A 72,089-nucleotide genomic window follows, 5' to 3' on the forward strand; every position below is an offset into this window, starting at 1 on the left:
TTAGAGAAACTTACAGTTTAAGACTAAGATATTAAGTCACAATGAGATGATCCCTCAAAACAATAGTAAAAGGTTGAAAGTTTCTAACCAGACATCTGCTATTGAGTGGGAGCCATCTGAGATGTAATCAAATGTGGAACATTAGGGGACAATCAAGAAAGATTTATGAAAGTGACCTATATGTTAGATATTAAGGAACTATGCATTAGTGGTCCTAATATTCACACCGACTCATTAAGAAATTTGAGATGGTGGTTACTCTGGGGGTGGAGGAATCATTGTAGAAACACATCTATAATAATTCAAGCTCCATCACAGAAGATATAACTTTGTAAATTCGAAATTACAAGAAAGTTATTTTACTGAAGAAAATTCTACACTGCATTATCTCAATTCCAAATTTTAAAATTTGAGAGATATGTCTTCTGTTTGTTCAGAAGTACTTAATGGGCAGTAAGGATTTCAGTATCCCTTGATGAGTAAAGCATATAGTTAAGGAGGTTTCATAAGTTTTATGAACCTGGTTCTAGAAATATGGGTGGATTCAAACATACTACACTTGATCAGAGGATCGAGGCAAATAGATTGATTGTAATGCACAACTTGTTTTATGTTAGTGCAAGTGGGAGTTTGTTGGGTTTTGTGCCCTAAATAAAACCCATTACAATCTGATTAGTTATCAATTTAGAATTTTGGAGTGATTTATGATTACATGTATGTTACATGTTTATGGTTTAATATATATATTTGATATCTGCACAAAATCAGTTAAATCCAGAACATATAGTTATTCACAATTACAGTATTGTCAATACAGTGGAATGTGGTTGTGATTATATGTTCAAAAGATTTGGTCCCTGTTCATCAGTGTTTTGGATTTACACTGATGTGATAATCAGCGATGAAGTATACTTACACTTGGAGTAAGTGTTATGTTCTTTCCAGGACATTGGTAAAGTATACTAGTTTCGAATGTATGGAGTATACATTGGACTGGACCGATATTGAACTTAGTCAAAGATATTGTAAACTTACCGTTATATCTTTCCAAGTCAATATCAGAAGTTGATCTTAGATTAAGAGAATCTAAATCCTGATATGCTCAGGCTCAATCTCAGGAGTGCTATTCATGTTCTTTGATTTATTAGTTAAGCCTACTTTTGGGTCAGGATGATACGTATATTTTGGGAACATGATAGCATAACTGAGTGGGAGTGCTGAACATAAATATGGAATCTATAGCTTCTACTGGTGTATAGAAGTAAAGTGATGATTCCCTTTGAGCTTAGTTAAATAGAAGTAAATGGATGAGCTCTTGTTTCAGTGACTACATATTAGATCACTAAAACATCATTTACAGGTAACTAAGTGTTTTAAGGGGCAAAATACATTGAGGGGTGTAAACGGTAAATTTGTCCCATCTCGATGTAAATCATCTATATAGAGGATCTTTTAATCACATTAAGATTATAACAATGGTTAAATGAGATAGCATATTGATATCGTGAAACATATAATATGCTCTATATAAGTCTGAGAGTGCAATTCCAAGTTCTAAGAGTGGATTCAACAAGGAATTAATAAGTTAGGGTTTACTTGGTAAATCGGTTCAACTTATTGGAAGCTCAGCATATAGATCCATGGTGCCCATTCTAGTTGAGACTATACTGTTTGTAAGACTCTATAATTGATTTATGATTAATCAATTATAATTCTAAAAGTTAGACTATGTCTAATTTGTGAATTCTCACAGGTTAATGATGAAATTGTAAATAAAAGGGTTTCTAGGTTTAATTATTAATTGAGAGACTTTGGATGTCTAATTAATAATTATTTTAAATGACAATATTATTTAATAATCCATTTTAGTTATTGAATAATTAGTTTTGGCATTTAAATGATTAGAATTGAAAAAATGGCATTTTTGGAGAAATAGAAATAAAATTGAGGAAACTGCAAAATCCATGTGAGGCCCATATCACACCATGGCCGGCCACCCTTTGCATGTTTCCCAATTATTATTTTCAATTTTAATTGCCATGTAATTGCTAATCAAAGCCTAGCAAAAAATAGGAAAGTGGTGGATCACACTAAATAAGGTAGTTAATCAATTACACAGTAAAAGAGGAAACTGCTTATTTCGAAAGTTGAGCTTTTCCCTTTTCCTATATATAGCCGCCCCCTCTCGCTACTCTTGGTGTGTCTTTGTATGCAATCACTATACACGAATTCAAGAGAGAAAAATAGAGAGAATTTCGAAATTCCTTTGTGAGAGAGAAGTGCCCACACACATCACTCAGTACCTCAATCATAGTTTGGAAGACTGTGAAGGATCATATCCAACTGCAGGAGAATTGGGCTCAGATCTTGATTATACTCTGCTACAGACAGGAATCAAGGGTTAGAGATCTGAGTGGAAGGAGACACTTAATTCCGCTGCCATCACTGTAAGTTATTCTTAACTTTTATGTGTTTTGTTTATCGTTTTAGAAGTTCATATTTAGGTTGTTAAATCAACATACTTGTGAGTAGATAGCGTTTGGTTGGAGGTAATGAAATGGAAAAAAAACAATTTTTATTCCATTCCTTTGTTTGGTTGCATTTTCAAGTATTGGAATAGCATTCCAATGGAATGCTCTTTCCACCATTTTGGTGGAATGGCTATTCCATTTTAAAAACAAAGGAATGACCATTCAAATGTAACACGAAAAAAAATTTAATGATTTTTTCGTCAATTTTTTTATGCATTTTAAATTTTATTCCATTCCATTCCTATTCTTATTCCCATTCCCATTCCCATTCCTATATTTTCATTCCTCCCAACCAAACGCTAAGATCCTGGTAAAATTAATTCCAACAGATTCCTCCTCCCACCAAGACTAGACCTACAACTCTATTGCAGTTGGCAGGGAGAAGGAATTTGTCACCTCTCGGAAGGCCTCTGAAGCCCTTGCTACTCTAGGGGAGCAGGCTTTATAGGGCATTCCCCTCCCAGAAGGAATAATCTCAAACACCGCACCAAACACAGGGGGTTCTGATGACAATTTTGATGGGCTTGTCTTTCCCCCAAAAGGGACTCCCGTCAAGTCTAAGCGCAAGGGATTAAAGGCTATTCTAGGTCCTAGCGCAAAGAAGGTCAAGTCTTCAATCTCGAACCTTGGGACATCCAGCGTACAGTTTGTAATGCCCCGATTTCCCGAGACGTCATACTAGCTAATCTGTTTAAAACCATTTAAGATAAAGACAATAAAAGACTTCTTTAATGAAAAATAATTAAGCATGAGATCTCATTATTTTTAAAACAAAACATTTATTTATTCATAACCTTAAAATATAAAGATTTACAAAAATTATTTGAATCATAATCTTTAATGAAATATTTTTAAACCAAAATATCGTGACAATCCCCTAACATGTAATCCATGCCTCGAGCTCGCCACCCTCACTGTATAGTTTTGCCTTTACCTGCACACAGAGTACCCGTGAGCTAACGCCCAGTAAGAAGAGCTATGTAGGACATAACTGTTGGAAATTATTTTACCAGGATCTAGATTTACTAACAAGTATGTTGATTAATAACCTAATATGAATTCTAAAACAATGAAAATAAACACATATAAAGTTAGAAAACCTTACAGTGGGTGCAGCGGAATAATATGACTCCTTTCGTTCAGATCTCTAGCCCTTGATTCCTTTCTGTAGCAGAGCATCACCAAGATCTGAACCTGGATCTTCTTTTCTCCTTCTTTGATGCAGAAATTCCATAGTCTTACATACTATGATTGAGATAGCACTTGATGTGTGTGGGCACTACTCATTCACTCAAAGTTTCAAAATTTAGAGAGAAGAAAAGAGAGAGAGGCGTGTGAGGCTTTTTCTGAGAGAAACAAAGTGATCAAAGATGTGTGTCTGTTTCCTCAAGCCAACACTTTCTATTTATAGAATTCCCTCTAGGTTTAGGTTAGAATTGCATGGCATTAAAATAATGGAAACTACAAATGGAATTTCATATGCATAGGGCCGGTCATACAAAGGGTATTGGGCCTCACTTTGCAACTTTCCCATTTTGTTATTTTCCATTCCCAGTTTCTCAAAAATGCCAATTTTTCAAATTTAAACTTTTAAATGCCAATTCTAATTATTTAATAACTTGGAAATAATTATTAAATAATATTGCCATTTAATATATTTATTAATTTAGACATATAAAGTCTCTTAATCAATAAATAAACCTAAAATCTCTTTTCTTTACAATTTCGCCCTTGCTTAGTGAAAATTCATAAAGTAGACATAGTCTAACTTTTAGAATTTTAATTGATTAATTAAAATCAATTAACTGAGTCTTACAAGCAGTATGGTCTCAACTAGTATGGGGACCATGGGTCTATATAACCGAGCTTCCAATAAGTCGAACCGAATTTACCAAGTAAATTCCCTAACTTATTAATTCCTCATTGAATCCACACTTAGAACTTGGAATTGCACTCTGAGTCATATAAAACGCTCTATATGTTCCACGATATAGACACGTCATTAGTTATCCATTGTTATAACCCTAATGTGATCAATGATCCTCTATATAGATGATCTACATTGAAAAGGCACTACTGTTACCGCTACACCTTCAATGTATTTTATCCTTAAAACACTTAACCCTGTATAAATGATATTTCACCTAAGTGAAATGAGATCTCCACCATTTATCTTCGTTTGGTTAAGCTCGAAGGAAATCATCCCTTACTTCTATTTGCCAGATAGAAGCTATAGATTCCATATTTATGTTAGCGCTCCCACTCAATTGCACTACCGTGTTCCCAAAATGTAAGTATCACCCTGACCCAAAAGTAGGCTTAACTTAACAAATCAAAGAACACGAATAACACTCTTGAGATTGAACCTAACCATATCAGGATTAAGATCATTTGATCTAGGATCAACAGGTGATATTGAATTGAATAGATATTACGGTAAATTTTAATATATCTAATCAAAGTTCAATATCGGTCCCTTCCGATGTATACTCCATACATCCGATACTGGTAAACTTTGCCAATGTCCTAGAAAGGACATAACACTTTTCCAAGGTGTAAGAATACCTATCGCTGATTATACCATGTCAGTCTAAATCCAGTGTTCTGACAAATCAGGGAATAAACTTTTGAACATATAATTAAGATTATATTCCACTGTGCTGACAACAATATAATCTTAAACAAACTCATATGTTCTGGACTTAAAAAAATTCATACATTATATACATATAATCATGAAATAAATCATGTGAACCATGCAACATAAAATATTATTTCTGATCTTTATTAATAAGTAAATCTGATTATATGAAATGAGTTTTATTTATGGCATAAAACCCAACAAACTCCCACTTGCACTAATATAAAACAAAAAGTGCATTTCAAATAATCATTAACACCTTGATATACCAATCAAGTGTAATAGTAGTAAACTCCTCGTAATAGGATCTAACAGGTTGAATTAAACTCAACCTCTTCTCCACCATTACTCTTCCTTAATCACAAAATCCATGATAATGTGAAATTCCTCTCTATATGTCTACAGTCTTGGGATACTGGATTCTATACTTTTGGAAACTACTCTTTGGTTATTCAGGAAGTAACCCTAGTAGTTAAGGCAAGTTGGAACGGTGCCATAAAAGTATAGAACTTTCTTTAGACTGAATAAGTATCTTTACTGCAACTTTTAACATTCAGTCTCTCTCTGGTAGACCAAGAGATTTCAGATAGGTTTTTACACTTGTCTAAAATCACTACTCTACCCCCAGAGTAATCACCATCTTATCAACAGACTTTCTAGCACAAAGGCAAGTCTTGAAATCTGATGTGGTGTAGTCTAAGAGTTTTAAACACACCCTTACAGACTAGCATATAGTTCCTCTTCTTAATCTTAAAATTTACTTGATTGTCTTCCAATGTTCCTCTCCTGGATTAATCTGATACCTACTCATTACTCCCACTCAACAGCAGGTGTCTGATCTAAGGCATACAAAAGCATATCTGAGACCTCTCACTGTTGATTTAAGAAATTCTTCCATGGCTTTATCTTCTCTGGAATAGTTGAGACTTTTCCTTAGATAAACAAAATCTATATCTAAGAAGTTGTGAAGCTTCTATAGATTGCCATTGGAAAGAAAATGCTTCAGCATCTTACTAAAGTAAGTTGCTTGCATTAGAGTAAGTAATTCCCAGGTATACCACAAGCCATAGGTTCAGATAAACTCAAACCTATAATACTAGGAACAAGAACTTTTGTTAAGTCCATTGAATAGACTTATAAACGAAAATTTCCTTTCATGTCCTTGTAATAGAAAACTTTAAGTTACTCCATGTGAATGGATCAAACCATAGTTCTATTGGCTTTCTTCTTAGTTTCTTATCTTGACAATCCATTACTTCTTTAAACTCACAATGGATTTTAATCACTAGTATCTTCCAAGTCATAAGAAGGTGAGTTCCTAGAAACTCTCCCACTACAACAAGGTACCGTGAACTAGGTCAAAGAAAACTAAATGGTATAGACCTCTTCGGTTGTGTCAAGACCACAGAGGCAGTGGGATCATCTTGTAACGAATAAGATGATGGAACACTTATGGAATCAAGAAAAAATTATCTCCTTTATTTGCTACTTTATTTTCAGACTTAGTCATTTTCTTAGAAAAAGTGGTATTTGTTTAAACAAACACTTTCTTATCTAATGACTATGGGATGCTCCACCCCTAATCACTTAGAATAGCTAACAAACACGCAAACCAGGGTTAGCAGTTCTAGCTTTTCTTAAGATTTCAATTAGGTCATCCATGAATCTAGTAATGATTTACATAAAGTATACAACCATTGCATCATTCTGAAATTATATTACCATATAAAAATTTAGGCAACGAATAGTAACTAATCATCAATATGCAACTCGAATTTCTGGGGAGGTAAGTTTGGATATAATTCAAAAATCAAATTAATGATCTTTGAACTGCATATCTACTAACTTTTTCTCCACCCCTATCAGTTCGCAAGATCTTTAACCACTTACCATTGCTAGAAATTCATGAAAATTTTCAAACATTTCAAATTTCTTTTGCATAAGGTAAAATCTAGAGTGATCGTTTTAAGAATACAACGAAAACTCATATCCACCCCTAAATGTTCATCCATCTGCGAATGAGATGAAATTACTTTCAGTGGATATAGGCATATTAACTCTTTGCAGAGAATGATCTTGTCAAAACCACTATGAACAAGATACAAATGCCATAGATTTATAAAATATGTGGTTCTATCTTTTGATGACTTAAGTTAGTTACATCAAAGAGTTCTTAGAATAGTGCAAGTGGATTCTGGTCACAAAATACTAAACTCATACAGTTTGAATCCATTGATAGAAAATGGTTATGAAACACTTGTGAAAGTGTAACTGTATAATTAGTCATTCTTTCTTGGACCACCACTACTAATCTAACTCTATGATTTGCCTATACAAGTAGGAGATATCTAAGATTGAGGATTTATATCATTTTGGGATAGAATTCCGGGAATATAATCATATGCGTCATCTAATTTCTTAAGAGAAAATAAGACTCTATATGATTTATAGACCATTCATCCAATGATATGTCATTAAGCTGATTCGAAATGAATAAGCTAAGAGGAATTAGGATAATTTTGTTTTAAATAAGAATCCAACGATGCTCCGATTAGCGAGAGTCAAAGTAATCTTATTTATACAATCTTCTTGTTTCATATTGTAAAACACTAGTCTAAGGTGTCATCAATTGATGAACAGCTAGATGTTGCATATACAATATTTATCTTTCGAGATGATAACACTATTATGTTAGTCTAATGGTGAAAATCCATTAGGGATTTATCTCATTAGAAAAACAAATAAAGTTAGACCAACAATGAAGATTCGAAATTAAACTACAATTTAATAACAGAAAATAACATGGTTCAATACAAATTCATACACAATTCAGAAATTGTGAAGCACATAGCAAGTAGGAATGACAAGTGAAAATACTAAAACATACAATCCTAAATAATTTCCAAGGTTTTCAACAAAATGATATCAGTGTCCCGTTTAGGCGAGAGTCAAAGCTACCATCCATTGAATAGAGTTGTCAGCTCATCTAAAATGATCAACATTCTAGCAACCTTTTATTCGATCAAGATTGAAATCCACGTTGTCTCGTTTAGGCGAGAGTCGAGGCTATTCTATCTTATGAGCTTCCACCATTGTTTTATATTCTTGCAAGTCTTATACAGTTGCCACCATTAGGGTGAGCATAAACTATATAAAAAACTTACAAGATTACTTATCTTTCGAGATTAAACGGTGCTAACTTGCTAATGAACGTTCCTCCATTAGGGAGGAATACTCACTAAAACAATAGCTATGTAAAACCAACAATGGAGATCGAATATCCTTATAATAAAGCTCATTATTTAATGAAGGGTTGTATTTTCTTCTAATATTTATTTTAATCAATTTATTTTAAATATATATTTATTTAATTAAAATTTCCAATTTAGAATGAAAAATTCCAAATATAAATTTTAATTTAATATTTATAAATCACACTTAGATGGATATGAAAATAATGTGAATTATTTCCATCTTAGTAATAATTTCCATAAATATTTAGAAAATTATTCAATTCAAGTTGTTTCAAAATTAATTTACAACTCAAATTTAATTTTCTATAAATATATATTGCATTTCGAAAATGCTTCAAAATAAAATAAAAATAAATCCTGGAAAATTACTCTAATTTTATGTTGGCCCAAAATTAATAAAAATTAATTTTTAACAAAAATATAATTTCCCTATTTAATTAAATATCTAAGAAAAATTTCAAATATTTAAGTATCATGATTAAAAAATCAACTTAAATATTAATTTTCCATTTAATTAAATACACTAGAAAAATACTTCAAGCAAAACAGATAATATCTATCTACACTTTCATTGACTAATTAATCCAATTTCTAATTATAATATATTTTAGTTCATTTATTTTAATTAATCATTAAATGAAAAAATCAATGATTTAAGTTGGTCCAAAATTAAATAAATAATTTTCAACTTTAATCTATTTTTCAAATAAAATTCGAAATTTTTACATTAAAGAAATGTACTTTCGAAATTTTGGGAAATAATTAATAAAATAAAATAAAATATATTTTGAAAATTATTCAAACTTAAGTTATTCTGAAATAAGATTCCAAACTTAAAATAATTTTCAACTTTAATTAAATAACATGAAAATAACAATATTTAAGTATCATGACGAAAATCAACTTAAATATTAAAATTTTCAATTTAATTAAATGTATTAAATTCAAGAAGTAAATAATTAAGTAAAGAGGAAACTTAATTATTAATTCTAGTTTAATACTAGGAAAATATTCTAAACTTAGATTGTACCAAAATTAATTATGAGACAATTAATTTCACAATCAATGATATTTTCCTATTTAATATTAGAAATAATAACTTGTACTAGAAATAACTATCTAAAATATATCATTGACTAAGTGTTTTTCTAAAATTAACTTTAAAATATTACAATGAAAAATAAATTTCATATATTTTAAAAGTTAATTATGTTGCTAATTCAATTTTAATTAGGTTAGACTAATATAATTAGCCTAATACAATTATTTAAATAAGGCAAATGGGCCTTCACAATTAGGGTAGTTCATGTGAGGGGGAGCTGGGTTCAGTATGTCGTACCCACTTCTATGGCCCCCAACTCTCACACAAGGCCCAAAAGAGAGGAATTTAACCTTTAAATAAACAATTGTTATTCATTGAATAAGCCCAAATCTAATTGGACCTAAATAAATTTCCTTATGTCAAAATTTATTTTAGCAACCTAGTCCATTTACTTAGTAAAAACTTAAATGGGCTTCCTATATGCATCTAAGCCCAAAAGCAAACATATAGGCTCACATAGGTCAAATGATTTGGATGGGCCCTATCATGTTACTAGGTTTACACAGATGAAAGAAGTATAAAATTTACCTGTTACAAATTATTTATAAGATCTATCGTCAATTGGACTATGATTAAAATCAGATCATTGGATCATGATCTGTCAACAAGTTAATCATAGCAATTTAGATCAGATAAATAATAGGTTTGTTAAAAAGTTTTGAATAAACAATATAAATAAACAAACATTGTCCATGTAACAGATGTGAATTAAGATATTAATATAATTAAATTATTGTTCTTAAACTAACCAAATAAAGGAAACTAATTTTAAAATATCTAGTTTTATTTGAATCAAATTAAATTAAATATCTAATAAGATCAATGATTTGAAAGGAAAGAATCTTCAATATGACTTTCAGATCTTATAATTTAATAAAATAAACCGATTTTAAAATAGATTTGGTTAAATAATTATTATTTTAGGAATAAAATAATAAATGAATAATAATTACCATAATTATATGTCAAAATATCTCAAATTAAGCAACATTCAAATCTCTACAAAAATATCTATGTTATTTAAATATTTAAGATATAATTTATAAATTTCTAATAAGGAAAAAATGATATATATAGAAAAATATCATTTTTAAACTTATAATTTATAAATAATTAAATATTTAACAAAATAACAAATTTTTTAATTTGAAAAATATTATGGTAAGTATATCTATAAAAATATCTATGTTAATTTCAAATTTATTAATTATTTAATTTGTCATATAAGATAATTTTAATATAATATTTTAAATAAAAAGACAAAGTTATCTTTTTAATTTAAAATATCTTAAATATCAAAATATCTAATCTTATAATTAAATAATAAATAAATATTAAAGAAGTTAACAAATTTTTAAATCTGACCATAATAGGAAATATTTAAAATTGAAAACATTCCAAAATAGAAATATTTAAAAATTGGAAAAATTCCAAAATTGAAAATATTTAAAATTGGAAACATTTCAATTTAGAAATATTTAAGAAAGGAAAAAATGAATTTTGGGAAACAAACCCATGGAAAAATTGGATTTTTGGGAAAAAATCCCAAAAATCGCAATTTTGGGAAAGTGGCTGCATGCAGCAGCCCAGGAGGCTGCCAGCAGCCTGTCTACGCGCGCGGACGAGGGAGGGGCGCCGAGAAAACTCGGCGCTTGCATGGTCTTCGACCGAGAAGCCTCAGTCAGCTGCAGGGTGCATGCCCAGGCTTACGCGCGCGGAGATCGAAGCATCTGGTGCATTCGTGCACCTAGCTTCGACAGCCAAGAAACCCAATTTTCCAAAATTCATAAATTTTTCAATTTTTATCGGAATCGAGTTCCGTAAAAAACAAAATTGCTTAATTTTTCACAAGGAATCCAAATAAAATATTTTCAAAAATCGAAAAAATAGTTTTCATGGAAAACGAAACTGTACAACATCAACATTCATCAACTAACACATAAACCAACATGAAACCATCCAAATCAACACAGAAACATGCAAATCATCGTTTTAATTCATATGACATGAAAGTAAATCATTACCATGGCTCTGGTCCCAGTTGTTGGAAATTATTTTACCAGGATCTATATTTACTAACAAGTATGTTGATTAACATCCTAATATGAATTCTAAAACAATGAAAATAAACACATATAAAGTTAGAAAACCTTACAGTGGGTGCAGCGGAATAATATGACTCCTTCCGTTCAGATCTCTAGCCCTTGATTCCTTTCTGTAGCAGAGCATCACCAAGATCTGAACTTGGATCTTCTTTTCTCCTTCTTTGATGCAGAAATTCCATAGTCTTACATACTATGATTGAGATAGCACTTGATGTGTGTGGGCACTACTCATTCACTCAAAGTTTCGAAATTTAGAGAGAAGAAAAGAGAGAGAGGCGTGTGAGGCTTTTTCTGAGAGAAACAAAGTGATCAAAGATGTGTGTCTGTTTCCTCAAGCCAACACTTTCTATTCATAGAATTCCCTCTAGGTTTAGGTTAGAATTGCATGGCATTAAAATAATGGAAACTACAAATGGAATTTCCTATGCATAGGGCCGGTCATACAAAGGGTATTGGGCCTCACTTTGTAACTTTCCTATTTTGTTATTTTCCATTCCCAGTTTCTCAAAAATGCCAATTTTTCAAATTTAACCTTTTAAATGCCAATTCTAATTATTTAATAACTTGGAAATAATTATTAAATAATATAGCCATTTAATATATTTATTAATTTAGACATATAAAGTCTCTTAATCAATAAATAAACCTAAAATCTCTTTTCTTTACAATTTCGCCGTTGCTTAGTGAAAATTCATAAAGTAGACATAGTCTAACTTTTAGAATTTTAATTGATTAATTAAAATCAATTAACTGAGTCTTACAAGCAGTATGGTCTCAGCTAGTATGGGGACCATGGGTCTATATAACCGAGCTTCCAATAAGTCGAACCGAATTTACCAAGTAAATTCCCTAACTTATTAATTCCTCATTGAATCCACACTTAGAACTTGGAATTGCACTCTGAGTCATATAGAACGCTCTATATGTTCCACGATATAGACACGTCATTAGTTATCCATTGTTATAACCCTAATGTGATCAATGATCCTCTATATAGATGATCTACTTTGAAAAGGCACTACTGTTACCACTACACCTTCAATGTATTTTATCCTTAAAACTCTTAACCCTGTATAAATGATATTTCACCTAAGTGAAATGAGTTCTCCACCATTTATCTTCGTTTGGTTAAGCTCGAAGGAAATCATCCTTTACTTCTATTTGCTAGATAGAAGCTATAGATTCCATATTTATGTTAGCGCTCCCACTCAATTGCACTACCGTGTTCCCAAAATGTAAGTATCACCCTGACCCAAAAGTAGGCTTAACTTAACAAATCAAAGAACACGAATAACACTCTTGAGATTGAACCTAACCATATCAGGATTAAGATCATTTGATCTAGGATCAACATGTGATATTGAATTAAATAGATATTACGGTAAATTTTAATATATCTAATCAAAGTTCAATACCGGTCCCTTCCGATGTATACTCCATACATCCGATACTGGTAAACTTTGCCAATGTCCTGGAAACGACATAACACTTTTCCAAGGTGTAAGAATACCTATCGCTGATTATACCATGTCAGTCTAAATCCAGTGTTCTGACAAATCAGGGAATAAACTTTTGAACATATAATTAAGATTATATTCCACTGTGCTGACAACACTATAATCTTAAACAAACTCATATGTTCTGGACTTAAGAAAATTCATACATTGTATACATATAATCATGAAATAAATCATGTGAACCATGCAACATAAAATGTTATTTCTGATCTTTATTAATAAGTAAATCTGATTATATGAAATGAGTTTTATTTAGTGCATAAAACCCAACAATAACCCCCCCAACCAGATAACATAGTCATAAGTATAACAATATCACAACATCAAATCAATTCATACCATACTTGCATACATATAACAACATGTCATATCACACATTATTCTCACATACAATACAACATCATATCACAGTGTAATCTTAATGCATGCTATACTCACACACATAACACATAGTATCTTATCGTACATTGTCCTCACATACGATAATCTACTCCCACTCATGTTGATCAGACATGAAGTGTAACTTGCCCTGCCTTGTGCTATTCTCACACTCGGCATCCAATAGGGCAATCCCTTATCACAAGTTGTACTCACCCATGATAGGATAACCTGCAAGTAAACCCATACAAGCAGCCAAAAATATATCCTGCAGTGCTATGCTCACACCAGCAGCAGAAAACCCATCGTATAAGTGCTATCCTCACACAAACAGTCAAAAGCCTTATCACTATCACACACTAATAACATTAGCATAAAACAACAATCTACCATAAAACATGTAAATACAAACTCATAATACAGTTGTATGTTTCAACATACACCCTGTGCACAGATGTCCACTCTTCTTACCTCAATTGTTAAGAACACCTTCTTGCTACTCCAAACACCTCAATGAATTTTCTTGTTGAGGACAAGATCCTCAAATCCCGCTGCTTAAGACTTGTTATCTCGTCACTACTACCTATAACAACACATGGTTCAAGGCCCTAATATTAAAATTCGTACTCTTATAGTACAGCAGAAAGATCACTATTTTTGACCAACAACTATACTAATCCAGTGAAAGTTGTATTCATAAAAATTATAGAAAATTTCATTATCTTTCCAATGATATAAAGATCATTAAAAATGGATTAAAACTGAAGGAGTTATGATTGTTTTACTGAAACTATTTCTGAGAAAGAATATGGAGTAACGAATTACACAACTTAGCAAAAATACAAACTTTTGACATTGAATGGTTCAGAACTAGAAGATAACATCTTCATCAAAGTTTTAGAAAATTGAATTCCCTTTCCAATGATACCAAAATCTTTGAAATTGGAATTATATTCAAAGAGATATTACAATTTTACCAAAAAAGCTTTGCAAGAACAAGATTCTAGAAACGAATCACATGATATTGAAACAAAACTAACTTTTTGACATAGTATGACTTCGAATTAACAAAACGTTTCTTCATAAAAATTATGGGAAATTGAATAAGACTTAAAACCACATATAGATCATTAAAAATGGATGAGAATTGAGAGAGTTATTGTATTTTAAGTGAAAGTACTTTTTCTGGAAATATAAAGAAAACGAATTACAACCATAGCAGAAAGATGATAATTTTCGACTTAGAAGAACACCGAATTGGTTATTTGTTTCTTGATAAAAATTTTAGATCATCGAATAAGCTTTCCAACGATATAAAAATCTCTAAAAACGGATCAATATCAAGAGAGATATCCTCACTTTACTGAAACTTGTTTTTTTTTGAAAACGAAAAATATAATAGGTCCGAACCCTAGATAACATTTAGAATTATTGAGCAAGAAAATATTTCATACCTCTTCACAACTTTCTATTTGATGTCTCAACCCCGAAAGCCTTGATTATAAATCCAAAACTTTAAGAATGAAGATAGAAAATAAGAAGAAGTATGGAAGGTTTGAGAGGAGCAACCATGAAGAAGAATGAAGCTTTGACTAATTGGTTTGGAGAGGAAAAATAAAACGTTTAGGGTTTGATAAAAAAAAGATTATGAGATATCGTATTCTGATAGGTTTAGGTTAACTAAAAATAATAATATATAATAAAATGCTAAAATATTATTAAATCAACAAATATCTAATTTTTAAATTTTAAAAGTAAGCTCTTTATCTCGTAACTTTAGGCTCAGTTTTCACCTAGAAAAATTCCGAATTATGATATAACTATTTCTACAAAATTTATAGATCTTTGAATTATCTTTCCAAATCCACTGGAATCACCTAAATCGGAGCTCTAAAACTCTATATATGATCATTTTAGTAAAACAGTTTTTAATCCTGCGAATTTATCAAAACCTACGAATTTTTGTAACATTAATTCCATTATAATGTTATTTAATGCACTCATACAATAAATTAAACCCACTAAATAATCTATAAAACTCTAATAGACTTTCATATTGGGCTTTAATTGAGTAATTATCCTAATTCGTAAAAACACCATAATTTTACCTTGACACTTACTATAATTTCAACTATGTTTAGAAATCTATCAACACTATTTTAAGCAATAGTCTCTATTCACTAATAGTAGAAATAAATAAATACTTATTCTCACACAAATTGTATAACAAATAAAATTTAAAATATTTGTATATTTTTACTGGGTATTACACAGTTGAACAACCTGTTGGAATTTATTTTACCAGGATCTTAGATATGTGTTACATAGGGAATTGTGGATTATGCTCCACCCTTAAGAATATACATATAGGGTACTTGTGGATAACCTCCACCCCTAAGTATATAGATATTATGATCCACCCCTAAAGGTTGTAAAGATCATGATTCTCTTAGTGTGATAGAGTTTATGTGGAGTTGAATACTATCCAGAGTTCATTAGATATTAAAGATCGTTGAACTGCTTAGTTTTCTTAACTTTTCTCCACCCCTATCAAATCAAAAGATCATTTTATTAAACAAATTCTTAATAATTGTATTAGAATTAACAATTATTAATAAACATAGAAATAGTTTCTAGTGTTTATTTAATATAACTCGATGAAGAGTTGTAAATATTATAGAATTTGCATCAATAATAAAAACACTTACACATACAAACATACAAATATAATGTGGTAATAATTGATGAAGATAAAATAAACGAAGCTCATTCTCATAGATTGCAATTGTGGAATTTCGAAAATAAAGAAATTTATTAATAATAAAAAAAATGTATTGCAACAATATGAGAAAAACAGGGATAAATATCCCTAACTAAAATTTGAAATCCAAATTGTCTTTAAACTAAAACAATTAATTCAAAAATAAATTGAAGAGCTTCATCTTCATCTGGACGATTTCACCCTTGGTCCAGCTTTCTGATCCAACTCATCTGAGTTCAAGTAGCTTGGCCTATAAGAAGAAGAAAACAAATAAACAAAGTTAGTCCAGAATCATAAATCCAAGTGGATAATAATTCACTAAAACTCTTAAAGTTTATAAATGGAAATACCTTGTTTCTTTGCAAGAAGTTTAGGACACTAGGGTTTCCAATGACCTTTTTCATTGCAGTAGAAACACTTTCCTTTAAGTGTAGCATCATCAGAAGGAACAGCCTTTTCATTATTCATGGCTTTTGTTCACTTCTTGGTGTTCTTCCACTTCTTCTTCGATTTGGGCTTCGAAGCAGAGGCAACATTTGCTTCAGGTTTCATCGTCCCATTACCATTTCCAGGATTATGAGGTTTACTCCCTTTCTTCTTGGGTCCTCCAATCAAATTTTCATAAGTTTGAAGGTCATTGACAAATTCATGAAAGTCAATTTCCTTCTTATTCAAGACATAATTTGATGTGTATGGTAGAAATGCTGGAGTCAGGCTATTCAAGATTAGACTTACTTGAGTAGCACTATCCATTTCAGTACCATGATCCTGGGCTTCTTGGAAATAACTTGACATTAGGAGAACATGGTCACGCACGTTTTGATGAGGTTCCATCCGTGCATTAATGTACTTCTTAGTCGCGTCAAAGCGTGACTGAAGTGATGCCTTACCGAATAGCTCATTTAACTTCGTCATAACTTCAGCAGCCTTCTTGGTTTTAGAAAACCGAGTTTTGAGGGTGTCAACCATGCTAGAAAGCATAAAGTATAGAGCTTTGTCATTTGCTTTCTGCCAACGCTCATACTTTTCTTTCACAGCTTTGGAAGCATTGTCCCCAGGCACTTCAGTTGACGGCTCAGTTAAAACAAACAAGGCACTTTCTCCTATGAGAGCAATATTAATGTTCTCATTCCACTTATTAAAGTTAGATCCATTCAGCTTATTTTCTGTCAACAGTGATAACATGGGATTCATTTTGATAATACAGGATACTACAAAATAATATAAATCAACAAATAGAAATTAATAATGGTTTAACACAAAATCAATTCAGAAATTATAAGCACATAGCAATTAGGAATGATATGAGAAAATACTTAAAAAAAATTCAATCCTAAATAATTTCCAAGGTTTTTCAACAAACTGATATCAGTGTCCCGTTTAGGCGAGAGTCAAAGCTACCATCCATTGAATAGAGTTGTCAACTCATCTAAAATGTTAAACATTCTAGCAACCTTTTATTCGATCAAGATTGGAATCCAGCGTTGTCCCGTTTAGGCGAGAGTCAAGGCTATTCTATCTTATGAGCTACTACTATTGTTTCGCAATTTGCAAGTCAAATATGGTCGCCACCATTAGGGTGATCTATACCATATAAAACACTTACAAACTACTTATCATTCGAGATTAAACGGTGCGAAATTGCTAATGAACGTTCATCCATTAGGGAGGATTACTCACTAAAACAAACGCGATGTAAAAACCCACAATGGAGGTCGAATATCTTAATAATAATAAAGCTCATTCTTTAAAATGTATTTTCTTTATTATTCTAATAAATAAATTCTCATTAAATTCGAAATTTTGAATTAAAATTCAAAAATAAGAATTTAATATAATATTTATAAAATTATACTTAGATGGTGATTGAAATAAAATTAATTATTTCCATCTTAGTAATAATCTTAAATATAAATATTAAGAAAATTAATTTAAGTTGAATTAAATTAGATTAATTAGCAACTTAAAAATTTCCTTGAGAATATATTTATTGAGATCGAAAATTTAAAATATAAAAGTTATACAATTTTCGAAAAATAATAAAAATAGAAAAGGAATACTTCAAGCAAAAATATCACCTATCTAGATTTTCTTTTCACTAGTTAATTCAATTTCTAATAATATATATATTTTTAAATTCATTTATTTTAAATTAATCAATACATGAAAAAAATCATTCATTAAGTTGGCCCAAGAATTAATTAAAATAAATAATTAATTTACAACTCAATCTATTTTTCAAGATAGATTCGAAAAATATTGCATAAATTAAAATGCAATTTTCGAAATTGATTAATAAAATAAAGAAAAATATATATTTTCAAAATTATTTAAATTTAAGTTGAAGAATTAAATTTCAACCTAAAAATAATTTTCTATTTAATTAAGTGTCATGAAAAATAAATAAATATTTAAGTATCATGATGAAAATCAACTTAGATATTTAAATTTTTCAAGTTAATTAAATGTATTAAATTCAAGAAATAAATAATTAAGTGTAGAGAAGGCTTAATTATTAATTTCTAGTTTAATACTAAGAAAAATATACTTAATAAAATTGTACCAAAATTAATTATTTAAATAATAAATTTCACAAAGTATAATATTTTCCTATTTAAATATTAGAAATAATAAGTAGTCTAGAAATTACTATCTAGAAAATATCTTATTTGACTAAGTATCTTTTCAACAATAATTTGAAAAATATCTAATTTAAGTTATATAGAAAAAATCTAAAACTTAAATAATTTCAAATTTAGATTTAATTAAATATCAAAAATTAAGTTGTAACCACTTAATTCGAAGATATCTTTTTAAGGTAATATTCGAAAAGATATTAACCTAAAAAAATCTCTAAAATATTCCATTTTAAGTTAATATTCGAAAAGATATTAACTTAAAAAATATCTTAAGAATCTTTAATAACTAATGCCTAGGATTCCTCAACTTGATTTAAAATTTAAATCAAATATTCAAATTTAAGTTAGATAAGAAAAATCAGTTGATACAACTAATTTATAACTTAAATAGGAATATTTAATTAAATAAGCTCCAGAAAGAATCTTAGTTAGTTAAAATTCTATATTTAATTAAATACAAGAAAAATACAAATAGTTTGTCTAGAATTAATATCTAAACTAAAAGTGTTTTTCTTAAAATTAACTTTAAAATATTAAAATGAAAATAAATTTCATATATTTTAAAAGTTAATTATGTTGCTAATTCAATTTTATTAGGTCAAACTAATATAATTAACCTAGTACAGTTATTCAAATCAGGCAAATGGGCCTTCACAAAATGGGTAGTTCATGTGAGGGGGTGCTGGGTTCAGTATGTCGTACCCACTTCTATGGCTCCCAACTCTCACACAAGGCCCAAAAGAGAGGAATTTAACCTTAAAATAAATAACTGTTATTAATTGAATAGGTCCAATAACTAAATGGACCTAAATAAAATCTATCATGGTGTGACATTTTATTTAGCAAAAACCTATATGCATCTATATTAAAACAAAATAAACATATAGGCTCACACAGGCACACTTTGGATGGGTCCTATCATGTTGCTAGGTCATACACAGATGAAAGAAGATTGTAAAATTTACCTGTTACAAATTATTAACTTGACCAAGGGAGCCATCAGATCATTAGATCTGGCAAAAAGTAACCATGGCTATTTGCAATCAAGTAATAATAGGTTTTGAAAAACTTACAAATAAGCAAAAACCATATACTCCTGCAACAAGGTTAGCTGGATAGTTGGAAGTAGGATTTATTTAATTTTAAATAAATAAATTTGGAAAATTATAAATAATTAAATAAATAAATAAAAATAAAAAAAATAATTTTCGAAAAATAAAATTAAAAAAAAATATTTATTTTCGAAAATAAAAAAAAATATTTATTTAAATTTCGAAATTATTTAAAAAATAAATATTTAAAATTAAACTTACAATTTTGAAAAATTATGTTTCAACTAACCTAAATATCATTTCAAAATTTGCTAACTACTTTTAAAAATTAAATGTTATTTTATAAATGAAAATTAAATAAAAATTAGAAAAGATAAATTAAATATCTTTTTCAGATTTTAAATTTAATTTAAATAGATAAAATAACAAAATTTAAAAGTTAGCAAAATATCTTACATCTATTTAAAATTTCATGATTATAGTTATCTTATTTTAAATTTAAAAATAAGATAAGATATAATCAAATTTAAAAATAAGATAGATTATTAAGCAAATATGATAGATTATTAAGCAAATAAGATAGATACTAACTATTTTAAATTCAAATTACACTAATATCTTGAATTAAATTTAAAAAATATTAAATTAATTCATAATGATAATTAAAATTGAATTAGGAAAAGTAATAGTATAAATATAGAACTACACAAAAAATCGGAAGTTAATTCCATGAAAAAACATGAAAAAACGAAGAAAAACGAAAAAATTGTGAGCTGTACAGACAGTTTTCGCGATCGCAGGAAAATTTCAGCACAACTCCGATTTTTCCGAATCTTCAAAAAATCATAACTAAATCAAATTAAATCGAAATTGAGTTATGTAAAAAAGTAACTTGCTTAATTTTTTCCATACTATCCAATAAAAATAATTCCAGAAACAGAATCGCAATTATTTTTCACGAAAATTTACAAACACCAATCAATCATCAAATAACACTCAATACAACATGATACCATCCAAAAACAAACAAACAATCGTTTTAAAGTCCAAATTTCTTGCAAGTAAATCAATTACCATGGCTCTGAGGCCAATTGTTGGAATTTATTTTACCAGGATCTTAGATCTACTCACAAGTATGTTGTTTAAACACCCTAAATAAGAACCTTCTAAAACGATAAATTAAACACATATAAAGTTAAGAAAATCTTACATTGATGCAGCGGAATTAATGTCTCCTTCCACTCAGATCTCTAACCCTCGTATCCTTTCTGTAGCAGAGTATAATCAAGATCTGAGCCCGAATGTCCTTCTTCTTCAAGTTTGATCCTTCACAGTCTTCCAATCTATGATTGAGTTACTGCTTGCTGTGTGTGGGCACTCACTCTTTCACTAGGGTTCGAAATTGATGAAGGGAAAAGAGAAGAGAGGGTTTCGGCCAGGTATAGAAAGTGGGGAAGGCTCAGTTTTTTTGAAGAGAGAAATTTCTGTCAGAAAAGCTTGTGAAAACTTATGTTGAAAACTTATGTTTTGACTGAGCCATCACTTTCTATTTATAGGCAACTACTAGGTTTAGGTTATGAATTATATGGCATTAAAATAATGAAAATATTAATTTGAAAAACCAGCAATAAGTGGCCGGCCATGGTGTTATAGTGGGCCCCACTTGATTTTGTAGTTTTATCAAATTTTATCTCTATTTTCTCAAAAACGCCAATTTTCCAATTCTAACCTTTTAAATGCCAAAACTAATTATTTAATAACTAAAATAGATTATTAAATAATATTGTCATTTAATTTAATTATTAATTAGACATATAAAGTCTATTAATAAATAAATAAACCTAGAAACTCTTTTCTTTACAATTTCACCCCTGCTTAGTGAAAATTCATAAAATTAGACATAGTCTAACTTTAGAATTATAATTGATCAATCACGAATCAATTAATGAGTCTTACAAGCAGAATGTTCTCAACTAGAATGGGGACCATGGATCTATATGCTGAGCTTCCAATAAGTGAACCAAATTTACCAAGTAAATTCCTACTTATTAATTCTTCGTTGAATCCACTCTTAGAACTTAGAATTGCACTCTCAGACTTATATAGAGCATATTATATGTTTCACGATATCAATATGCTATCTCATTTAACCATTGTTATAATCTTATTGTGATTTAAAGATCCTCTTTATAGATGATCTACATCGAGATGGGATTTCTTTATCGTTCTCACCCCTCAATGTATTTTGCCCCTTAAAACACTTAGCTACCTGTAAATGGTGTTTAGTGATCTAATAATTAGTCAGTTAAACAAGAGCTCATCCATTTACTTCTATTTGCTAAGCTCGAAGGGAATCATAACTTTACTTCTATACACCAGTAGAAGCTATAGATTCCATATCTATGTTCAGCACTCCCACTCAATCATACTATCATGTTCCCAAAATATACGTATCACCCTGACCTAAAAGTAGGCTTTTAAATAAATCAAAGAACATGAATAACACTCCTGAGTTGAGCCTAAGCATATAAGGATTTAGATTCTTTTAATCTTAAGATCAACTACTGATATTGACTTGGAAAGATATGTATAACGGTAAGTTTGTAATATCTTAACTTAGTTGCAATATCGGTCAAGTCCAATGTATACTCCATACATTCAAAACTAGTATACTTTACTAATGTCCTGGAAAGAACATAACACTTACTCCAAGTGTAAGTACACATCATCGCTGATTATCACATTAGTGTAAATCCAATAACACTGATGAAACAGGGACCAAGTCTTTTGATTCATATGATCACAATCACATTCCACTGTGTTGACGATACTGTAATTGTGAATAAACATATGATCTGGATTTAACTGATTCTGTGTATAAACATAATAAACATATTAAACCATTAGCATGTAAAATTCATAGAAACATCATTCACTTCAAATTTCTTATATTGATAACTAATCTGATTGTAAGGAGTTTTATTTAGGGCATAAAACCCGACACAACCCACCATTACAACTGCAGTAGCAACAACCACAACAACCACATCAACAACAACGACAACAACAACCACATCCACTACAACAGCAATAACAATAGCCACTGTAACAACAACAACCACAGCAGCAGCAAAAACATCAACTTGGACGTGTACCATTACCCCAGCAGCAGCACACTCTATCCAATCATTAGTTGCAAATTGTGTTGTCTCAATCTGCCCCACGCCCATCTCAGTCTCCTACACTTCAACATCTTCATGGGCGTGCAACTCCTAGGCCTGCCTCTGTTGATCGATCTCACCACACTGTTTTGGGTAAGATACCTTTGCTAGGTTTCTCTATCCCCATGAGGCCACTCATTCTCGGCCATGACTTCCTCACAAAGGTAGGTGAGTCTGCTGCCATTTTGAAAAGGTTCCATGAGAGGGAGCAAGTAAATCTTCAGAAGCAGGCTACCCAACTGTCTTCTATCAAGACAGCTGAGATTGCAGAGGGAGTTCGTCATCCTTCTTCCTCTAGCCCAGTGTTGGATCTTGCTCCAGTAAGTCATAATTTTGTAGCTAAGGTGGGCAAAGTCGTTTCCCCTTATGCTTTAGAGATGTTTGACAACATGAACTTTAGTGTGAGGGAGCTTACATCTGAGAAATGGGCTGTGAGCAACAGTGTTGATCCATACACACTATCAGTGGCCGCTAAGTAACAAGCAGTAGGGGTAAATCTCAATATTCTGAACCATTCTTCCTTTCGATACAATTTTTATTACCAAAGTATGTATATGACATTTTCCCTTTATTTTCCTTTCTCTAGATGGCATTGTTCGTAGAGATGATCGTCAAGGAGGTGGGTAACATGCCCATTGAACTAAGCAAAATTTGCGCTAAAGTCCAATCTTTGATAACCAAGAATGGGGCCTTATGTGCAAAAGTTGAGCATGTCAAGACCTAGGCTGCCTCCAACACCCAAAAGGTCTAGGAAGATTGGGAGGTCAAGCTGGCTGTTGAGGAGAAGAAGTGGGATGCCAAATACCGGAAGATGTACTTAGATCACAAGGCCAAATTGAGCAAGGGGTTGAGGGGACTTGACGCTCCCTTCAAGAGAACCTAAGCAAGGCTAGGGAGGAGAGAGATAAAGCTGAAGCCCGTGTGATGCTTCAATCTGAGACCATCACCACCCGATTCCAAAAAGTCAACACTCTCCAAGAGGATATCCAACAAAGGGATCAACTCATCCAGGGCCTTAGTGATGAATATAAATAAGAGAAGAAGCAAACAGAGTCCTAGATGACACAACATGGCAATCTGAGCATTCTTCTCCATGCAACTTGTCATAAAAGCAACCTTGACAAGAGACCATTAACAAATTGCAAGGGAAGGTTGACCAAAGCCCAACAAATGGTATGAATGCATATATTGCCCTAGATACTATGTGTAGATAGAGAAAAACTGCCCCTAGACTATTGAGGATGCAGTCGCGGCAGTAGCTAAAGCATCAACTAAGACAGAGAAATATCACCTTTGTTCCTTGGAGATGTCCTATGTCGTGGTCCTTTATAACTTGTGATTCTACTATACTTCAGCTCATTAATGAGAAAGAGAGGGTAGATGTTACCAGGAGAGTACTCACCATGCAACATGACACATACCTCGAGGTGCTTTCGCTCTTAATTGATAGTGATAACGATGAGGAAACAAGTGTTGAAGTCTCGAGTTATAAGGAGTTCGCAAAAGCTGAGGCATCTTCTCGTAGGGTTGAAGAGAAGCTTGTCTGCGACGTAGTTGGGCCTAACAAGGATCCAGAGGAGCCAATCAATGCCCCAGCCCAAATCGACTTAGTAGCACCTTCCTTTGCTTGAGATCAATATGAGCCACCCTATATTTCTCACTGTCTATCTTTTTTGTTAAGACAATTTTAATTCCTTCTGTCGCGGAGTTGTGTTTGTTTTGGCTTGGTCCATAGGGCTATACATGACAATTGCCTTCGAGAACAACTTGGTTTGCCTTTCTACAAGGCACCATATTTAGACTTTAATATTTCATGCTGTTTTTAACTCTTAGCTTTATGCATCAACCTATGTAGTTATTTTAAGGGTTGTCTTCTTAGGCTATTTAGAAGAATGTGGTTCCAACGTCCAACTCTTCAAACCTTTAATATCAGTCAGCCTTCTATCCTTTTGCTGACTTAGGAGGTATTTAAAAAGTACATGTTTCCTATTGCCAGACAAGATGGTTTTGGTCTTAAACGCTCATAAAAAGTTTTTAAGCCTAAGCTAACTAATAGTTTCTAAAAACATGAATGGTCTTTTAGGCTGTTCCTGAGTCACTGTATGATCACGAAGCCTTGACATTCTTCGGTTGTTTAGGCCTTTTTATAATTTAAGGACGCCAATTTCACATGCTACAAAATTTAGATGACATTTTCCTGCTCAGGATAAAGCTGAAGTCAATAGGAGTTCAAGCTAGGCCTTAATATTTTTAAATTCTAAACAACTCTTTTTTGAAAGTTTTCAATAAGGGCTTTTGGCGAGTATTTCCCTTTTCTAGGAAATTGGGCTAAAAATGCTTCTTCTTCCAAAACATGTGCTTATTTTCACTTTTGGAAGGAATTTAAGCAGTCTTCCTTTTTAAGAAATTTGGTTGAAAATACATCTTGTTTTAAGAAAAAATATAAATTTTAATAAACAAAACAAGTAAAATAATAAACTACGACACACGGTATGTTTGGGGGCACACACGGCTAGGCATGATACCCCCTAAGTGAGCTGAGAAGTATAGATATCTTCAACTTCTTGTTCACTTGTTTTAAACATAGCTTGTGGCCTAAAAACGTAAAGTGTAAATTCAAATGTAAATTGTTTTTGTTTCCATTTCATGATGCCCGAGGGCCATTCAAACAAAACTTAATTACATAGATTTTTACACAAAACATTTGAGATGTCGTCAAAGCCTAGTCTTCTCCGCCTACCAGTAGTATCAACATAAGTAATTTGCGTTCCAAGCGTGAGGGACCCTTGATCCATCCATCCTTTTCAATTGAAAAGTACCTTGACCCACCTTCTCAAGTATCTCATAGGGGCCTTCCTAATTTGGGGTAAGTACCCCCACTCTCGGTTCTTGCGAAGCTGGGAATACTCTTCTCAAAACAAGATCGCTAACATTAAATGTACGACTCTTCACCTTTGAATTAAAATGGTGGGCAATTTTTCCTTGGTTAATTGAGAAGCTTCAAGAACAATCACAGTTCCAATTCCAGATGTATCAAAAGAAAATTTCCAGGAATTTCAACTCTAAAGTCAAGAGTAGAAGATTGAAAAACAGCGACATTATTTTGAGAAGAGTGTTGCCAAGGGCATGGAATGTTGACCACCTGTGTCGATACTATCAGTAAACTAGGGATCGTTAGGTTCCTTTTTGTTTTTCTTTATCTTTTCTTAATTTCTGTGTACGCCTTAGGGCACGGATTATTTGAATAAAAGAAGTTTTCATTTCATATGTAACAAGCGATCAAAAGTCTCAATTATCGATCACTTAGGGGGTAGCATATTATGTTATTGTCATTATCAATTTTACCCTCGTTCATGAGAAAATAATTAAGTCAAATTCTCAAATATAATATTAGGGAGTACTACCTGAAATTGGAACCCCAAGGTATAGGAAGTAAGCCACTACCTTATTATATTTGAAGTTTATCTAACATTTAACAAAATATAAGAGTAGGGAGTATTACTTCAAACTGGAACTTCAGGAAACCGGAAGTAAGCCACTACCTTATTATACTTGGAATCAATTCTCGCACATTAAGCAGTTAATTCATGTTATCTTGAAATTGAAGTTCAAGCTTCATGCTTAACCCAGGTTAACACAACCAGAGTATCCAGGCTACTTAAACTTATTAATTTAGGTCAGTTAAAAAAGTAAGTTCAAAAAGGTCCCATTCTTAACTAATTAACTAGTCCAGGTTAATTAGTTTTTTAAACAACAAACATATTCAAGTCTAAGCATTTAATCAAAAATCTAAAGGTTCAGGCATTTGGAACCAGAACCTCACAAGGCTGGAAGCATTAAAACTTAGCAAAATTTTGAGATAAAAATGCAAATATCCATGGAATTAATTAAATAGTACCATGTACTTAAAAACCCCGTGGTAAGGGTGTAAAAGATTGTCTCCGCATACATAACCAGGGGCACCCTTGTCCCCTAAAAACAAAAAAGAAAAACTAAAAAATAAAGATAAAGTTGTTTGAGATAGGCAAGAATGATCAAGGCTGAGTGGTGTCCTTCAGGGATTGTGCATCTTAGGTATGAACTTTAGACGAGGCCTCCGGGATCGCAGAGTTGGTCGACATAGGAACTTCATGGGCCAGAAAAGCAGAGTCATCCACGTTCTTACAACCAAGAATGGTAATTCTTGGATTGACCTCATGTATCCTATGAGCTACTTCCTTAGCCTTATCCACCTCCTCTAGTGCCAAGATCTTGGGCAACAGATCTTCATTATCTAGAGCATCGAAGAGATCTATTACAACTTTGTAATACTGGAAGATAGTATACACTGAGTAGACAAACACCTGTTCTAGAGCCTTGGTATGCTGAGCTTCTTGTTCTAATTTTTTCAAGATTGCTTGTTGAAGACATCCCTTCAAATTTGATTTTTCACTCTCCACTTCAGTACCCTTTCCTGGGATTCTTCATAAGCCTTCACGGGCGCACTAAGTTCAATCTCAGCCTCCTCATCCATTTCAGTAGGTTTTGCCTCAGCCTCCTCTGTTACTTGTTGCAACTGAAGATGGTTCTTCACCTTTCTCTCTAGAGTAGTCTAGCTAATGTATCTATCTTGATTAATTTTAGCCTATTTATCGTACTATAGGGATAGTTTGGTAATATTTTTGTCCTTCTCTTAGACATCCAGCTTGGCCTAGTTTAGGTTGGCTTCCAACTCTTTAATTTTGGTAATAGTCGTGGAATACAAGCCCTTATACCTATCTCCACAATCCCTCTGTGTCTTGGTCACCTTCCTTTCACAGGTCAAGTCTTTGTCCAAAAAGTCAGACACCCTTTGCTTAATAGTAGCTTCCATGTTTTCATTTTCCTCAGCTAAAGCATTGGGTGCTTCCTCTTTTCTCAGCTCAGCATCGGCATGCTCCGCCCTCATCACCTCTAGATCATAGGCCAGTTGAATGACCATTGAGCAATTCCTCTCTGCCAACAAGCCAATCTACGAAGAAGAAATATGACTGAATCAAATAATGTAAGAATACGCGGTATATTTGAGATAAAGGAAAATTAAACTTACAATGTTAGCCTGGGATCTCATAGCCTCAGCTATGTACATTGGATCCCTACTTGCCATCACGGCGAACCTAACAACACCGAGCCTATAACTTGTAGTAGTACTCTATGACAATTAGTTAGCTAGAAAGTGTGACATGTTGGTTTTAACACGAGGACGAAGCCTTTATGTCAACTTAACTCTATTTACTAGAGGAGGACAGGCTTTATCCCACTTGTCATAGTCATCAAACTCAGCATTACGTCTGAAGGAGATGCTGCTGGTCAACTTCTTTAGCTCTTCCTACTCGTTGCCACGCCCCTTCTAGTAGAACTTCTCGACGGCTTCTAGGCCTGCATTATCTCCTTCTATCAATAATAAAGGCTTAACAAGAAATGTGAAAGATGCCAGAGGTAATGAAGCCAGTTCAGTCCTTTCTCTGGACAAGTAAGTGGAAGTGGCAAGGATAATCTTAGGTGGCGGGGATGGTGGGAGAGGATCCTAATTGTCCTTTTATGTTTTGGTGCCTTGCCTAGGCGGCCTTGCACCATCAGATTTGTCAGACCCCTTCTAGGACTGAATCTTCGAGTCTACCAACTACAAGACCTTCTCCTTGGCCTCCACCCTCGCCTTCTTGCTGGCACCACCATCAGATGATTTAGCCCGCTTCTTGTTAATCAGGACTGGCCCATCGTAATCTGAGCTATCTCCTTTTGAGTTCTCCACAGGAACCTGGCTCAGAGGTTTTATGACCAAGATAGGTTTAGTTAGGTTGATGATGGAAGTGGATGTAGCTTCCATGTCCAGAGCCTTAGAAGCAACCTCCGAATTTCAAGTCGGAGGTGCTGGCTACTGAGATCTGTTCCTGGAAGCCTGGTTCTTATTTCTTTTATCTTCGTCACCTTAGGAGAGTTTCCTAACTTCATTAAATCGGGATTTATGTTGCCCATGAACCTATTTAGCAGCCCCATTTGTAGAGTGGTTGTTTGATCGGCACAAAACAAACAAAATATCCATCAAACAAAACCACAACAAAAGATATGATCTTTACAACACATCATCATATAAGACATTAAGAAGATCTAAACCATTAATTCTAGTATAATTGAGTTTCCCCTAGAAAGAAGAGAGATGTCTTCTTGACCTAGGTTAGTCTCATATTGGAAGAAGCCTGTGAAGTAATTTTACTAAACGCATCCATTCTGACATGATGGTGCACAGGTGGAATGAACTGGTTGGGACTCTTGATGATGCAATCTACTTTATCTATATAATTAAATGTATGAATATCTATGATGGTCTAAGTTCAAGAAATATGGATTAAATCCTCATTGATTGACAGTCTCGAAATTAGTTATAGTGGGAGCCCTAATTATATGGAAGGGTGTCTCACCACTACCGGAGGTGCTTGCTCTCAAAGCACCCTCATTACGCACTACCTCCTTGAATTAAATAGAGAGTTCTTCAGCCTCACTTAGGCTTTTTAGGAATTGTTTCCTCCAATTCACCAGCCATTACTCGTCCACCTTCACTACCTTCAGAGCCTCTTCAATAGTAATAACTGCAATGACCTCCTTAACCTCGTCTGAGTCCCTCGTAGAGCATCCTAGACTGTGTCCTTCACGGAAAGATGCGCCATATCCTGGTGTGCGATAATAAGACCTACATCCTAGAGGTTCTTTATGGTCACAAGCTTCTCTACTTGTAACCCATTGGATGAGATGGACTTACAGAAAGTTATCCTCTCTTCCAGCTCTAGAGTCAGAGGCGGATGGGAAAGGCAGTCTAGTAGATGTGAAAAACAAGATATAAATATACATCAAGCATGAGGAAAAGCAAAATCCCAAAGTCTAAAGAAGGGAATGAAACTTACTTGTAGTATTGAAATCCAAACTTATTGTAGGAACCCTCTTTAGGGGAAGCCAGAGGTGTAAAAGTTGTAGCCCACCTTCTCTTTGTGGCCCCTCATGGGCTGAGATTTGATCTTGTAGAAGAACAAGAACTCCTCCAGTGTTGGCACAGATTTGCTATGTTGTGCACAAAAGACGTACCACCCTGATAGTAGGCAGTATGTTTTGGGTTTTGTGCCCTAAATAAAACCCATTTCAATATAATCAGATTTACTAATTAATAAAGATCAGAAATCACATTTTATGTTGCATGGTTCACATGATTTATTTCATGATTATAAATTCTATTAGGTCAAGAACATATGTATTTGTTCATGATTATAGTGTTGTCAGCACATTGGAATATAATCATGATTATATGTTCAAAAGTTTAATTCCCTGATTTGTCAGTTCACTGGATTTATACTAGCATGATAATCAGCGATAGGTATACTTACACCTTGGATAAGTGTTATGTCCTTTCCAGGGAATTGGCAAAGTTTACCAGTATCGGATGTATGGAGTATACATTTGAAGGGACCGATATTGAACTTTGATTAGATATGATAAATTTATCGTAATATCTATTCAATTCAATATCATCAAGTTGATCCTAGATCAAATGATCTTAATCCTGACATGATTAGGTTTGATCTCAAGAGTGTTATTCGTATTCTTTGATTTGTTAATAAGCCTACTTTTTGGTCAGGTTGATACGTACATTTTGGGAACATGATAGTACGATTGAGTGGGAGCGCTAAACATAGATATGGAATCTATAGCTTCTATAGGTATTTAGAAGTGAAACGATGATTTCTTTCGAGCTTGACTGAATAGAGATAAATGATTGAGATCTCATTTTAGTGATTATATTATTTCACTAAAATATCATTCATGGGTGGCCAAGTGTTTTAAGGATAAAATACATTGAAAGGGTGTAACGGTAATTTTATCCCTATGCAATGTAGATCATCTATAGAGGATCATTGATTATTGGGATTATAATAATGGATAATTAATAGCGTATCTATATCGTGGAACATATAGAGCATTCTATGTAACTGAGAGTGCAATTCTGAGTTCTATGAGTGGATACAATGAGGAATTAATAAGTTAGTGGATTTACTTGGTAAATTCTAGATCAGCTTATTTGAAGCTTGATTATATTGGCCCATGGTCCCCACACTAGTTGAGACCATACTGCTTGTAAGAATCAGTTAATCAATTATAATTCTATAATTAGACTATGTCTAGTTTTTGAATTTTCACTAAGCAAGGACTTAAATATGAAGAAAACAGATCCTAGGTCTTATTTATTAATTAAGAGACTTTATTAAGTCTAATTAATAAATATATTAAATATCAATATTATTTAATAATTAATTTTTAGTTATTAAATAATTGAAATTGGCATTTAAGTGGTTTAATGGAAAATTGGCATTTATGAGAAAATAAGATGGGAAAATGACAAAATGGCAAAATTGCAAAGTGGGGCCCATAATCAAAGCCATGGCTGGCCACTATGCATGGATTTTACTATTTATTTTTCTATTATTTTAATGCTAATTAAATCTAACCTAAACCTAGGTGGTTACCTATAAATAGATAGTGATGGCTCACACTTAAAGATTGATGAAATTTCACTTTTTATTAGGCCGAAACCACATTCTCTTCTTTTCTTCTTCATAATTTCAAACCTTGAGTGATAGAGTGAGTGCCCACACACATCAAGTGGTATCTCAATCATAGTGTGTAAGACTGTGAAGAATCCAATCAACCAGAAGGAAAATCGGGTTCAAGAAGAAGAGAAAGAGATCCAGGTTCAGATATTGATAATGCTCTGCTACAAAAAGGAATCAAGGGCTAGAGATCTGAACGGAAGGATTCATTATATTCTGCTGCAATCAATGTAAGGTTTCTTAAACTTTATATGTGTTTATTTATATTGTTTTAGAAATTCATATTAGGATGTTAAACAACATGCATGGTAGTTAATCTAGATCATGGTAAAATAATTCCAACAACTGGTATCAGAGCCATGGTAATGATTTACTTTCATGAAATATGAATTAAAACGTTGTTTTGTGTTGATTTGGATGGTTTCATGTTGGTTTATGGGATTATATGATGAATGTACGTGTTTTACGAAATTTTTCCATGAAAATAGTTTTTTTTCTTTCTGAAAATATTTTATTTGGATCCCTGTGAAAAATTAAGCAATTTTATTTTCTACGGAACTCGATTCCGATAAAAATTGAGAAAGTTATTAAGATTTGAAATTTCGGGTTGAATGGGTGCTCAATCGCACGAGACAGCCCCTCGGACAAGCCAATGCGCGCCCGCATCTTCAGACGATTTCTTGTCTGAAGGCGCTGAAGGCTCGGACACGGGGCCTCGCCCAGGACGCTGCAAATTGGCCTCTAGGAGGCTGTAAACGCCAGGGCGGAAGTCGGAGCTATTCGATTGGAGTTGGGTGAAGCCAACAAGAAGTTGTTTTTTGCCTAGAAGATGATAACTCAGTTGACTAAGGATCTCGAGGTAGCTGACCGTTTTGAGGAGACCATCGAGACCTTATCTGCCGAAGTTAACCGTCTTCAAGATGAGAGGACTTCTCTTCGAGCAATTCTTCATCGGATGAAGGAGGAGAAGGAAGCCAAGAAGGAGGAGCTTTCGGCCGAGGTGGCAAGGTTGAAAGAGAAGGTCAATGCCTTGGAGATAGCCGGTCTTGAGCTCTTCTTTGACTTTTGGAAGGCTAATCCTCAGGCCAACTTTGACTACCTGGATGATGCTAAGGGTATGTACCTTGAGTTCTGCGTGTCCCAAGTGGCCTATGGAGAAACTGAGGCGGCTGCTTCAACCTCCGGTCAGGCTGCTGATGTACCACATGTTCAAACAACAGATCCTCCAGCTCCAATTGGCCCAGAAGAACCGAACCAAGAGCCTGGGACGCCAGCAGTTTAAACACTTCTCCTTTTATCTCCTTATTTTTATATATCTTATTCGGCCTCAGGGCCTTTTCTAAGACATCATGACCGGCCAAGCGGTCTTTAAACTTGGAATTATTTTTCATTTTTCAGACAACAGGCTGATCGGGCAGCTTTTAATCCCAATATTACGTGCTTTTCTTATCTTTAATGAATTTCATTCACTGTTTATAATTGTCGTGCAATTGTGATTGTTTTATTTTTACCAACTGCTTTGTACAGGTATAGGTGCCCCCCAAGTAACCGAGTAGACGTATGACTCTTGGTCACTTGTCTTTTACAAGTATATTGTTATCTGTTCAGTATTTTGGGTTTGACCAAACCTTTTGTATGCACTGTTTGGTAAATTAGAAACATGCTGATAATTTCGACTCAATCTGAATTTTGAAATAACTATCTTTATTCATTTATTGATCGAAAAGTGTATTTGTTACCGTAGTAACTTGCATCAAAGCTATTTGATCCAATCTGATCTCTTAGCTTAACATGAGATAAAACAAATTGTAGACATAAGAAACTGTACTCTAAAGTGGTCACCCAACATGAGTACTTTGTTTCTTTTATTGAAACCTTTGAGCGTAGTTCGCCCAGCAGGCCATTCACTTAAAAGCAAATTTTCATTTAGTACTTAAAGTGGTCATCCGACCTGGTACTTTATTGGTAGTATTTTCTAAAATGTTCTCCATTCCAATAGCGTGGTACTAAAATGAGTTGCATTTTTTTGACATACTTACCTAATTTGTATGCTCCGGAGTCGAGAACTTCAACCACTTGATATGGTCCTTCCCAGTTAGGTCCAAGTACACCTGCCGTACTGTCTTTGGTGTTTAGGAATACCCTTTTCAGGACCATATCTCCCACGAAGAATTTCCGAGCCTTCACTTGTTTGTTGAAATACTGAGCTACTTTTTGTTGATGGGCCATCAACTTTAAGTTTGTAGTTCCTCGTCTTTCTTCGATTTCTTCAAGTGATTCTGCTAGGAGTATGTTATTGGTACCTTGATCGTATGCCAATCTTCTATGGGAAGGTGCCTCGAGTTCGACGGGCAGCATAGCTTCATAACTGTACGCCATTGCGAATGGTGTCTGTCCGGTTGCCATTTTTTTCACTTGTACGGTATGACCATAGAACTTCAATAAGCTCTTCTGGCCAGCTTCCTTTGGCATCTTCAAGTTTTTTCTTCAGCGTATCCTTCAAGGTTTTGTTGACTGCTTCAACTTGACCATTTGCTTGAGGATACGCCACTACGGAGAAACTTTTGATGATACCATGGTTCGCAAAGAAATCAGTAAAGGATTGGCTGTCGAACTGCTTGCCATTATCTGAGACTATTTTGTACGGTTGTTCGAACTGGCATATTATGTTCTTCACAATAAAGTCTTGAACTTTATTTGATGTAATGGTTGCGAGTGGTTCGGCTTCAGTCCACTTAGAAAAATAATCAACTGCTACAACTGCACACTGCACTCCACCTTTACCTTTGGGTAATTGTCCGATCAGATCCCCCAGATGGCAAAGGGCCACGGGCTTTGCATCTGTGTTAATTCATTGGGTGGAGCTCTTGGTATCTTTGAAAATCTCTGGCATTTGTCACACTTCTTAACATAGGCTTTTGAGTCTTCAATCATCGTTGGCCAGAAGTAACCTTGCCTTAGAATTTTCTTGGATAACCTCTGTCCGGCAGCATGATTTCCACAGAATCTGTCGTGTACTTCGGATAGGAGCCATGCAACCTCTTCTTGAGTGACACATTTGAGCAATGGCATTGAGACTCCTCTTCTGTACATAACTCCCTCTACTATGATATACCGTGCAGCATTCCTTCTCATTTTTCGAGCTTCCTTTCGGTTATCTGGGAGTTTCCTAGACTCGAGGTAGGCGGCTATTGGTGTCATCCAGTTTGGGGATGTATCAATCCTTTCGATTTCTTCCATGCCACTGATGCTAGGCTCTTCGAGGAAGTGGATAGGAACTAAGTTTGCCTTGTCACTTACATTGCAGCTTGCGAATCGAGCTAACGCGTCTGCAGTTGTATTTTCTTCTCTTAGAATTTGTCTAAGACCGTAGCTTTTGAATTGTGCGAGCAGATCATGTATTTTGCTCAGATATGCTATCATCTTTTCTCCCCGAGCCTCGTATTCTCCGGATACATGATTTACCACCAGCTGTGAATCACTACAGATTTTGATGTGTTCGGCCTTCATCTCCTGCTCTAGTCTTATCCCAGTGATTAGAGCTTCGTACTCAGCTTTGTCGTTAGATGCTTTGAATCCAAACTTGACTGCAGCGTGCAGATGTTGCCCCTAGACGTGATAAGGGCAATTCCTGCACCAGATAGTTGATCTATAGCCGACCCATCTACATGTAGTTTCCAGGTCGGTTTGTCCTCATTGTGACTTGGCTGAGGTATTTGTACCGACTCAGGGTTGCTTTCTCGTATGCTTTCTTTTTTGCCTGTGCATTCTACCACAAAGTCTGCCAAGGCTTGGCCTTTGATTGTTGTTCGGGGTTGGAAAGTGATTTCATACTTGCCCAACTCTACCGCCCAATTGAGTAGCCATCTAGAAGCATCTGGTTTTTGCAGTATTTGGTGTAGTTGTTGGTCGGTATATACCCGAACAGGATGAGCTTGAAAATAAGGCCTCAACTTCCTTGATGCTAGAATGAGGCAGTAAGCGAGTTTTTCTATTAACGGGTATCGCCCCTCGGCCTCAATGAGTCTTTTACTGATGTAATAGACTGGGTGCTATACGTTATTCTCTTCTCTGATTAGTACGACACTCACGACATGTTCCGTGACAGCTAAGTATATTCCCAGTTCCTCACCGTCCAGAGATTTTGAGAGTACGTGAGGTTTTGCAAGTTGTGACTTTAGCTCTTGGAAAGCTTTTTGACACTCATCTGTCCACTCGAACTGCTTGCTTCCTCGCAGGATGTTGAAGAATGGGACACACTTGTCTATTGATTTTGAAACGAATCTGTTGAGCAAGGCGATCCGACCAGTTAAGCTTTGCACTTCTTTGGTTTTCGTTGGCGAGTTCATATCTTGGAGGGCTTGAATCTTCTCTGGATTAGCTTCTATTCCTCGGGCATTGATGATGAAGCCTAGAAACTTTCCTGAGCTGACTCTAAAGGAACACTTTAAGGGATTTAGTTTCATGTTGTATTTTCTGAGGACTTTGAAGCATTCGTCCTGGTCGTCTATGTGCCCCCCAGCCTTTCTGGATTTGATGAGCATATCATCCATGTACACTTCCATATTTCGCCCAATCTGGTCTTTCAACATTTTGTTTACCAATCTTTGGCACGTAGCTCCAGCATTTTTTAGACCAAACGGCATAACTTTGTAGCAATATAGACCCATATCTGTTCGGAAACTTGTATGTTCTTGGTCTGGTGGATGCATTTTGATTTGATTGTAGCCTGAGTAAGCATCCATGAAGCTTAATATTTTGTGCTCTACTGTTGCATCTATGAGCTGATCGATTCTTGGAAGTGGGAAATAGTCTTTAGGGCATGCCTTGTTGAGGTCCGTGAAATCTATACAGACCAGCCATTTCTTGTTCGGCTTGGGCACTAATACGGGATTCGCGACCCAAGCTGGGTAGAAGGCTTAATTTATCAAGTTGTTGTTGTGCAGCTTTTCAACTTCTTCCTTCAGGGCTACTGCTCGTTCTTTGTCCAAAAGCCTTTGTTTTTGTTGAACTGGCCGGAAGTTGGGATCGATATTCAGAACATGTGAAATAATAGAAGGATCGATTCCAACCATATCCGCATGTGACCACGCAAAAACGTCTAGGTTTGCTCTTAGAAATTTTATCAATTCTGATTTTACTTCGAGCAACAAGCCTTTTCTGATTTTTAGTTTTCTGGTCGGGATATCTAGATCGATCTCGATCTCTTCTAATTCTTCTACATGTCCAACATTGCTGCTTGGGTCCCCAAGTCGAGGATCTACATCTTCATCCCCGCCTTGGGAAGTTCCCTACTTGGGAAAGTTTTTTCCCTTGTCTGTGCTCTGGCTGGAGGATACTTCCTTCTTAGCCTTGGCCACTGCAAGCTTATAACATTCCCGAGCAGACTGTTGGTTTCCTCTTAGACACCCTACCCCATTCTTTGTTGGGAACTTCAGGCACGAGTGAAATATTGACGTGACAGCCTTTAAGTCATACAAGGCCAACCGACCAAGCATTACGTTAAAAGCTGAAGGAACATCTAATATTAGGAATTGCGCTATTACAGTCATGCTCGTCGGAGCTTGTCCAACAGTGAGGGGTAGACGAATTTGTCCTAGAGGTGCGACTCCTTGACCGGAGAAACCATAGACAGGCTGGAGGCATGGGTTTAGATCCTTGAGTTGTAGTCCCATCTTTTCATAAGCAGTTTTGAACAAGATGTGGGAAGAGGCTCCATTATCGATCATGGTTATGGCCACCATTTTATTGGTTATCTGGACTTCCACGACAGCAGGTCATTGTGCGGAAATCTAATTTTGACAGCGTCTTCATCGTTGAAGGTTATGGTCAGCTCTCCTGCTCGTGGAACTTTGGGCTTCCTTTCTTCCACGACCAGGAGAACTTCTTCTTGCTCGTGCTGCACTGTTCAGGCATACCTCTCCTGAGCTTTGCCCGAATCTCCAGCAATGTGTGGGCCTCCAACAATGACTTGCAGATGTCCATCTACTGGTGGAGGTAGTAAATCTTGGTTGTTGTCGTTCCTCTGACCTTGGTCGGTCTTAACATACTTTTGCAGGTGTGGATTGTTTTTCCTTGTTAGGAATTCAATTTCCCACTTCAAGTTGTAACATTCATTAGTGTCGTGGTCGTAGTCTCCGTGGAACCGACAAAACTTTGTCATGTCCCTTTTGTTGGCATCTTTCTTCATGGGCCCAGGCTTCTTATACAGGGCAAGGGACTGAGTTGCCATGTACACACTTTCTATATCTTCAGTCAGAATAGTGAATGCAGTGTATTTGGCATGATTCTCCCGAAAGCTCGTTTGGATTTTCCACTGAACTTTCCTGTCTTCCCATTTCCTTGCTTGTGGTTATTGCTGGAACGCTTACCACTTGAGCTCGAATTACTTCGGTAGTGAGGAAGTTGGGCAGATGTTCCAGTGGGAGGAGCCTTTGAGTTGCCAGGCTTTTGCTCACCTTCCGCTCCCTGAATGACTTCTTCGAGCTTGATGAAGCCTTCGGCACGCTCAAGAAAGTCACTCATTGAGTCTACCGGCCCGTTCTTCCTTATATCTTTCCAGAGTTCACCAAGGACTTCGATGCCCCCCAGTATCACGGATAACTTTCCATCCTCAGTTACCCGTGAAACTTTGGTCGCCTCCGTCCTGAATCTACTGATGTATGTTCGGAGAGGCTCGCCTGGTCGTAGCTTAACTTCGACCAAGTCTCCCAAATGCAATGAGAGTTGACATGAGGAGGAGAATCGTGCATGCAATTACGAAGAGAAGGTTTTCAATGAACTAAACTTTCCAGGAGCCAACTTGAAATACCATTGCTGAGCGGCTTCCGAAAGAGTGGCAGGGAAGATTCTGCAGCATACATCTCCTCGTACCCCTTGCAAATCCATTTGCATTTCGAACTACTTGAGATGGGAAAGGGGATCTTCTCTCCCGGTGTACATCTTCTACGTCGGCATTTTAAACTTGTGGGACAATGGTAGGAGATTGATCTCAGGTGAGAAAGAAGTTCTGCGGGCTCGGTCCACCTCAAGATCATTATTTCTTTGTCCAACCATGTCGTGAAACATATTTCTTAGTTCGTGTAGCTGAGCCTGTACGGCTGGGCTAACCTGCTCGGTATTCTGGTCAATTTGAATTACATAAGCATCTTTCTGAGCAGGAATTTGAGTACGGGTTCCGGGCTGCGAGATTGTCGTAACATTCTGATCGTCTAGTTTCCTCCTTTTGTTCAGGTCATTCCTTAGGTCATGGGTCGCCCCCAACCTCTCGAATACAGAAGTGCTTGGCTGCCTCAGCGATTGATTCGCTTGGTTGACGGGTGGAATGGCACCATTTATCTGGTTGGAACCATCAGGTATGACTTCTCCTGATGAATTACTAGACAAGGTCTGCCCGCCTACCGCTTCGCCCATGAGTGGAACTCGTGACCGCAGATTGGGCGGCTGACCATTTGCAGTCTGAGAAGCATTCATCGCTGGATCTTCGTCCGTCTCACCCAGGGGAATGATGTTCGGTAGTTGCTGACCTACAGTTTGGTAGGCTTTTTCGTATCAGCACGGTAGCCTGCCGACTATGATTTTCAATCTCTGTATGGTGAGCCCTTAATGCTTCCATCTCTCTATCTCTCCATTCGACGAACATACGCCTTTGTTCGTCGAACGCGAGATTTACTACAGCGCGTAGTTCGTCCTGATCATGATGTAGGGTATTGTTATGACCCTGCATGAGTCTGAGAGCATCACGAAGATTTTGTAATTCAGTGGCATCTCCGATGGTCGTCTGGGCGTTGGTTCCAGGCGAAACAGTTGTGTTATGAGTGCCCTGGCTGGGTGCGGAACTCTTATTCCCAGTCTCTTGCACACCAGGCGGGATTTCATCTAGAGGAACTGTTACACCATTCCCCACGTTCTTCGGTTGTCCAGGATTAATAGTTGGTGGAATCCTTGCGTTTCCTAGGTTCTACAATGCAGGATCCACCGTCTGTGAATTTGCTGGATCAGTCAGGCCTCTACGAGTTTGCACAATCGTATTTGTGATTGGATGTTGAATAAAGAGCGATTCGTGATGCTTCTCTCAATGAAAGCACCAAAATGTTGACCTCGCTTTTAGCCAACGACAACGAGTCTATTTTTATAAGCGATAAGTGATTTATAGCAATAAATATATGATAAAGCAATGTAAAGACATAGGAATTTTATAGAGTTTCACCCCCGAGCAGTTCAGTAATAGCCTAATCCTTGTTATTTGTATTGACTTAAGATCAAGGAGAAAGATTCCTTTTCTTATAGCTCTTACAATAGTATCTTTGAATGTATAATTCTTAGATAATATATTTAGGGTATAGTGTTAGCTTAACAGCTTTTCTGACCTCTTGCCCAGTGAACATGCATCACTATTTATAGGGCTAATAAGCTTGGAGAGGAAGAGTTTCCCCTCTTGTTACAATGCGTATAAATAGAAAGATCGTGGGATCAATGCTGAATACAAGGATCGTGGGATTAAGGCTGAATATGTTGATAGTGGGATCATGTGTATGTCATATCCACGTAAATTGATCCCTGAGTTATAGGAATTTCGCTGATGACTCACGATGCAAAAGCTGAATTCGCTAAGTGTTGGTTGCTCTGCGTAGATTGCTGAATACTTTGCTCTGGACATGCCAGCGAGGCATCCTACTCGGACTATGCTTCCCGAGTAGATGTTCCAAGTGGATTCCACGTGTCACCATTCATGTGATGCCACATCAGAGTGTAAAAATTGGGATAACACTTATAATGTCATTCTATTTTCTCTTAAGAAATTGAATGGCGCATACGATTATATTCCCAACATTCTATCCCAAAATGATATAAATCCTCGATCTTAAAATCTCCTACTTATATATGCTTACTTTAGGAAAATTAAACTTAGAGTTAGATTAGTAGTGGTGGTCCAAGAAAGAATACTCATGTATATTTGATATAAATTTAAGTCTTTGACTTTAAATTCCAAAAAGAAATTTTATATTTCTGTTTCCAGAATACAATACAGTTCAACTTTCACAAGTGTTTAATATCCATTTTCTATCAAGGGAGTCAAACTGTATGTTAAAGTATGTAATATGAGTTTATAATTCTGTGACCAGGATCCACTTGCACTATTCTAAGAACTCTTGAATGTGACTAGACCTAAGTCATCGAAAGACCACAACCACATATTTTATAAATTTATGGCATTTGTATCTTGTTCATAGTGGTTTTGACAAGATCATTCTCTACAAAGAGTCAATATGCCTATATCCACTGAAAGTAAAATCATCTATATTGGTAGATGGATGTACATTCAGGGGTGGATATGAGTTTTCGTTATATTCGTAAGACGATCACTCTAGATTTTACCTTATGAAAATAAATTTGAAATGTTAGAAAAATTTCATGAATTTCTAGCAATGTTGAAAAACATTAAGGTAAGTGGTTAACGATCTTGCAAACTAATAGGGGTGGAGAAATATTTGGTAGATATGCAGTTCAAAGATCATTAAGTTGATTTTTGAATTATATCCAAACTTACCTCCCCAGAAATTCAATTTGCATATTGATGAAAATACATGGTCTATGATTACTTACTACCAATTGCCTAAGTCTTTCTTGGGATATATCCTAGTAATAGGAAAATTTCAGAATGAAGGAATGGTTGTGTACTTAGTATAAACCATTACTAGATTCATGGATGACCTAATCGTGATCTTAAGAAAAGCTAGAACTGTTAACTAAGGTTTGCATGCTTGTTAGCTATTCTAAGTGATTAGGGGTGGACCATCCCATGGTCATCAAGATAAGAAAGTGTTTGTTTTAACAAATACTACTTTTCTAAGAAAATTACTAAGTCTTAAAACAAAGTAGCAAATAAAGGAGATATTTTTCTTGATTCCAAAAGTGTTCAATCATCTTATTCTTATAAGATGGTCCCACTACCTCTGTTGTCTTGACACAACCGAAGAGGACAATACCATTTAGTATTCTTAGACAAAATTCACGGTACCTTGTTGTAGTGGGAGGGTTTCAAGGAACTCACCTTGTTATGACTTGGGAGACACTTGTAATTAAAATCCATTGTTAGTTTAAACAAGTAATGGATTGTCAGAATAAGAAACTAAGAAGAAAAGCCAAGAAAACTATGGTTAAAACCATTCATATGGAACAACCAAAAGTTTTCTATTACAAGGACAAGAAAGGAAATTTTCATTAGTAAGTCTATTCAATGGACTTAACAAAACTTCCTATTCCTAGTATTATAGGTTTGAGTTTATCTAAACCTATGACTTGTGGTATGCCTGGTAATTTACTTACTCTAGTGTAAGCAACTTACTTTAGTAAGATGCTGAAGCATTTTGTTTTCTAGTGGCTAAATCTATAGAAGGTTTTCGACTTCTAGATATATATTTTATTTATCTAACGAAAAATTTCAACTATTCCAGAAAAGATAAAGCCATGAAAGAATTCCTTAGGATCAACAGTGAGAGGTCTCAAATATGCTTTCCTATGCATTAGACCAGACACCTGCTGTTGAGTGGGAGTAATGAGTAGGTATCAGATTAATCCAGGAAAGGAACATTGGAAGACAATCAAGTGAATCCTAAGATCAAGAAGAGGAACTATATGTTAGTCGATAAGGGTGGTATTTAATACTCTTAGACTACACCAAATCAGATTTTTAAACTTGCCTTAGTGCTAGAAAGTCTGCTGATGAGATGGTGATTACTCTGGGGTGCAGTAGTGATTTTGAAAAAGTGTAAAAACCTATCTGAAGTCTCTAAGTCTACTAGAGAGACTGAATGTTAAAGTTGCAGGAAGGATACTTATTCAGTCTAAGGAAAGTTCTATACATTTTTGGCATTTGTTCCAACATTTATTAACTACTAGTGTTACTTCCTGACTAATGCAAAAGTAGTTGCCAAAAAGTAAAGAATCCAGTATCCCTAAAGGAGTAGACATATAGAGAGGAATTTCACAAAATTAAGGATTTTGTGATTAAGGAAATGTAATGGTGGAGGAAAGGTTGTATTAAATACAACGTGTCAGATCCTATTACGGAGAGTATACTACATACTACACTTGATTTGGATATCAAGATGTTGAGATTATTTAAAATGCACCTTTTGTTTTATATTAGTGCAAGTGGGAGTTTGTTGGGTTTTGTGCCCTAAATAAAACCCATTTCAATATAATCAGATTTACTAATTAATAAAGATCAGAAATCACATTTTATGTTGCATGGTTCACATGATTTATTTCATGATTATAAATTCTATTAGGTCCAGAACATATGTATTTGTTAATGATTATAGTGTTGTCAGCACAGTGGAATATAATCATGATTATATGTTCAAAAGTTTAATTCCCTGATTTGTCAGTTCACTGGATTTAGACTGACATGATAATCAACGATAGGTATACTTACACCTTGGATAAGTGTTATGTCCTTTCCAGGGTATTGGTAAAGTTTACCAGTATCTGATGTATGGAGTATACATTGGAAAGGACCGATATTGAACTTTGATTAGATATGATAAATTTACCATAATATCTATTCAATTCAATATCACCTAGTTGATCCTAGATAAAATGATCTTAATCTTGACATGATTAGGTTCGATCTCAAGAGTGTTATTCGTGTTCTTTCATTTGTTAGTTAAGCCTACTTTTTTGTCAGGGTGATACGTACATTTTGGGAACATGATAGTACAATTGAGTGGGAGCGCTAAACATACACTACTACAATTTAGCCTTTTAGTGACACTATTTAGTGACATGCACTTTTGTGTGCGTCACTAAAGAGTTAGGAGTGATTTTTAGTGACGCGCACAACTAGACTCTAAACTTACGATATTAGTCTCTTGTAATGTGTGTCACTAAAAATATGAAGTGTCACTAAAGAGTAATACCCATTATTTTCTATTTTTTTATTTAAAATGTTGACCTATAGAGTCACGCCAAGCGTGTTGGGATATGTGTATTCAGTCACGCCATTTGTGTCATTATATGTTAAGAAATTTAAATTATTTTAAATAAATTTAAATTTATGATACAGTGACACGCAAGGCATGTTGGGACATGTGTATGTAGTCATGCCAGGCGTGTCACTGTATGTTAAAAAAAAGGGCTTACTAGATTTTTTTTAATTAAATCAAAGGCAAGCCAAATTTTTAATTTATTACCCTTTTTAATTTTATTTATTTAGGTTTGGTATATAAAAAGAAAAGGATGAAACCCTAAAGCCCAAATCACTTTTCATCTTCTAAGTCACGAGAGCTCTCTCTACTCTCTATTCCCTCACCGGCGGCAGCCTTCTCCAGCCATTCTCCAGCCGTCCATGCCTAAGAAAAACCTCAAGCTTGCTTTCTCTTTCTCGTCCCTCTCCCCTGATTTATCTCTCTCTCGCTCGCTCCGTTCTCCAGCCGTTCTCCACCACAATGAGACACTTTTGACGACTTGGCCATTGCCACCCCGTGCGATCCTCCTCCATTTCTGTCGTTCTCTCTCGACAGTTCAAGGTGGCACCGAAGTTATTTCCCGGTCTCCTCCATTTCTCGTTCTTGTTCTCCATTTCTCTGTATCTTTATACCTCTCTCTCTCTGTCTCATTTATGCAGGTGGCTATGTTAAAGCAACTGGTCTTGGCTGTTTTGCATTTGATAGATTTTGTATTTGAAGGGGAGTTCTAGGTTCGATGACTGGGGTTAGGCCTTCGGTGTTTGATGGAAAAAATTGATTGGAAGTTTTTTTGGTTTTTTCATGGATTTACTTAGTAGCTGTTCCAAATTTTGGGTCTTATTTTTGAATTATCATGAATTCGAATTAATGTTCATACCTGTAAATATTGAATGATTGTTGTATATTTTGTTTTTGTTTTGTATTTTTTTTTTTGCTAGAAATAGCTTGTTGAACTGTATATACAGTAAACTGTATAAATTATTAAATACTTTTTTTTATATTATTTTGTAGTTTTAAATTTATTGCCTTTTTCATTAAAAAGTAAAATAAAATAAAATTAAAAAAAAATTGTATATTAATATGCACAATAATAACATTAGCTAATAAATAAAAATTAAAATTTGGAAAAAAACAATAAAAAATTATTTTTTATAGAAAAATATTTAATATAGTGGCACTTTTTGTGTGTCACTATATCTCTAAAAATATTAATAAAAAAGAAAAAAAAATGAAAAATAGGATATAGTGACACTCCATGTGTGTGGCTGTTACCTTTTTAGTCTGGCAAAACCTGACACAATATCCCTATAGTGATGCGCAAAAGACGAGTGCATTAGGTTTCAGTGACACGTGTGGAGTGTCACTAAAAACTGCCTTTCCAGTCAGCCTCATTAGTGACACGCGTGTCACTAAAAGGTTTCAGTGACACGTGTGGAGTGTCACTAAAACCCAATTTTCTACTAGTGATAGATATGGAATCTATAGCTTCTATATGTATTTAGAAGTGAAACGATGATTTCCTTCACGCTTGACTGAATAGAGATAAGTGATTGAGATCTCATTTTAGTGATTATATTATTTCACTAAAATATCATTTATGGGTGGCCAAGTGTTTTAAGGATAAAATACATTGAAAGGGTATAACGGTAATTTTATCCCTATGCATTGTAGATCATCTATAGAGGATCATTGATTGTTGGGATTATAACTGTTGGGTTTTGTGCCCTAAATAAAACCCATTACAATCTAATTAGTTATCAATCTTAGAAATTAGAAGTGATTTATGTTTGCATGAATTTTTCATGCTTATGGTTTAATATGTTTAATATATGCACAAAATCAGTTAAGTCCAGAACATATATTTATTCACAATTACAGTATTGTCAACACAGTGGAATGTGATTGTGATTATATGATTCAAAAGACTAAGTCCCTGTTTCATCAGTGTTTTGGATTTACACTGATGTGATAGTTAGCGATGATGTGTACTTACACTTGGGGTAAGTGTTATGTTCTTTCTAGGACATTGGTAAAGTATACTGGTTTCGAATGTATGGAGTACACATTGGATTGCACTAATATTGAACTTAGTCAAGATATTATAAACTTACCGTTGTATCTTTCCAAGTCAATATCACTAGTTGATCTTAGATTAAGAGAATCTAAATCCTGATATGCTTAGGCTCAACTCAGGAGTGTTATTCATGTTCTTTGATTTATTAGTTAAGCCTACTTTTGGGTCACGGTGATACGTATATTTTGGGAACATGATAGTATGATTGAGTGGGAGCGTTGAACATAAATATGGAATCTATAGCTTCTACTGGTGTATAGAAGTCAAGTGATGATTCCCTTCGAGCTTAGCTAAATAGAAGTAAATGGATGAGCTCTTGTTTCAGTGACTATTTCTTAGATCACTAAAACATCATTTACAGGTAGCTAAGTGTTTTAAGGGGCCAAATACATTGAGGGGTGAAAATAGTAAATTTATCCCATCTCGATGTAAATCATCTATATAGAGGATCTTTGATCACATTAAGATTATAATAATGGTTAAATGAGATAGCATATCAATATCGTGGAACATATAGAATGCTCTATTTAAGTCTGAGAGTGCAATTTCAAGTTCTAAGAGTGGATTCAACAAGGAATTAATAAGTTAGGAATTTTCTTAGTAAATTTGGTTCTCTTATTGGAAGCTCAGCATTATAGATCCATGGTCCCCATTCTAGTTGAGACATTACTGCTTGTAAGACTCAATAATTGATTTATGATTAATCAATTATAATTCTAAAGTTAGACTATGTCTAATTTGTGAATTTACACTAAGCAGGGGTGAAATTGTAAAGAAAAGAGATTCTAGGTTTATTTATTAATTAAGAGACTTTATATGTCTAATTAATAATTATATTAAATGACAATATTATTTAATAATCTATTTAAGTTCTTAAATAATTAGTTTTGGCATTTAAATGGTTAGAATTGAAAAATTTGCATTTTTGAGAAAATACAAATAAAAATTGTAAAAACTGCAAAATCCAAGTGAGGCCCATTAACACCTATGGCCGGCCACTTGATTGAGTTTTTCCAATTAATATTTTCATTATTTTAATGCCAAATAATTACTAACCTATACCTAGTAGTTGTGTATAAATAGAAAGTGATGGCTCAGTCAAAATAACAAGTTTTTAAGAGTTTGTTAGTAATTCAAGAGATTGCCTTTCAAAAAACTGAGCCTTCCACTTTCGCTCGATAGCCGACCCTACCTCTCTCTCTTTTCTTCTTCATATTTTCGAAACCTCTTAGTGATAGAGTAGTGCCCACACACAGCAAGTGGTACCTCAATCATAGATTGGAAGACTGTGAAGGATCAGATTCAAAGAGAAGGTCATTCGGGCTCAGATCTTGATAATACTCTGCGACAGAAAGGATACAAGGGTTAGAGATCTGAGTGGAAGGAGACATATTATTCTGATGCAACCAATGTAAGGTTTTCTTAACTTTATATCTGTTTAATTATCATTTTGGAAGGTTCATATTTAGGATCTTAAACAACATACTTGTGAGTAGATCTAAGATCCTGGTAAAATAAATTCCAACAACTGGCCTCAAAGCCATGGTAATTGATTTGCTTGCAAGAAATTTGGACTTAAAACGATTTGTATGTGATTTGGATGGTTTCATGTTGATCTATGTGTTATATGATGATTGATTGATGTTTGTGAATTTTCGTGAAAAATAATTAAAATTCTGTTTCTAGAATTATTTTTATTGGATATTTTGGAAAAAATTAAGCAATTTCCTTTTTTACAGAACTCAATTTCGATTTTATTTGAATTAGTTATGAATTTTTGAAAATCGAAAAAATATCGGGATGGTATCACCCACCTACGCGCGCGGATGAGGGTGCAACCCTCGGATGTAGGCGCTCAGACACAAGCTCGACCGAGCTTCCTCGGTCAGACACGCTTTGGTCTGAAACTCGCCCCTTGCGTGCGCGAAGAGGCTGCATACAGCCTCCTGCACCGAGGGACTACTGTCAACCTTCCCTGCTCGTGCGCGCGGATAGTATGCAATGCATACTGTCCGTACCACTTGCAAATTTTTTCGTTTTCTTCGATTTTTCATGCTATTTCATGGAATTAACTTTTGATTTTTTGTGTAGTTTTGTATTTTGATTTTTACTTTTCAATTATCAACTCTAATTATCATAAATAAATTAATTGATTTTTAAAAATAATTTTAGATATTAGTGTAATTTGAATTTGAAAATAGGTAAAAATCTATCTTTCTGCTGAATTTTTTAACTTATTTTTAAATTTGATTATTATATCTTATTTTTTAAATTTAAGGTGAGATATTAAACTTTTTTAAAATAATTTGACCTTATTTAAAATAAGATTACTATAATCAAGATATTTTGAATGAAATAAGATATTTTGCTAACTTTTAAATTTTGTTATTTTTTTATTTAAATTAAATTATAAAATCAGACAAGGATATTAATTTATCATTTTTTATTTTATTGAATATTTAATTTATAAAATAACATGAAATTTTTAAAAGTGCTTAGCAATTTTTGAAATGATATTTAGGTTAGTTGAAACCTAATTTTTCAAAATTGTAGGTTTAATTTTAAATATTATTTTATTTTAATTTAAAATCCGATTTTTTTTTATTATTTATTATTTTCGAAATTTAATTATTTAAAATTAAATAAATCCTATATCCAACTATCCAGTTCAACTTGTTGCAGGAGTATGTGTTTTAGCTTATGTGTAAGTTTTATAAAACCCATTATTGCTTGATCTAAATTCCCGTGGTTAACTTGTTGACAGATCCAATGATCTGATTTTAACCCATGGTTCAATTGTCAATTGGTCAAGTAAATAATTTGTAACAGGTAAATTTTATATTCTTCTTTCATCTGTGTATGACCTAGTAACATGATAGGGTCCATCCAAGTCTGTGTGCCTGTGTGAGCCTATATGTTTATTTTATTATAGATGCATATAGGTTGTTGCTAAATAAAATGTCACACCCTGATAGATTTTATTTAGGTCCATTTAGTTTTTGGACCTAATCAATTAATAACAGTTATTTATTTTAAGGTTAAATTTCTCTCTTTCGGGCCTTGTGTGAGAGTTGGGGGCCAATAGAAGTGGGTACGACATACTGAACCCAGCTCCCCCTCACATGAACTACCCCAATTGTGAAGGCCCATTTGCCTTATTTGAATAACTGTGCTAGGTTAATTAAATTAGTTTAACCTAATAAAATTAATTAGCAACATAATTAACTTTTAAAATATATGAAATTTATTTTCATTTTAATATTTTAAAGTTAATTTTAAGAAAAACACTCTTAGTTTTTAGATATTATTTCTAGATAAACTATTTGTATTTTTCTTGTTTAATCAATTAAATAAAGAATTTTAACGAACTAGATTTTTTCTGAAGCTTATTTAATAAATATTCCTATTTAAGTTACAAATTAGTTATTTTAATTGATGTTTCTTATCAAACTTAAATTTGAATTTTTTTTTGAATTTAAAATTAAGTTGAGGAATTCTAGGAATTGGTTATTGAAGATTCTTGAGATATTTTTTAAGTTAGTTTTAAACTTAAAATGGAATATTTTCAAATTAGGTGGTTACAACTTAATTTTGATATTTAATTGAATTCAAATTTGAAAATAATTAAGTTTTAGATTCTTTCTATAACAACTTAAATTAGATTTTTTTCAAATTTTTTTTGAAAAGATACTTAGTTAAATTGAGATATTTTCTAGATAGTTATTTCTAGACTACTTATTATTTCTAATATTAAATAGGAAAATATTATACATTATGAAATTAATTCTTTTATAATTAATTTTGGTACAATTCAAGTTAAGAATATTTTTCCTAATATTAAACTAGAGATTAATAATTAAGCCTTCTCTATACTTAATTATTTATTTCTTGAATTTAATACATTTAATTATATTGAAAAATTAAATATCTAAGTTGATTTTCATCATGATACTTAAATTTTTTTTTTCATGACACTTAATTAAATAGAAAATTATTTTAAGTTGAAATTTTTTTACAACTTAAATTTGAATAATTTTCAAAATATATTTTATTTATTTTATTAATCAAATTCGAAATTGCATTTAATTATGCCAGATAATTTTTGAATTTATCTTGAAAAATAGATTAAAGTTGTAAATTAATTATTTATTTTAATTAATTTTTGAACCCACTTAAATCAATGATTTTTTCATGATTAATTTAAAATAAATGAACTAAAATATATTATTATTAGAAATTGAATTAATTGGTTAAAAGACAATCTAGATAGAGAGTATTTTTCTAGTAATTATTATTTAAGTATTTCGAAAATAGTATAGTATTATACTTTTTTTTTTTCAAAATACAATAAATATATTCTTATGAAAATTTAAATTTGAGTTGCAAATTAATTTAAATTAATACAACTTAAATTAAATAATTTTCTTAATATTTATTGGAAAATTAATACTAAGATGGAAATAATTCAATTTATTTTCATAATCTTCTAAGTATAATTTTGTAAATATTAAATTAAATTCTATTTAAAGTTTTATTCTAAATTTGATATTTAATGAATATATACATATATATATTATAAATAATAAAAGAAAATGCATTTTAAATAATGAGCTTTATTATTATTAAGACATTCAATCTCCATTGTTGGTTTTACATAGCTTTTGTTTTAGTGAGTAATCCTCCCTAATGGAGGAACGTTCATTAGCAAGTTAGCACCGTTTAATCTCGAAAGATAAGTATATTTGTAAGTATTTTATATGGTATTGATCACCCTAATGGTGGCGACTGTATTTGACTTACAAAATATGAAACAATGGTGGAAGCTCATAAAATAGAATAGCCTTGACTCTCGCCTAAACGGGACAACGCTGGATTTCAATCTTGATCGAATAAAAGGTTGCTAGAATATTTATTATTTTAGATGAGCTGACAACTCTATTCAGTGGATGGTAGCTTTGACTCTCGCCTAAACGGGACACTGATATCAGTTTGTTGAAAACCTTGGAAATTATTTAGGATTGTATTTTTAGTATTTTCTCTTGTCATTCCTACTTGCTATGTGCTAATAATATCTGAATTGGATTTTGTGTTAAACCATAATTGATTTCTATTTATTATTTTGTAGTATCCTGTATAGCCATGTCAAATCCCATGTTATCACTCTTGACTGAAAAATAAGCTAAATGGATCTAACTTCCCAAAATGGAATGAGAACATTAATATTGCTCTCATAGGTGAAAGTGCCCTGTTTGTGTTAACTGAGCCGTCTCCTAAACAGTCGGGTGACAATGCAACCAAAGCAGTTAAAGAGAAGTTCGAGCTTTGGCAGAATGCTAACAATAAATCTCGATACTTCATGCTTTCCAGCATGGTTGACACCTTAAAAACAAGGTTTGCAAAAACCGGCACGACAATAGAAATTATGACGAAGTTAACTGAGCTATTCGGTATGGCATCTATTCAGTCTCGCTTTGACGCGACTGAGAAATTCATCAATGCACGGATGGAACCCCATCAGAATGTGCATGATCACGTTCTCCTAATGGCAAGTTATTTCCAGGAAGCCCAGAATAATGGTGCTGAAATGGATCAGACAACTCAAGTAAGTCTTATCTTGAATAGTCTGACTCCAGCTTTTCTGCCCTATACATCAAATTATGTCATGAATAAAAAGGAGATAGACTTTCATGCGTTAGTCAATGACCTTCAGACATATGAAAATTTGATTGGAGGACCCAAGAAGAAAGGGAGTAAACCTCAAAATTCTGGAAATGGTAATGGGACGATTAAACCCGAGGCACATGTAGCCTCTACTTCGAGACCCAAGACAAAGAAGAAGTGGAAAAATACCAAGAAGCGAGCTCAAGCTGTGAAAACAGTTAAGAACAAAAAGGCTCATGCTACTGGTGATGCACTAAAAGGAAAGTGTTTCTACTGAAATGAGAAAGGCCATTAGAAACCCCAATGTCCTAAATTTCTTGCAAAGAAATAAGGTATTTCTTTCTATAAACTGATGAGTTTTAGTGAATTATTATCCAATTGGATTATTAATTCTGGACTACTAACCTTGTTTATTTGTTTTTCTTCTTATTATAGCCCAAGCTGCTTGAACTCAGGTGCTATCTTAGTGAGTTGAATCAAAAGCTGGACAAAGGCGTGGAGTTCGTCCAAGATAAAGATGAAGCTCATTTATTAATTTATTTATTTTTGAATTAATTATTTTAGTTTAAAAACAATTTGGATTTCGAATATTTGTTTGGGATTTTTATTCCCTATTTTTCTCATAATGTTGCAATGCAATTTTTCATTAATTTTATAATTTTCTTTTACAAATAAATTGCAATTTATGAGATTGAGCTTCATCTATTTTATCTTAAACAACAATTACCAATTATATTTATATGTTTGTATGTGTAAGTGTTTTTATTATTGGTACAAATTCTATAATATTTTAAACTCTTCATAGAGTTATTACTACATAAACCAAAGAATTATTTCTATGTTTATGAATAATTGTTAATTCTAATACAATTATTAAGAATTTGTTTGATATATAGATCTTTGGATCTGATAGGGGTGGAGAAAAGTTAAGAATAATATGCAGTTCAACGATCTTTTATATCTAATAAACTCTGGATTATATTCAACTCCACATAATCTCTATAACACTTAGAGAATCATGATCTTTATAACCTTTAGGGGTGGATCATAATCTCTATATACTTAGGGGTGGACTTTAATCCACAGTACTCTCTGTAACACATATTTTCTTTAAACATGGAAGTAATATAATAAATTAGCGGGATATTGGCGGCTAAACCACCTGAACTTTACAGTTTGTAACACTTAACCACAAAAACTAAATTTTTGGCGGCTAAGCTACCTAAACCCTGGTTCCGTTTTGCTCTGCACACCTCCGTCCAAAAATCACAGTTAAGTGCCATGGTGGACTGTCCACGTGTACGCACTTGTACACGTGGCAAATTTTTAGTGGTCCACGTAATTATAATTTTAAAAAATAATTATAATTATTAAATAATAAAAAAAAACAATTTATAAAAATTTAAAAAAATCTTTTTTTTCTTTTTGTTTTTCTCTTTTTTTTTTTTCTTTCTATTTCTCTTTCTCTTTCTTCTCGATCCCCTTCTTCTTCTTCTTCTTCTTCTTCTAGCCATGGCCGGCCTTCTTTGAAATTAGAATCCAGCCTTTCATTTCCAATCTCATCAAATGATAAAATAAATAAACACAATATTTAAAGAAATTGGCATACACTACTAATTAAGATAGAGATGAAAAGCATAGAGATTTTCAAGCCTTTCTTTTGAATGGGATGACTCTGATGACGATCTGGTGGTAAAGTGCAGCCAGTGCAGCTCCAATGAATGGTCCCACCCAGAAGATCCAGTGATCATCCCAGGCATGTTCCTGGTTGTAGACGATGGCTGCACTGAGACTCTTGGCAGGGTTGATGCGAAGACGTCTGTAACACCTTCGCGCTCGAGGGCTTCGACGAGGATATCTGCGCCTGGACCAAATCGGGAGACGAAGGTGTCGGGGTCGGAGGAAATGGTGGTGGGGGTTGGGGTTGTTACGGCAGAGGATGAGGCTGGCAGAGGAAGAGGAGGGCTAGGGTTTCGGTTGGGGGATTTGGTCTTGCACGCAGCAAAAGAAGAAGAAGAAGAAGAAAAGAAAAAAAAGAAAAGAAAAAAAGAAAATAAAATAAAATATTTTTTATAATTTATTTATGTTTATAATTTATAATAATTTTAAATTTTTTTTTTTTTTTAATTTTTTTAAATATTTATAATTATTTTTTAAAATTATAATTACGTGGACCACTAAAAATTTGCCACGTGTACAAGTGTGTACACGTGGACAGTCAACCGTGGCACTTAACTGTGATTTTTGGACGGAGGTGTGCAGAGCAAAACGGAACCAGGGTTTAGGTAGTTTAGCCGCCAAAAATTTAGTTTTTGTGGTTAAGTGTTACAAACTGTAAAGTTCAGGTGGTTTAGCCGCCAATATCCCTAAATTAGATATTTTCAGAATAAATCGTTGATCTTGATTATATGTTCCAGTTTAGTTTTACTGTTGTAATAAATAATGATACCAAATAAAGTTCTTTGATAATGTATCACACTACCTTAATTGAGTGGGAGAAATTTAAAATTCTTTACCCATCTTCATTTGGTTAACACTCGTGATAAGAACTTAAGAACACTACTGAGAAAATAAATCTAACCATTCATGTGGATAGAAATAACTTATCAGAATTATGAGAATAAGATAGAAGAATTCTTGCATAGTCTATTCGGATGACTTGAGCCAAGATTTCTAATTTTCATAACATTTTATGGTATCTTAATTTGGTTACTTAATCTCTAGCAAGTATTTTACACTTCAAATACTAGTCTGCTATGTTGATGATTTAGTCTTAAAAGAAACTTACTGTTTCAGACTAATACAATAAGTCACAACTAGATATCCCTCCAAGCAATAAGAGGTTAAAAGTATTATTTAACCAGACATCTACTATTGAGTGGGAGCTATCTGAGATGTAATCAAATAAGGAACGTTAGGAGATACTCAAGAAAGATTTATGAAAGTGATCTATATGTTAGATATTAAGGAACTGTATATTAGTTATACTTATATCTACCCCAACTCATTCAAGATTTTGAGATGGTGGTTACTCTAGGGGTGGAGGAGTTATTCTACAAGAGTGTAAAAACCCTTCTATAATAATTCAAGCTCTACTAGAGAAGATTTATAACTTTGTAAATTCGAAATTACTAGAAAGTTATTTTACTGAAGAAAATTCTGCACTATATTATCTCAGTTCCAAATTTTAAAATATGAGAGATATGTCTTCTGTTTATTCAGATGTACTTAATAAGCAGTAAGGATTTCAGTATCCCTTGATGAGTAAAGCGTATATTAAAGGATGTTTCATAATGTTTTTATGACCTTGTTTCCAGAAGTTTGGGTGGATTCAAATATAATACACTTGATCTGAAGATCAATACAACAGATTGATTGAACTGCACAGTTTGTTTTATGTTAGTGCAAGTGGGAGTTTGTTGGGTTTTGTGCCCTAAATAAAACCCATTACAATCTGATTAGTTATCAATCTAAGAAATTAGAAGTAATTTATGTTTGCATGAATTTTTCATGCTTATGGTTTAATATGTTTAATATATGCACAAAATCAGTTAAGTCCAGAACATATATTTATTCACAATTACAGTATTGTCAACACAGTGGAATGTGATTGTGATTATATGATTCAAAAGACTAAGTCCCTGTTTCATCAGTGTTTTGGATTTACACTGATGTGATAATCAGCGATGATGTGTACTTACACTTGGAGTAAGTGTTATGTTCTTTCAACGACATTGGTAAAGTATACTGGTTTCGAATGTATGGAGTATACATTGGACTGGACCGATATTGAACTTAGTCAAGATATTATAAACTTACTGTTGTATCTTTCCAAGTCAATATCACTAGTTGCTCTTAGATTAAAAGAATCTAAATCCTGATATGATTAGGCTCAACTTAGGAGTGTTATTCATGTTCTTTGATTTATTAGTTAAGCCTACTTTTGGGTCAAGGTGATACGTATATTTTGGGAACATGGTAGTATGATTGAGTGGGAGCGCTGAACATAAATATGGAATCTATAGCTTCTACTGGTGTATAGAAGTCAAGTGATGATTCCCTTCGAGCTTAGCTAAGTAGAAGTAAATGGATGAGCTCTTGTTTCAGTGACTATTTCTTAGATCACTAAAACATCATTTACAGGTAGCTAAGTGTTTTAAGTGGCCAAATACATTGAGGGGTGAAAACGGTAAATTTATCCCATCTCGATGTAAATCATCTATATAGAGGATCTTTGATCACATTAAGATTATAACAATGGTTAAATGAGATAGCATATCTATATCGTGGAACATATAGAATGCGCTCTACATAAGTTTGAGAGTGCAATTTCAAGTTCTAAGAGTGGATTCAACAAGGAATTAATAAGTTAGGAATTTACTTAGTAAATTCGGTTCGCTTATTGGAAGCTCAGCATTATAGATCCATGGTCCCCATTCTAGTAAAGACCATACTACTTGTAAGACTCAATAATTGATTTATGATTAATCAATTATTATTCTAAAGTTAGACTATGTCTAATTTGTGAATTTACACTAAGCAAGGGTGAAATTGTAAAGAAAAAAGATTCTAGGTTTATTTATTAATTAAGAGACTCTATATGTCTAATTAATAATTATATTAAATGACAATATTATTTAATAATCTATTTAAGATATTAAATAATTAGTTTTGGCATTTAAATGGTTAGAATTGGAAAATTGGCGTTTTTGAGAAAATAGAAATAAAAATTGTGAAAACTGCAAAATCCAAGTGAGGCCCATTAACACCTATGGCCGGCCACTTGATTGAGTTTTTCCAATTAATATTTTCATTATTTTAATGCCAAATAATTACTAACCTAAACCTAGTAGTTGCCTATAAATAGAAAGTGATGGCTCAGTCAAAATAACAAGTTTTTAAGAGTTTGTTAGTAATTCAAGAGATTGCCTTTCAGAAAACTGAGCCTTCCACTTTCTCTCTATAGCCGACCCTACCTCTCTCTCTTTTCTTCTTCATATTTTCGAAACCTCTTAGTCATAGAGTAGTGCCCACACACAGCAAGTGGTACCTCAATCATAGATTGGAAGATTGTGAAGGATCACATTCAAAGAGAAGGACATTCGGGCTCAGATCTTGATAATACTCTGCGACAGAAAGGATACAAGTTAAGGGTTAGAGATCTGAGTGGAAGAAGACATATTATTCCGCTACAACCAATGTAATGTTTTCTTAACTTTATATTGTTAGAAAATTAATAATATACCAAGATCTATTTGTATATAACATAGAACACAATAGTAATATATAATACTTAGGTATGTGTACCTGATTAATCCATAGCAATTATCTCTGTTTGATCCACAGCAGTTATTCCAATTTGATAGTGCAATACTATCAACTAAGTCTTCCTCCCTAGATCTCTAAATCAGAAGCAGTTTTATTTATCTGATTATCAAAAGGTATACAATTGTGATGAGACAATATGTATTTATAGAGTTAGGGAGGGGACTTAGCTACAAAACCCTAGTTGGGCTGGGCCTGCTCATCAAAGGCTTCAGTCAACTAGAAAAGTCCACACTTCTGCTTCACCTAGACTTTACACACAGATGCTAAGCCCATTAACAATTGATCACCAACAATATGGGCTAACACAGCAAAGAACTATCCAATCAACCCAAGTTTTAATAAAACCAATAAAACTTAATGTAAGCCCAAATAAAAAGTCTAACATTCTCCCACTTGGCTACATTAATTTTAATACATATATATTATATATCAAAATAATTTTATTTGAAAACGACTCATGGGTTGAACAACAAGAAAACATTTGTGGCCACTTTAAAAATGATAGTTCTCTGATAGCATCTCAACATACCGGTCCAATTTAACCTTTGATAATGAACTATGACAGTCATATTGTTTTTAACTCAACAAAAGACATTCATAATCACAAATACCAAAGTATTAAATCGACATGGTCAATAAGTCTAGTAGTGTGGTAAGGATTTATGTTCAACATGTGATCAATTTAAAATAACATAATATCCTTATCAGTCCTCAATTTCACTGATACCGTGATGCTTAATAAATAAGCCAGTGAAATTCATCATACACCACTTAAAATAAGTAAGTGTCACTAAACTTGCTTAAAAAATTAAGCCAACAACATATCATTGTTATTAAGCAAATATACTTAAAATACAATGATCACAACAAGATATGAACTACATGCTTTCAATTCAATTATTCTCGAGAATATAACAAAGCCTAACGGAAAGCATAAACATCCAATAATAAAAAAAGTATTGGCCCACAAAGTAGTTCATAACATCAACAAGTAAATTACATATAAATGTAATCTCAAAAGATAAAGCAAGAAACTCCCACTAACCCAAAGGAACAAAAGATTATAAAATGCCTATATCAAAAACATGTTTATCAAACAATATGGCACTTAATCCTTTGGTTAGAGGATCTGCAAACATCAACTCGGTCTTTCAATATTCTATCACAATGTCTCCTTTCTTAACCAAGTCTTTAATAGTGAGATACTTTATTTTCTTATATTTGGAAGCACTACTAATCTCATTATTCTTTGAAAAGAAAACAACAATACTATTATCACAATAGATTAGTATAGGAGAGGAAATAGAATCAACTAGTCGTATCTCTAAAATCAAATTCTTTAACCATAAAGCTTGCAAAGATGCCCCATAACATGCAACAAATTTAACATACATAGTAGATAATATGATTAAAGTCTATTTAACATTTTTTCAAGAAATAGCAGCACCAACAAAATTGAAAATATAGCCAGAAGTTGACTATAAATCATCTACATAACCACCAAAATCTGAATCTGAATAACCAACAACTTAAAGATTGTTGACATGCTTATACACAAGCATAAAACTCTTCGTTCTATGCAAATATCTCAAAACTTTATTGGCTGCAACCTAATGATCATGGCCAGGATCAGATAAATATCTCCTAAGAACATCGACCATAAAAGCAATATCAGGTCTAGTGCAAACCTAAGCATACATCAAACTCCCTACTGCACTTGCATATGGGATATTCTTCATTTCTTCTCTTTTTAAGTCGTTCTTAGGACAATGTTGCTTAGTAAATTTGTCCCTTTCAGAATAGGAACGAAACCAGCTTTACACAAATCCATGTTGAACCTTTTGAGCACACGATTAACGTAAGCTTCTTGAGCTAAGCCAAGAACTTTTCGATTCCTGTCACGATGGATCTCAATCCCCAAAACATAAGATGCCTCTCCAAGATCTTTCATATCAAAATTAGTAGACAGAAAACTTTTGGTCTCATTTAGTAATGACAAATCACTGCTGGCAAGTAAAATATCGTCTACATAAAGAACAAGAAAAATATGATGACTCCCACTGATCTTCATATAAATACACTACTCAAACTTGTTCTCTACAAAACCAAACGATGTCACAACCTTGTCAAACTTCAAGTACCACTGGCGAGATGCCTGTTTGAGACCATAAATGGATCGTTTTAACTTGCAAACCAAGTTTTCATTTCCATTTTCCTCGAAGCCTTCAGGTTGAGACATATAGACTTCCTCATTCAATTCTCCATTCAGAAAAGCAGTTTTAACATCCATTTGATGCAACTCTAAATCAAAATGCGCAACTAAGGCCATAATAATTCTGAATGAATCTTTAGTGGAAACAGGTGAGAAAGTTTCAGTGTAATCAATACCTTCTCTTTGAGTAAAGCCTTTAGCCACTAAACACGCTTTAAACCTTTCAATCTGTCCCTTTTTATCCCTTTTAGTTTTTAAAATCCACTTACAACCTATTGGTTTGAAACCATCAGGTAATAGAACTAACTTTCACATATACATTATTTTTGTCTATGAACTTAATCTCATCATCCATAGCTTCTATCCATTTTGAAGAATGTGGACAATTAAGTGCTTCACTATAAGTAAGAGTTTCCACAAAATGACCAAGATCACATTCACCTTCTCCAAGGTAAATAAAATTATCATCACACCTTATTGACATCTTTTGTCTTTGAGATCTCCATATAGGAGGTACTTCTGGAATAACCTCTATTTGTTGACCATCATTTTGAATGACATATTCCACAATTAGAATTTCTTCAATAACAGGATCTTCATTAACAACAGGAGCTTCTTCATTAATAGGTCCTTCATCAATAATAGAACCCTTGTCATCTTAGATATTAGGAGCAATATATTCATCAACAATGGGAGTGTTATCAACTAGAGTAGGATTGAGACTACTATTATCATCTCTTGAAAATGACATAGGAATACAAATTCCTTTAGATGACTCCCCCATTTCAAGAGATGTTGAAGGAATTTTTTCAGCAACATCAAAATTTAGCAGTCTGAGATTCAACAATTCGCGTACCACGAGTAGGACAGTAAAATCGATAGCCTTTTGAGCGCATTGGATAACTAATGAAATAACAACGATTTGTTCTCGGATCTAACTTTTTCAAATTAGGATCATAAATCTTTACTTCAGCTGGACAACCCCATACACGAAGATGATTCAGACTAGGCTTCCGCCCAGTCCACAACTTAAAAGGGGTTTTGGGAACAGATTTACTCAAAACACGATTTAAAATATAAGTTGCAGTCATAAGTGCTTCACCCCATAAAAAACTCTGGAAGATATGATCTACGCATCATACTTCTAAGCATATCCATGAGAGTGCTTTCAGCAACGCCATTTTTCTCAGTGAACCTGACATATTGTATTGAGAAACTACACAATATTCTGGAAAATATTCAGCAAAAGGCCTCATGTGTTGTTTAGATTCTATATAACAACCAGAATATTCTCCTTCACGATCAAAATGAACAAATTTTATGACTCTTCCCAATGATTTCTCAAGAACATTTCGAAAGATTTTGACTTTATCAAAAGCGTTGGATTGTCTCTGATCAGGTAGGTGAGGCCATAGGAAGAAAAAACATCGATAAAAGTTATAAAATACTTGTTGCTGCACAACGTGTTGGAATAAGGTTTACTGATGTTAGTGTGGATAATCTCTTATAAAGAGTGACTATAGTGAGCAGTCTGCTTTCTTATTTTAGTCAATTTTTCACCAGTACAATCAGCACAAGTATCACAACCAGAAACATCAACAGGAGAAAGAATTTTAGCTAGAAGTAATCGATCAATTCTTTCTTTAGAAATATGACCCGATTTATCGTGCCAGAATAATAAGGATGTTATCTTAATATAAGATTTCTTATCCACAATATTCAAAATATTGAAAAAGGAAGCTAAGGAAGTCAATGATAATTTGAAAAGAATATCAGAGTAAAAACAGTTTCCAATTATTCGGAGTCAAACATAATGTCAACACTATAATTGGCAAAACGAAAAGAAAATCATTGTTTAACTAAAAGCGGAAGCGAAACTGAATTACTTTAAAAATAGGAATCAAGAAATTACTGTTCAAAACAATCTGAACACTAAACTGTAATTCAGGAATAAGTGTGCCAATATAGATAACATCAACTCTAACATAAGTGCCACTTTAAGCTTTGACTCCCTCTCACTTATCTTCTGAGATCCCTTAGCCCCTGGTTGTGGTTGCTTCTTTTCATATTTTCTTTATCCTTTGTTGGGCTTGAGTTGAGAAACAAAGTGAGAAGACTCATTCTTCTCATTTTGTTAGCTTGCTTTGCTTAACTTTATACTGAGAAATAAGGTTACTAACACTTTATATTTTACTATAATTGTTTAGGTTGTCTTGATAAGGCTGAAAGAGGCAGGAAGTGCATGAAGAACTTGAAGAATAGTGTAAAAGTCGGGAAGAGGAATATTATAATCTTTCAACTTGTACTGAACATTAATAATTTTTAAAATAAAACCTCGCACTCCTTTGATTTATCATACTGAATGGTTGTCATTGCATTCATAAGATGTCCAACTGCAGCGATTTCACTAGTGTGAAATAGTTTTTCTTTGCTTTGAAATATTAATTAGCATTTGTGGTGTTTGGCAAACCACCAAAAGATGTTCAGGAATTAAACGTTTCACAGCAATGAGACTAAGATGATTTGAATTTTTCCAATGTGCATGAAGAATTTTTTGGGCAACAATTCTGATATTAGTATAAGATCAGCAGATTTTTCTTCTCGAAGGCATAAGTCCAAATCTATTATGCCTAAAGCAATTTTCACATCTCGTTTCCATGTCTTAAAGTTGAAGCATTCAGAATTCAGATGAAAACGTTATTAATGTTCTCAGAAAGGAGACCAAAAAATCCAAAAATTAAAACTTGAATAAGCAATATGAGCAATGCATTAGAAAATATTGTAGAGTCAACTGGTCATTATAAACTCCCCTTTGGGGTGAGAATATAACACACACATGATCTACCTTCATGAAGTTAACAACAAAGAAAAAATACATATCATTTAAGAATTTTATTACCTTTGGGCAAATAAATTTCTTAAAAATATGTATTAATTCAAGCAAAAAATAATAATAAATTTATATATTTAAATTATTACCTTTGGGCAAATAATTAAAATATACACATTTAATATTAACTCACTTCATGGAATGTGAACTAATATATATAACTACTACCTTTGGGCAATTAATTACACATATAGCCAACCAAAATAAATATTTTCTATAACATATGAAATTTGGTGATAAAATAATCATTAAAAATTTAATAATTTTCAACCAAATTTCTAAAAAGTTATATATAAATTGCTTGTAATATATTGATAATAAAAAATAAAGTGTCCACCAGAACACATTATTTTTACATCAAACAATCAAGTTTTAAAATTTTAGAACAACAAATAATGGAAAAATGTGAAATAAAGAATATTGGTGGAGATTACATAGTCAAGATAAATCAAATAAGAGAGTGACTATGTCATACGGAACGAGAAGAAACCCAAAAAATTTTCTATGATCGACAGATTTCGAAAAATCATCAAAAAATATTTTTAATAATTTTTTAACTGCATAATTATCATTAAAATAATAATAATTATTAAACGGCGTCAAAAAATTAATTAAAAATCACCAAAAATTCAGAAATCAAATTCTAATAATGTTGAAAAAAAGAATCGTCGAAAACGGAGTCACGAAACTACCTCACTCTCTCTCACTCTCCGGCAGCCGCGAGTGGGCTTCATCCCAGCAGGTTGTCTTCAACCTCCAGCAACCTCCATGGCTGAAAAAATGGGTTTTGTGCGACCCGGTTCAGACCCGAGCGGGTCGGGACGAAATTCCGGCCAAAAAAGTGACGAAACGGACGGGAAAAAGAGGGATTTTGATTGGTTTACGATTTCTAATAGATCTATGGTATTAATTTCATGCAACAACACATAAACTTAAGTAGATCTAAATTAAAACTAATCCAAAAACTAAAGAAGCAAAGGAACCTGAAAATTTGATCCAATTCGGAAATTAAACTTTTAGAAACATTTTAAATCAATGATTGATGAGATATGTACAATTAATTTCAGATTATAATCAATAGAATTGAAAAACACAAAATTAATTTCATAAAGAAAATATATAAACCCTAAAAGTTTAATCTTAAAATTCTCCTAATTTACTCAATGATTTTATGCAAGTAATATATCAAAAGAAAGAGAATTTAATGAGGAATAAAACCCCTAAACTTTTAAGATCGAAAAATAAAAAATTCAACATAAAATAATAACGAAATTAATATGTAATTGGAAAAAAAAAGGTAACATATACATATTAATTGTTATAAAAATTATAGGTTCTAAATCATATACAATAGGCAATCTGATACCACATGTTAGAAAATTAATAATATACCAAGATCTATTTGTATATAACATAGAACACAATAGTAATATATAATAATTAGGTATGTGTACCTGATTAATCCATAGCAATTATCTCTGTTTGATCCACAGCAGTTATTCCAATTTGATAGTGCAATACTATCAACTAAGTCTTCCTCCCTAGATCTCTAAATCAGAAGCAGTTTTATTTATCTGATTATCAAAAGGTATACAATTGTGATGAGACAATATGTATTTATAGAGTTAGGGAGGGGACTTAGCTACAAAACCCTAGTTGGCCGGGCTCGCTCATCAAAGGCTTCAGTCAACTAGAAAAGTCCACACTTCTGCTTCACCTAGACTTTACACACAGATGCTAAGCCCATTAACAATTGATCACCAACAATATGGGCTAACACAGCAAAGAACTATCCAATCAACCCAAGTTTTAATAAAACCAATAAAACTTAATGTAAGCCCAAATAAAAAGTCTAACCTATATGTGTTTAATTATCGTTTTAGAAAGTTCATATTTATAGGATGTTAAACAACATACTTGTGAGTAGATCCAAGATCCTGGTAAAATAAATTCCAACAATAACAATGGATACTTAATAGCGTATCTATATCGTGGAACATATAGAGCGTTCTATGTAACTGAGAGTGCAATTCGGAGTTCTATGAGTGGATGCAATGATGAATTAATAAGTTAGTTGATTTACTTGGTAAATTCTAGATCAGCTTATTGGAAGCTCGGTTATATAGGCCCATGGTCCCCATACTAGTTGAGACCATACTGTTTGTAAGACTCAATTAATTGAATTTAGTTAATCAATTATAATTCTATAATTAGACTATGTCTAGTTTATGAATTTTCGCTAAGCAAGGGCATAAATTTGAAAAAAAGAGATCCTAGGTCTTATTTATTAATTAAGAGACTTTATTAAGTCTAATTAATAAATATATTAAATGACAATATTATTTAATAATTAATTTTTATTTATTAAATAATTGGAATTGGCATTTAAGTGGTTAAATTGGAAAATAGGCATTTTTTAGAAAATAAGATGGGAAAATGACAAAATGGCGAAATTGCAAAGTGGGGCCCATTATCCAACCCATGGCCGGCCACTATGCATGAATTTTACTATTTATTTTTGTATTATTTTAATGCTAATTAAATCTAACCTAAACCTAGGTGATTACCTATAAATAAATAGTGATGGCTCACACTTAAAGATTGATGAAATTTCACTTTCAGAAAATTTTCCTCAGCCTTCTTTCTATTAGGCCGAAACCACATTCTCTTCTTTTATTCTTCATAATTTCAAACCTTGAGTGATAGAGTGAGTGCCCACACACATCAAGTGGTATCACAATCATAGTGTTTAAGACTGTGAAGAATCCAATCAACAAGAAGGAGAATCGGGCTCAAGAAGGAGAGAAAGAGATCTAGGTTCAGATCTTGATAATGCTCTACTACAGAAAGGAATCAAGGGTTAGAGATCTGAACGGAAGGAGTCATTATATTCCGCTGCAATCAATGTAAGGTTTTGTTAAACTTTATATGTGTTTATTTACATTGTTTTAGAAATTCATATTAGGATGTTAAACAACATACATGGTAGTAAATCTAGATCCTGGTAAAATAATTCCAACAGTATGCGTGAAGAATAAGCTGGAAAGATGCTAATCTGGTCATAGCACAAAAATTAGCGAAATAGCACCTTGAGGGCAAGCATGCCCTAATCTCAATATGAGCCCAGCTACAGACACCGAAGCCTCCATCCACGCACTTACTGGGCCTCTCCCCAAGAATGGAGATCCTATTCCAGAATGACCTTGGAACACTTTGAAGCCCTCGTAGGGTCTCGTACTTCCTCAGATTGTTATAATTCTTTAATATGTTACATGTTGACATGTTGGTCCAACTTCCATGGACTGTCATTCATGAACAATTTTAGAGCATCTCATTGCTGCATTATTTCCTCCTCTGAGTCACCTTTCACTTGACGTGTTTGCTTAGGCATAGTTTCTATACAAAAAGAAGAAAACCAAGTAGTTAGCCACCTTAACTACATAACATAGAAAGGGAGCTATGGGTCCTCACCCATAAATTTCTTTGACAGGTTCCAACTAGACTAACTATCTAGAAATGAGAACTTCTAGGAGTTACTGATTCCATATAGGAAGTCAAGAATGATGTACAGAAAAAGATGACAGAAATTAAAGACAAAGTCATAACCAGAAGGATTTGGGGCCAAAGGAGATTTTTCCAGCACTTCTGCGCAAATTGACCAACTCCAGGAATTTATAAACAAAAAATTATAATGACAACATGGTTTGTGATGCTTAAATCTACCTAAGATGGCAATCACACAAACAAAAAACCCTATTCGCATCCCAAAATAGAGCAGCAAATACAATTTAAAACGAAAAATTCAGAAAATGCAATCCTATAGTGAAAAAACAGCATCACTAATATTAATAATGTTGACGTTAAGCTAATCATTGTTGAATTTGGCTCTAGAAGTTAATCACACTTTTCACAAAGACGAGATGCTAAGGTGATCAACGAATCGAATTTTGCATTGAAATCAAGGCTCACAATTTTTCTCCTACTATAAAAGTTCTAATCACTTGGGGTCAATGATGTGGGAACTCTCGTGCCCTAATCCTCCATAATAGACGAAGGTAAAAATCCACGATGTTTTCCAGATTGGAGAAGGAGACTTTGCTTTGATTTCGGTTCGTACTTCTGGAAAGTGGTGTCGAACCTGGTAGTGCCAACGCAACAGTGTTTGTGGGTAAGGTGCAAGGGAGTAGCATGCAAATGTTACAACACATCGTTGACATTCACCAAGAAGACCTCCTCTACTATGCCAATAGTTGAGGGGATTAGGAAGACCTCCTCTATTGTAAAGTCGATGGAATAATGAAGGCCTCTTCCGATATAAAGCTCAGGAGATGATGAAGGCCTCATCCACTACAAAGCTGGGGGGATGTTGAAGGCCTCCTCCACTATAAAGTCGAGGAGATGATAAAGGCACCCTACGCTATAAAGCTAAGAAGTTGAAGAAGGCCTCCTCTATTATTGAATCGAGGATATGAATAAGACAACCTCCGTTGTAAGCATAACCAAGGGAATGCTACAAAACTTCAAGGCTAAAACCAAAGAAAAGACAAAGACTACACCTATATTCACATAAACACACAGTGCAACAACAGAGCCAATGCTTAGACAACAACCAAAGATCAGAGTAAGTGTTGACATTGAAATGTTGACACATTTTAGAAGTATCCCAAATCAATGGAAATCACTCAAAGAGTCATCTAAATTTAAGTTGAAAAGGAAGAGATAAATGATAAGAAATGATGGTCATCTTTTCTCTTCTCCTTTTATACTTAGAATTTTGAATTCCACTATTAAAGAGGGAATAGGGATTCAAAATCCTACTATTAGTAGGAATGCGCAATGAATAGAAATAATTGTCTAAGACTGTAAAAATTGATCCCCACCTTATAGTTTCGAGAGAAATGAGCTTAGTCCACATCATTAAGTCAACCTCACACAGGTGTCAAGTTGACTTGGGGGCAAATGTTTACACCAAAAGTAGCCCTGATAATGTTGACATCAATGTTTGACATGTGACAAGAAAGAAAACATCCTAGAGTTGAGTATTCCTGGATCATAGCAAGTCCATCTGTGAGAGGTCCCTAGCCCTACGCCAAGGTTCACTTCGAGAACACCAGAATGGGTGTTTAGATCCCACCAAGTTGTTTCTAACTCACTATCTTTCACTATTTTTACCATAAAGACATCAAGCATCCAAGTCCGGGGCCCACAAGCTAAAAACACACAAACCAACACCTCAAAAATCAACCCGGGGGACTAAGGTTTCACCCAGCTCCCAAGTTTAAAATCCAACTAGGGTTTCATTTTCTAGGATTGTCTTAGGGAAAATGGATCAAAATTTGCACTGAGACAAAAACTAGACATACCACAAAAGTATTAGAGGCATCAAAATTAGATTTGAAGAACTTTCATTTTTAAGCACCTAGAACACCTGGTGCCTAGGCTGTTGGAATTATTTTACCAGGATCTTAGATCTACTCACAAGTATGTTTATTAACATCCTAAATAAGAACTTTCTAAAACGATAAATTAAACACATATAAAGTATTAGAAACCTTACATTGTGTGCAGCAGAATTAAATGACTCCTTCCGTTCAGATGTCTAACCCTTGTATCCTTTCTGTAGCAGAGTATTATCAAGATCTGAACCTGGATTTCTTTCTCTGAATCCTTGATGCTGAATCTCCTTTGCTGATGATCTTTCTTCACGATCTTCCTCACTATGATTGAGGTATTGCTTGTTGTGTGTGGGCACTACTCTAATCACTAGGGTAAGTTCAAAAATCAAAGGAAGAAAAGAGAGAGAGAGTGGCAGCTAAGGAAGAGAGAGAAGGCTCAGGTTTTTCTGATTCAGAAAGTGTAATTTTCCTGAAGCCTTCACTATCTATTTATAGCATTCCACTAGGGTTAGGTTTGAATTATTTGGCATTAAAATAATGAAAATATCAACTTAAAAAGCCTACAAAGGTGGTCGGCCATGGATTAGTGGATTGGGCCTTGCTTTTTGCAATTTTGTAATTTTAACACCTTTTGTATCTGATTTTCTCAAAAATGCCAATTTCCTAATTTAACCATTTAAATGCCAATTCTAACTATTTAATAACTATAAATAATTATTAAATAATATTGTCATTTATCATATTTATTAATTGAACCATACAAAGTATCATAATTAACAAATATGCCCCTACTAACTCTTTCTTTACAATTTCGCCCTTACTTAGTGAAAATTTCACAAATAGACATAGTCTAATTTGTGAATTATAATTGATTAATCAAAACCAATTACATGAGTCTTACAAACAATATTATCTCAACTAGTGCGGGGACCATGGGTCTATATAACCGAGCTTCCAATAAGTAGATCAAGAATTTAGCACTAAAATTCACTAACTTATTAATTCTTCGTTGAATCCACGCATAGAACTTAGAATTGCACTCTTAATAAATAGAATGCTCTATATTTTCCACCATTTAGACACATCATTAGTTATCCATTGTTATAATCCTAATTTGATCAATGATCCTCTATATGAATGATCTACACTGTAAAGGGATTAGATTACCGTAACACCCTAGTATGTATTTTATCCTTAAAACACTTGACCCTGTATAAATGATATTTCAGCTTATGTGAAATGAGATCTCCACCATTTATTTTCGTTTGGTCAAGCTCGAAGGAGATCATCCTTTGCTTACTATTCGCCAGATAGAAGCTATAGATTCCATGTTTATGCTAGCGCTCCCACTCAATTGCACTACCGTGTTCCTAAAATGTACGTATCACCCTGACCTAAAAGTAGGCTTAACTAACAAATCAAAGAACATGAATAGCCTTTCAAGATTGAGCCTAATCATAACAGGATTAAGATCATTTGATCTAGGATCAACTTGGCGATATTGACTTGAATAGATTTTACGGTAAGTTTAATTAAATCTAAGTCAAAGTTCAATATCGGTCCCTTCCGATGCATACTCCATGCATCCAACCTGAGCTTTACTTTAACCAATGTTCTAGAAAGAACATAGTATTTCTCAAAATACAAGTAAACTCTTGTTGTAGATTATCATATCAGTAAAACCCTGTGTCTAATAAATCTAGGAAACTTTATTCACATAGTCATGTTTACTTTCCAATGTGATGACAGCGCAATAAACATGATCAAGTATGTGAAAAGGGTTTAAGATGAATTTATAAATCAAATAGACAAGCAATTGATAAAGTGAACCAAAACACACACAAATGAATGAAAAATACTTCTGTTTCTTTATTGATGTTGAATAAAATAGATTACATTGAAATTGAGTTTTATTTAGGGCATAAAACCTAACAAACTCCCACTTGCACTAATATAAAACTAATTAGTACATATCAATTAATCCTAAATTCTGACGGTGCTTTTCAAAGGCTGTCACGGCCAGGACTTTGGTAAATGGATCAGCTAGGTTGTCCTCTGTGTCAACTTTCTCAACTAGTACATCCCCTCTTGCCACGTATTCTCTGATAATGTGATACTTCCTTTCAATGTGTTTGCTTCTCTTGTGGCTTCGAGGTTCTCTACTGTTTGCTATTGCTCCATTGTTATCACAGAGTAGTACCAGAGGCTTTTCCATTCCAGGAACAACACCTATGTTGGTGAAGAACTTTCTTAGCCAGACAAGTTCTTTAGCAGCTTCGGCTGCTGCTATGTATTCAGCTTCCATAGTTGAGTCCGATATCGCGGTTTGTTTAGCACTTCTCCAAACCACTGCTCCACCCCCAAGAGTAAACACAATCCCAGATGTAGATTTCTTGTCTTCAAGACTTGCCTGGAAATCGAATCGCTGTAGCCTATGGGATTTAAAGCACCACCCTTGTAGACTAACACAAGATTCCTTGTACTCTTTAAGTATTTCAGAATATACTTAACTGCATTCCAATGTTCTTGTCCTGGATTAGACTGATACCTGCTCACGATTCCAACAGCATAACAAATGTCAGGTCTAGTGCATAACATTGCATACATTAGGCTTCCAACTGCAGAGCCATAGGGAATTTTCACCATGTCCTCTATCTCTTGAGGATCAGTCGGTGACTGTTCCTTAGATAAACGAATACCATATCTAGAAGGCATGTTTGCCCCATTGGCGTTGTTCATGGAGAATCTCTCTAAGACTTTGTCTATGTAGGTTGTTTGAGAGAGAGCAAGAGATCTGTTCTTCCGGTTTCTGATAATCTGAATACCAAGAACATAGGCTGCTTCACCCAAATCTTTCATATCGAATTGAGTGTTGAGCCATTCCTTGATGTGAGTCATTTTCTTGACATTGTTTCCAATGATCAAAATGTCATCAACATAAAGGACCAGGAATACTACTATTTGGTCTTCCTTGAGTTGGTAAACACAAGGTTCATCTTCATTCTGAAGAAAGCCGTAGGTCTTGATGATTTCATCAAACCTTTTGTTGCATGAGCGAGAAGCTTGATTAAGTCCATAGATAGACCTGTTTAACTTGCAAACTTTCTTTTCCTTCCCAGGCAGAACATAACCTTCTGGTTGCTCCATATAGATGGTTTCTTCAAGTACCCCATTAAGGAAGGCAGTCTTGACATCCATTTGCCAGATTTCATAATCGAAAGCAGCAGCTTTGGAGAGAAGAATTCGGATGGATTTGAGCATGGCAACAGGACTAAAAGTTTCCTCATAGACCACGCCTTCTCTTTGGGTATAACCCTTGGCTACAAGTCTAGCGTTAAAAGTTTCGACTTCGCCTCCAGCTCCTCTTTTCTTCTTGTAAACCCACTTGCATTCTATCGGATGATAGTCGTCAGGTGCGTCTACATATTCCCAGACTTTGTTCTTTTTCATGGATTCCATTTCTGAATCCATGCCGGCTGACCATCGTTTTCGTTGCGGACTAGCCATTGCCTGTTTATAGGTTAATGGATCGTCATCAATACCTTCACCTACGACCATATTGATTTCACCATCCAAGCCATAACGAGCAGGTTTTGTTGAAACCCTCCCACTACGACGAGGTACGATTGTCTTCTAAACAGAAACTTTAGTAATAGATTTCTCAGTTTGTTCAACTAAGGGAGTGGGATTGTCTTCTTCACGAGTGGAAGAGGACGGAACATTGGAAGGACTTATATCTGATAGCAATTCCTATAGAACAACTTTACTTTTCGGTTTGTAGTCTTTAATATATTTCTCTTCAAGGAAAGTAGCATTTGTAGAAACAAACACTTTATTATCCTTGTGACTATAAAATAGTCCACCCCTAGTCTCTTTAGAATTTCCGACAAACATGCATACTTCGGTACGTGATTCAAGTTTGCCATCTTTCTTTCTTAAGATATGAGCAGGGCACCCCCAAATTCTGTAATGGCGTAAACTAGGTGTTCGACCATTCCAAAGTTCAACGGGTGTCTTAGGGATTGCTTTAGATGGAACAACATTTAGAATGTCATTTGCCATCTGTATAGCATATCCCCAGAAGGACGTAGACAGAGTTGAATAACTCAGCATAGACCTAACCATTTCCAAAAGAGTGAGATTTCTTCTTTCTGCAACTCCATTTTGTTGTGGAGTGCTTGGGGCAGTGTATTGGGATTCAATTCCAAGTTCAATTAAATGATCTTTGAACTGCATATCCATATATTCTCCACCCCTATCAGTTCGCAAGATCTTTAATGATTTACCTAATTGGTTTTGGGCCAAAGCATGAAACTCTTGAAACTTTTCAAACGTTTCAGATTTCTTTTGCATTAGGTAAAGAAAATTGTATCTAGAGTAATTGTCAATGAAAGTGACAAAATACTCATAACCACCTCGGGCTTTGACATTGAAAGGTCCACAGACATCAGAATGCACTAACCCTAGAGGGATTTTGGCACGCTCTCCCTTTGCAGAGAAAGAACGTTTAGTCATTTTTCCTTCTAGGCAGGACTCGCATACTGGAAGTTCACCTAAGACAACCTTTTTCAATGGACCGTCTTTGGTGAGCCTATTGAGTCTATCAAAGCCTATATGACCTAAACGTAAATTCCATAGATAAGTTTGATCATCATTATCAATCTCTTTTCTTTTTAGGTTTCTAGGTCTAGCTACACTGAAAAGTTCACTATTTAGTGAGATTTGAGTACTCGGTCTTAAAAC

This window comes from Cannabis sativa, chromosome X, assembly GCF_029168945.1.
Source record: "Cannabis sativa cultivar Pink pepper isolate KNU-18-1 chromosome X, ASM2916894v1, whole genome shotgun sequence".
Classification (NCBI taxonomy): domain Eukaryota; kingdom Viridiplantae; phylum Streptophyta; class Magnoliopsida; order Rosales; family Cannabaceae; genus Cannabis; species Cannabis sativa.